This window comes from Pelophylax lessonae (assembly GCF_965119305.1).
Source record: "Pelophylax lessonae genome assembly, chromosome: 1".
In the NCBI taxonomy this organism is placed as follows: domain Eukaryota; kingdom Metazoa; phylum Chordata; class Amphibia; order Anura; family Ranidae; genus Pelophylax; species Pelophylax lessonae.
The window spans coordinates 373319830-373384005 of NC_138768.1; the positions used below are offsets into that span (position 1 = coordinate 373319830).

A 64176-nucleotide genomic window follows, 5' to 3' on the forward strand; every position below is an offset into this window, starting at 1 on the left:
ATCAGTTTAGGTGCTGACAAGAAGCATGCTGATAGGAGGATGAGGAGAGAGCAGAGTAACAGAGAGGTGGCTTCATCACTGTGTTGCTACTCCTTTCATTGTCAAGTCACAGGCTGGGGTGGGACCAGGATAACCTGGGCTCAGAGGAAGTGGGTTGAATATTGCTTGTCATGTGACTAAGGACATCTAGTTGCAGAAAAAAATGCACTGTTGTGAAATCTATGGATTGAATGTGAATATTACAGCAAAAACTGATCTCTTTTTTTATATTTTAATAGGCATTTATTTTATCTTGTTATTTTTGGCTGGAGTTGTGCTTTAAAGCACTCCAAGCCCTTTTGTTTTAAAAGGCAATATTTTAACAAGCCTAGCACATGTGTCAAATCAGCAATATTTATGTTTTAACCTAGATCATGACCACTTACATCATCCCCTACTCTCCTGATCTCTACAAGTCCCCCTTCTGGCCATCCTGGAAGCCAATTTAGAAAAGATATGGCAAGGTGTGAGAGAGATAATAAAATATAAATCCAGTGCTTACGTATTAAGTATAAAAATAGTCCGTATCAATGGTAAGGAAATTTCAAGGATAAGGATCCAGTGAGCACAGTTCCACAGGAAGGGTTCTAAAAGAAATCTGTCACTAATAGTTGAGATTCACACTGACCCTTACCCCCAATGGTGGACTACTCTACCAAAAGCAGTCAAAGGTGCTTGGTAGTAATCAACTCCAACTCTCTTAATCCATAAGACCTCCTGAAAGCTGAATTCCTTAGGCTGTGGCACACACTGTCAAGGGCAAAGTATCAGATCATATAGGATGTGGGAACAGGCAAGAAGACACTTCATTGTGCAGTATTAGCCCAAAAAAAAGCAAAACGCATCAAAAACACATAAAAAACACATGTTCAAAACACCCCGAAAAACCGCATTAACTGCAACCTGCATAGATGTGAACCTAGTCTAAAACTGCTTCCTGGGATGGCGTGTGGGCAGCGACTCTATGTCATTCTCACCAAGGCACGAGTGAAGTCTACTTTAAGGATACTTGTGAGTGCTGTGCTGTTTTAGCCTTATTTAAGTGTACCTGTTTTAATGCATGATGACCCCTTTCTTTGATTGATTTCAGCAACAGAGACTAAAGCCCCTTTTTCATGGGGCAGATTTGCGCAGCAGACACCCGCTAGCTCAGTGGGGATCGCTCCGTGGATCCCCGCTGAGCAGGCGGATGACAGGTCTGTCTCCGCTTACTGTGCAGAGACGGACCTGTCAGAGTCCTGCTCTCCTCTATGGGGAGATCGGATGAAAACAGACAGCATGTCCATTTTCATCCGATCCGACCCGTTGGACGCACGTATAGCCATCTGTCTGTTTGAAGCAGGTTTTGTTGGATCGGATGACAGACGGGTGTCAGCGGACACATCTCCACTGACATCCACTTCTCCATAGAGGTCAATAGACAGGCGGACCTGATCATTCCAATCGTGTAAAAGGGGCCTAATTAGTAGATTATTGCAAATTCTTTGTTTATTTAGGAAAAAGGTATAGCGTTTATATATATATTTGAGTCTACTAGGCTTGTTAAAATATTGATGTTTCACGAAATAGACATGTGCATGACGAAAAAATTTGTTTTATTTCGTAAATCTAGTTATTTTGTTTTGTTAAAATCAGTTGATTCATTCAATCCATATTCGGGATTCGTATTTAGAATTTGTATTCAGAATTCTTTTTATGTCTTTTTCAAATTTTCTTAGATTTTACCGATTTTTTTCAATTTAATACATTTTGAATCGGTTGAATCTAAAACATTCCGTTTTTTTTTTTTTTCGATTCTGAAATTTCGACTGTTGCAATCTTCACCAAATGATTACAGCGACTCTTTAACCACTTTAAAACCAGAAGTATTTTCCCCCTTTCTGACCAGGCCCTATTTGGGAATCGGCACTGCATTAGTTTAACGGACAATTGCGCTGTTGTGCGACGCTGTACCTGAATAAAATTGATGTCTTTTTTCCCCCACAAATAGAGCTTTCTTTTGGTGGCATTTGATCACCTCTGCGATTTTTACTTTTTACGCTATAAACAAAAAAAGAGCAACAATTTTGAAAAAGAAAATATATATATTTTTCACATTCTGCTATATGACATTCTCAAAAAAAATAAAAAAATCTAAATTTTTTACCATTTTAGGCCAATTAGTTTGCTACATATTTTTGGTAAAAAAAAATAGCAATAAGCGTATTTTGATATGGTTTGCACAAAAGTTATTGCGTCTACTAACTACGGGAAAGATTTATGTCATTTCTATTGTTTTTTTTTTTTTTTTACTAGTAATTTTTTTACGATTTTTTGCGGGACTGCGACATTGCAGCGGACAGATCGGAGCCCTAACTGACATTTTCGACACTTTTGGGGAGACCAGTGACATTACTACAGTAATCAGGGATAAAAATATGCACTGTTACTGTAATAATGCCGTTGGCAGGGAAGGGGTTAACCCTGTGGGTGATCAGTGGGTTAAATGTGAGCCTAAGGGAGTGATTATAATTGGGGGGGGGCGTGGCTTGTGAAATGACCATAGAGACCTGCGATCCTATATAGAAGGATCACATTGGGTGATCATTTCAGGGAGAAGAACAGTCAGCTGTGTTTACAACAGCTGCCTGTCCTTCTCTCTCAGCAGGGAGCGATCTCGGGTGTCAGGCAGCAACCGGAGCCGCCTGACCCATGCATCGGCTTTCCCGTTGCCGAATGGGGGTGGGAGCGCGCCAGCAGCAGCGTGCGCTCACCCCCCAGCTTCCTGCGGGTGACCGAGGTAGGTCTACGGCTGTTTGCGCAGGAGAGCCACCCTGCCGCAGTAAAAACTGGTCGGGAAGTGGTTAAATAATCTTTGGCTTAACAAAAACAGCATTATTTCAAAAAGGTACTCTAATAACACACACAATCTTTTATTTCACATGTTTACAGTTTGAATTCGACTGGATGTTGATGTAAACTTTGATTCTAATTTTAATTTTCGAAATTCAGACGAATTTAGTTCTTTTATTCAGAGCATTCGGTAAACTTCATTTATACTGAAATTCAGGCATTCCGATATATCCAAATCTCCAAATAACGAAAAGTTTGTTAGAATATTTATTCGGAATGAAAAAACAAACCGCACGTGTCTATTATGAAGTTGCCCTTTAAAACAGAGGAGGATTAGGGCTCAGGTAACATGTGTTCTGGATCAGGGTGCTGCTTGGCGCCAAAAGAAAGCATATGTGTCAAAAATACAGAAGCCTAACATACAATGGAAAGTAAACATAAACCAAATTACATGGTCTTCATGTTTTTCAGTGGAAAGTTTTGCATATTGTTGAAACATGATAAAAATATATGAAATGTAAAGAGCGGTAAATAACATTGTTATACATCTCAGATTCCCTGTTTGAAAACTGTAATATAACCTTGGCGGAATATCAATACAGAATTATCAGATAGCAAATATTATTTTCGTCATGGTTTATATAGGAATGTCTGCTATTTAAGACTCTGTTTTAGTGCAGTTGACTAGTTGCATTGTTTGTATGTAAGTAATGAGAAAAGACGCACACAATTGGTTTCACTACATAACTGACTGTTGTTCCCCTCTTTACACTTTGCCTGGGAATGTAACACATGAGACAAATGTACACATTGCCCAAATTTGATAAGGATCTACAACGTGTCAATGTGGTCTTAAAGAACCTCTAATGCTTTTTTAATTCAAACAGCTTATCACAAGACAGTGATTCCAATAATTTATCCCTGTCATTAATAGAGATTAACAATTCCCTAAGCCATTACATATTATTTATGAAGCTGGAAGTTTAGGAGCCAGGGTTATGATTTTTTCTGGACTTTCCACTGGCAGAGGGGCATTTATTACTCCCACTGGCAATGGGTATAGGAACATTTAGTACTTCCACTGATCACTAACTTTGGGGCATTGTTAAAGTGTTACTAAACGCACAACAGAAAAATCAGTCCGTATATGCAGGAAAAGCATGCTTGTTATATTCACTGTGGAAGCTAAGGGGTTAATTCTCTGCATTGTGTAAAAAGGCTATTTGATCCTGTCTTCTCTGATCCTCCTCTTCTTTCACTGTCTCCAAAAAAATACTCTGATTTTTACAGAGCCAGGGAATGGGCTGCACATGCTCAGTTTGGTGTGTATTGCTAGAGAGGTTTTTTTTTTTTCTTGGGAGATGGCATGTAATCATCACAGGGCCAATCAGCACTGTCCAGACATGTCAAGACAGAGAGGATCAGTGGAAAATGAAAACTCCTCCTACAAGCTTTACCAGGAACTGATACAAGTCATAAGGCTGCTAATAAGAAAAGGTGTTTATCCGTTTATATTTACTAAAATACTTGCATTTCCATGTTCTGTGTAGTGTGGGAGACCAGATATCGTGAAAACAGGTTTTGGGTTTATTACACCTTAAGGCTCCTTTCACACATACGGTCTGTTGAATTCATCAGTTCAGTCACGTCAAAATGTATCAGTTTTTCATCAGTCTTTTCATCTGATTTTTCATCCGTTTTTCATCCGATTTTTCATCCATTTTTTTTACATCCACTACCAATGAAAAAACGGATGAAAAACGGACCGTTTGTCAGTTTACATCAGTTTTTCGTCCGATCCGTTTTTTTGATGTGTAGCACCCTACAGGTAGGTGCTAGGTAAATGCATTGAGGGCCTTGTCTGCCTAACAGCAGGGCCAGGTTTCTTTGGCTAGGTAGGTTGTCATGGTTTCCAAGTGTGTCTCCTGAGAGAGGAGTCTCCCCACTGGCTCTTTTAGAGGCTTCTGATAGGGCAGTGGAGGAAACCCAATCAGAGATACATTTGAGACTTGTATCTACCCCAGAAGGCAGATTCTGCCGCAGAGGATTCTGGGGAGGGGTATAAGTCTAAAGGGGGCGCATGACTTGTGCTCTTTTGCGGGAATCAGTGTCCCAGGAGGGAGAGTACGGCTGTCTCTCCTCCTGTCTGAGGAAGCGGATGTCTCGAGGTGTCGCCTGAGAAACCCAGAGAGTGCTGAGTTGAGCTGAGGGGATCTGGTGTGCCGAGAACCAGCAGAGAGTGAGAGGGGTCCAGTCCCAGGAAAGCCTACACAGGTCGTGAGTACTGAGGATTTCCCCTGGGGGTCTGCCTGAAGTGTTAGAGGAGGCCGCTCCAGAGGAGGTTCTAGGATCCGGTGCCAGCTAGCTGAGGAAAGGGGGTACCTAGGTTGAGGACCCTGAAGTTACTGAGGGGGTACATAGTCAGTGAACCCCAAAGAGTTCAAGGTTACAGGGGGCACCTGCAGTTTGGGCCCTGAATTGTGCAGAGTGTTAAGAAGAAAGTTTCAGCCATACAGGAATTCACGTCAAGCTAACTCAAGCCAGTGCCAGGCTGGGAGGGAGTAGTCAGTGACTTTGCAGTGCAGCCAGGGCCGGCGCAACCACCAGGCGGACCAAGCGGCCGCTTGGGGTGGGCAGGTCCGCAGCCGGGGATGGGGCGGAAAAATGAACTTTTTTTTTTTTAATACTTTATTATCCGGAGTTGCCGCCGCCTGCCTGTGTGGATCGTTTTAAGTTATTAGCCCCGACTCCGAGTGTCAAGCAGCCAGAAGAAGACGGAGGGGGGTGGAGGCGGAGCCAATAGCCTAGACGGCAAGGAGAGGAAAGGAATTTGAAATCCTCCTCCGCTCTGAGAACCTCTTCTGCTGTCACATGACGAGAGGAGGAGGATTTCAAATTCCTCTCCTTGCCGCCTAGGCTAGCATTGGCTCCGCCTCCACCCCAAGAATGTGAGTGCCCGACTGCCCGAGGGGGGGGAGGAAGAGGAATGTGAGTGCCCGAGGGGGGGAGGGAGGAGGAAGAAGGTGAGTGCCTGAGGGGGGAGGGTGGAGGAAGAAGGTGAGTGCCTGAGGGGGGGGGAGGGAGGAGGAAGAAGGTGAGTGCCTGAGGGGGGGAGGGAAGAGGAAGAAGGTGAGTGCCTGAGAGGGGGGAGGGAGGAGGAAGAAGGTGAGTGCCTGAGGGGGGAAGGGAAGAGGAAGAAGGTGAGTGCCTGAGGGGGGAAGGGAGGAGGAAAAAGGTGAGTGCCTGAGGGGGGAGGGAAGAGGAAGAAGGTGAGTGCCTGAGGGGGGGAGGGAGGAGGAAGAAGGTGAGTGCCTGAGGGGGGAGGGAGGAGGAAGAAGGTGAGTGCCTGAGGGGGGGAGGGAGGAGGAAGAAGGTGAGTGCCTGAGGGGGGGGGAGGAAGAAGGTGAGTGCCTGAGGGGGGAGGGAGGAGGAAGAAGGTGAGTGCCTGAGGGGGGGGAGGGAGGAGGAAGAAGGTGAGTGCCTGAGGGGGGGAGGGAGGAGGAAGAAGGTGAGTGCCTGAGGGGGGGAGGGAGGAGGAAGAAGGTGAGTGCCTGGAGGGGGGAGGAAGAAGGTGAGTGCCTGAGGGGGGAGTGAGGAGGAAGAAGGTGAGTGTCTGAGGGGGGGAGGGAGGAGGAAGAAGGTGAGTGCCCGAGGGGGGGGAGGAGGAAGAAGGTGAGTGTCTGAGGGGGGGGAGGAGGAAGAAGGTGAGTGCCTGAGCAAGTCTCCCTGTGTGACTGGATAGGAGGGGCATCCTTGAAATCCATACAGTGGCGGCCGGTGTACAGAGGGCGCAGGAGGAAGAAGGTGAGTGCCTGAGGGGGGAGGGAGGAGGAAGAAGGTGAGTGCCTGAGGGGGGGCAGGTAGGAGGAAGAAGGTGAGTGCCTGAGGGGGGGAGGAAGAAGGTGAGTGCCTGAGGGGGGGAGGGAGGAGGAAGAAGGTGAGTGCCTGAGGGGGGGGGAGGGAGGAGGAAGAAGGTGAGTGCCTGAGGGGGAGGGAGGAGGAAGAAGGTGAGTGCCTGAGGGGGGGAGGGAGGAGGAAGAAGGTGAGTGCCTGGAGGGGGGAGGAAGAAGGTGAGTGCCTGAGGGGGGAGTGAGGAGGAAGAAGGTGAGTGTCTGAGGGGGGGAGGGAGGAGGAAGAAGGTGAGTGCCCGAGGGGGGGAGGAGGAAGAAGGTGAGTGTCTGAGGGGGGGGAGGAGGAAGAAGGTGAGTGCCTGAGCAAGTCTCCCTGTGTGACTGGATAGGAGGGGCATCCTTGGAATCCATACAGTGGCGGCCGGTGTACAGAGGGCACAGGGGCGCCGCCCCCCCATCCATGCGTCCGGCCCCCTAATCTGTATGCAGAGGCGCTGGATGCATGAAGTTCAATGGTTTTTTTTTTGCATCACCTGATTAGAGCCAGAGGCTCTAATAGGGCGATGCAAAGGGTGGACCCGGGGTGCAGAGCAGTGCATCCCGAGCCCACCCATTGCGTGACAATAGCGAATGAAAATTCGCTATTGTCACACCGATCCTGGCCAATCAGGATACGCGCTTCTTGATTGGCCGCAAGGCAAACCCCTTGCCATTAGCCGAGGAGGAGGCGAAAGCGGAAGGACTCGTGGAGAAGTGCCGCCGGTCACCGGGACTCAGAAGAAGCTGCCCGCCGCTGCTGCTGGAAGGACTCCTGGAGACGTGCCGCCGGTCACCGGGACTGAGAAGAAGCCGCCCACCGCCGCTGCTGCTCCAGGTTGGTAAGGGGGCACGCACACTGATCTCTGCATTGGGGGCATGTATGCTGGTCACTGCATTGGGGGCAAGCACGCTGATCTCTGCATTGGGGCATGTACGCTGGTCACTGCATTGTGGGCATGGTATGCTGGTCACTGCATTGGGGGCATGGTATGCTGGTCACTGCATTGGGGGCATGTATGCTGATCTCTGCATTAGGGGAATGGTATGCTGGTCACTGCATTGAAGGGGGCATGCATGCTGATCTCTGCATTGGGGGAATGGTATGCTGGTCACTGCATTGAAGGGGGCATATACGCTGATCTCTGCATTCGGGGAATGGTATGCTGGTCACTGCATTGAAGGGGGCACGCACGCTGGTCACTGCATTGAAGGGGGCATGTACGCTGGTCACTGCATTGAAAGGGGCATGTACGCTGGTCACTGCATTGAAGGGGGCATGTACGCTGGTCACTACATTGAAGGGGGCATGTACACTGGTCACTGCATTGAAGGGGGCATGTACGCTGGTCACTGCATTGAAGGGGGCATGTACGCTGGTCACTGCATTGAAGGGGGCATGTACACTGGTCACTGCATTGAAGGGGGCATGTACACTGGTCACTGCATTGAAGGGGGCAAGTACACTGGTCACTGCATTGAAGGGGCAAGTACACTGGTCACTGCAATGAAAGGGGGCACGCTGGTCACTGTGCATTGAAAGGGGGCACGCTGGTCACTGTGCATTGAAAGGGGGCACGCTGGTCTCTCTGCATTGAAAGGGGGCACTCTGGTCTCTCTGCATTGAAAGGGGGCACACTATACCTTAATTACTGAAGGCCTCTTTCTCACTTTTGCCACCTCAAAGTCACGCAATTTTTTTTATTTTTAGCAGAGTGGCAGATTTTTATGGGGCTAATAACATGTAGAGGGGTTCCAGTTGTGATCTAGACTTTGAGTTGCCTGTTTTTACCATCCCCTGACCGCTCAGAAAAAAGTCTTACATGGGCAAAATTATCCGAAAAAACTGACCCTTTAACTACTTCAGCTTCCCCCTAAATGACCAGACCATTTTCTGCGATACGGCACTGCATTACTTTAACTGACAATTGTGAGGTCGTGCGACGCTGTACCCAAATACAACTGATGTATTTTTTCCCACAAATAGAGATTTCTTTTGGTGATATTTGATCACCTCTGCAGTTTTTATATTTTGCGCTATAAACATAAAATTAGCGAAACAAATCCTTTTTACTTTCTGCTATAAAACATTCCCAATGAAAAAAATCACATTTTTTCATAAATTTAGGCTAATATGTATTCTGCCACATATTTTTTGTAAAAAATCCTAAGTGTATTTTGATTGGTTTGCAAAAAAGTTATTACATCTACAAACTAAGGAACTTTTTATTTTTTAATTGTTTTTTACTAGTAATGGCAGCGATCAGCGATTATTAGAGGGACTGCGACATTGCGGTGGACAAATCTGACACTAAATAACACTTTGTATATTGACCCCCCAAAATAATACCTTGCCACCCCTTTGCCACCCCTGTTTTAAAAGTCTAGCTCCGCCACTGGCATAATGGAAGAAGGAGTGGGGGAAGCACAGGGGATGGATAGCGGAAGCAGAGCAGGGCCCAGGGGGGGGATGGATGATGGAAGAAGGAGCAAGGGGGGTTAATGGAGACGGGGTGGATAATTAAAGACAACAGGAGGGCATAATGGAAGAAGGAGTGGGAGAAGCACGGGGGATGGATAGCGGAAGCAGAGCAGGGCCCAGGGGGAATGGATGATGGAAGAAGGAGCAAGGGGGGTTAATGGAGACGGGGTCGGGTGGATAATTAATAAAGCAGGAGGGCATAATGGAACAGGAAGAAGGAGTGGGGGGGGGGAGGAATGGCGGAAGCAGAGCAGGGCCCAGGGGGATGGATGATGGAAGAAGGAGCAAGGGGGGTTAATGGAGACTGGGTTGATAATGAAAGCAGGAGGGCATAATGGAAGAAGGAGTGGGGGGAAGCACGGGGGATGGATAGCGGAAGCAGAGCAGGGCCCAGGGGGGATGGATGATGGAAGAAGGAGCAAGGGGGGTTAATGGAGATGGGGTGGATAATTAATGAAAGCAGGAGGGCATAATGGAAGAAGGAGTGGGGGGGGGGGGGGGGTTAATGGAAGCACGGGGGATGGATAGCGGAAGCAGAGCAGGGCCCAGGGGGGATGGATGATGGAAGGAGGAGCAAGGGGGGTTAATGGAGACGGGATGGATAATGAAAGCAGGAGGGCATATATATATACATAAAAAAAAATTTTGAAAGAAACATTTTTGCAAGGGAGGTGGGTGGCCGTTGGGGGGCGCCAAAATGGAGCTTCGCTTGTGTAGGCAGAAATCCTTGCACTGGCCCTGAGTGCAGCAGTGTCAGTAGTTCAAAACTTCACAGTCCTGGGTCTTCTGGACTTAAAGTCGAGGATTCAGCACTTCATCCAGGTTACAGTGTGTTATAAGCGTCAGTGAGCGCTGGCTAGTGTCGGCTGGTGTCAAGACAGCGTTAACAGACATTTTTAGGAAAAAGTCATAAGATGTACTTAGTTGAGCCGAAAGTAGTATCCCACTCATTCCCTTCTCCCACCCCCTTCAAATACAATATAAACAACAAAACAAAGATGCCGGAGTTATCCATGTGTCAGTTCTCACACCCAGGGCCGCAGCTCACGTGGGCTGGAGAGGTAACCGGTAACAATGGCAGACCCATATCAGGCCACAGGCCTGGAAAACCTACTACAGACGGATGAAAAATAGGGCATTCATCCGTTCCAAAAAACGGACATTGACGGAAGCGGATGAAAACGGATGTTAACGGACGATCATCTGTTGTCACCGTTTTTACATAGAGATGCATTGATGTCCGTTTTTCATCCGTCAACGGATAGATGAAAAACAGACAAACGGACCGTATGTGTGAAAGGGGCCTAAAGGAGAAGTATGGCCACAGGAGTTCAGTTCGTTCTGCACTCCTATGACCCATTTTCTGTTGTCTCTCACTCTGTCAGCTGTTTGTCTGTCTGTTGTAGTCTTTTTCAGTTGTCTGTCTGTTAGAAGCCTAGACTGGCAGCTGGTTCAGCATCTCAGCGATCTGCTTAGACCCTAAGCCAGCCCCTCCCTACCCCACCACAACCTAGCATTCTAGTGTGCAGGGGAGGGGAGAGCAGAGAGCTGCTCAGAGTGGAGGGGGAGAACTGAGCGATCAGCGCTGTTTGTTCACTCAGTTCTCACTGCAGAGTCAGCAGGGACAGGTGCAGCATCAGATTGATGCTGCATCCACCTAGGTGAGAATTTTTTTTTTTTTAAATGCCAAACTTCATTGACCATTGACGCAGGGATTTTTTTTATTTTTTTTATTTTCACTAACATACAGGTATTTTTTTACTCCTTTGACCACTCAGGCTCAGTTCACACTACTGCAATGCGATTTGCAGTGCGATTATACAGTGCAACTTCGGTTGCATTTTGGATGCAGTTTGCATATTCAATGGGACCATATCGCACTGTAAATCGAACCAAAGTAGCTCAGGAACCTTTTCCAAATTGCATTGTAGCTGCGCTGCATTGTTGTGAACAGGCACCCTTGGAAACAATGTTATTTTCATTGTCATGCGATTCAATGCAACCCAAGTGGCATCTGCAATCACATTAGTGTGAACCAGGTCTAATGCAGGGGCATTTTTTATTCTCACATTGACCAACAACGCAGGGGCAATTTATACTCTTACTGATATAAGGGCATTTTTTACTCCCACTGACTACCAATCTAGGGGCATTTTTTACACCCACTGACCACAGTTCACATCGTTTTATACTTTCTATAACCCTTTTACCACAGAGCTTAATCTTTAATAAATACCTAAATCTGCAATAATTAGCCTTTTTCATTTTTGTTCATTAATTATATTTCTAAAAGAATTCCCTATCATTATAAACATGTTTAGAACCTTCATATATATGTTTTAAAATGTAATTTATCGAACTCCATCCAATTTAAAACTCCTAGTACTTGTAAATAGGGATGGGCGAACGGTTCGGCCAGAGCATGAGTTCAGGGAGAATACTTGTCTGTTCGGTCGTTTGCCAAACACCCAGTTAAAAAAAAAGAAAAGAAAAATGGCATGGGGTCACCCCCATTCCATAACAGGCCCTTATCCGGGTATGTAGCTCAGCAGGTCGGGGAAGGGGGGAGACGAGTGAGCGCCCCCCCTCCGAAACCAAACCAGGCCACATTCCCTCAACATGGGGGGGGGGTGGGTAGTTTGGAGCAGGGGCGCCAGTGGTTGTGGGGGTCTGCTGGCAGGGGGCTTATCGGAGTCCGGAAGCCCCCTTTAACAAGATCCCAGCCCCCCTCTATGTGAATGAGTATCCGGTACATTGTACCCCTACCCATTCACCAAAAAAGTGTCAAAAAGTAATAAAAACAAGAGACACGTTTTTATAATAATAATAATAATTATAATCCCTTAAAATGGTGTCCCTCAATGTGAATACATCTTCAATCACGCCACCCGCTGACCCGAAAAATCGAAAAACTCTAAAATGCTCCTCCTTCTAGGATGGCCTCCTTCAGACGTCACATGCCCAGCATTCCGTGATGTCAAAAGGGACGGTGCCAATGAGTGACGTATCAAGGTGGCCCTGCCCCTTACCCATATAAGAAATTTTTAAGCACAGAGGAGGCATTTGGCTGAAGGCCGTCCCAGAAGGCAGACAGTTTTTTTTTTTTTCAGGTTGGCGGGCGGCATGATTGACGATGGATTCACATTGAGGGACACTATTTTTTTTATTTTTTAATAAAGGAATTGTCAAAAAAATTGTCCCTTTTTTGGTGAATGGGTAGGGGTACGATGTACCCGATACTCATTCACTTTGGGGGAGCTGGGATCTGGGGGCCCCCTTGTTGTAGGGGGCTTCCAGACTCCGATAAGCCCCCCTGCCCACAGACCCCCACAACCACCGGGATCTATTGTTTTAAAGCATGAAATTAAACACCAAACCTGCTGCATTGATCAATGGCACTCTGCTACCATTTTGAAGAATCTATATAAAGCAGTTTGCATAAAGTAATGGAAAGTACCTTCCCCTTCTAGTAATGTATTAGGGACCCTGGTCTTGAAATTAAGTTCAGGAAAATGAACATACAGTGAAGTCCTGGAGACATGAAGCACTCAATATATTCCTCATTACAGCAGAGGCATCCAGGGTATGGGAGTGTGCAAGGACTGTTCGTGTATCAGCTCTACTGACTGTTCTTGAAATTCCATATGAGTAAGTACAGTTCTCAATTTTTCAAGAAGATAGGGAATCAGTGTTTTAGTATAGTTTGCATAGAAAATCGATAAGGGCCCCTTCTCACATGTGTGTGTGTAGCATTAACGCATGTTATATCACATGTGTTTTAGTGACCCAATGGAACGGTTAAAAAAAAGTACCTGCATTTTTTGCTGATGCAGCACATCACAATGAACAGTAATGCCTCACTCTGTGGTTGGTTTAGTAACTGGTACTGGAGACTGCAAAATTTGGCTCAGCTGTACATGGCAGCCAGTCAGCTTTTAACTTCAGTTTGATCAATTAAGCTTTGACAAAAAAAACATGGAAGCTGATTGGTTTCTATGCAGAGCTGCACCAGATTTTGCACTCTCCAGTTTTAGGAAATCTACCCCTATGTTTTGTGGTGTACTGAAACACAGCTGCATTGTGGATGTTCACTTAAGTGAAATCAAAAATGACTGACAGCAAAATACACAACATGCATAAGGTGTTTTACGTAATACATAGACCCATAGCCAGAATGCTATACAGATTTCAAAACTTATTTAAAGTTAAACGGAATGGATGAATTAAAATTTTCACCAGCATAGTCAGTCTGGCTAGCTTTTCAGTTTTTTGCATTTTAATTTAGAAGAAAAGAATAATGCATTACAGGTAGTGATACCAGTACCAGTACCAAAGGAAAATAGCAAGTACTGTTTAACATTGTTCCAGGTGGCATTATTATTATTGTGCAATTATTGGTACTGCCATTTTTGATTGAGATAAATATTTTCCAATTTTTTTTTTATGAATTTAAAAAATTATATTTTCTCCGCTATAGGTTTCTTCAGAAGCACTTATTTGCTAAAGTAGGAAATTTTCCCCGGCCTCCGCTCCCCGGGATGGGGATAGAACTGAACCTGATGGGATACTTCTAAATTTTACATGCGGAACATAGCAACCTATCAGTCAAGCACATGTGAGAAATGTAATCAGTGTTTTACCACTATGTGTTATGTCCAGTGAATAAATAATACAACTATATCAGGGTATTTTTTTTAAGTAAATTATTTTTAAATGGAGCATCTGAATCCACAATTGCTTGAGTGGATCACCAGTTTAGCAATAAGTAAATATTACCAGCTCACTTATATAAATATAATTAGCTCTAATATAGTTTTTTTTGCAATTTTGTGTATCAAATGATAAATACTAATGTAAACTACCTGGTCTTAGATACACTGCATTTACTGCTATACATTACACTGAAAACTCTCCTGATTTTGAACATTGCTTTAAACTCTTGAATCATTTTCTTATAGTTTTCAACACAATTTTAGGCCTGTACTCTTATATTGCAAGGCATATTTATAAAACAGAAAGTAAATTATATAAAATTTTCCTTAAATAAAAGAATACAAACATATATTTTAAATTAAAAAGGACTAAATGAAACCACCCCTTTTTATAACTATTAAAAGATTTTATTGTATGGACTTACCACACATGTTATTATTCTCTGACAATAAATACTTTATAACTATGTACATTTCAATAAGCAATGAAACATCAAAGAAAACATACCAGCCATGCAGACATTTAAATACAACACTCTACCCACAGAGAGTCAAAAAACAAAACAAAACAAAAATAAAAAACACACAGCAACCACGAATATCCATTCCTTCCTCACCATTGGTGTATTACTAAGTCCTGATCATAGCAATGCAGTGAGGACAAAATGTGGGGTTTTATATAGAATAGTACATTAATAAATAATTTTCTCTAGATCAGACATTGGTCCATTAAGCCAAAAGCAGCGCAGTAAGTGTGATTGCTCAAGTTTAGTTGCGGGTAATTCTAGAACAGTATATAAGTATATACATCAGAAGCTAGTGGGGAACCTCATATGACAGTACTGCCGGGCTCCATAGGATGATACCAGAGGTCCAGCATTCATGTTAAGTATAGCTGGTAACATGGAAGCTGACCTTTGCTGAAAATGACTATAGTTCCAGGACTGTTGGAGGTCTGGAACAGAAATTTCTGGCTCCTTGGTTTTCCTCATAATGCTCTCTATGCTGAAGGAGCATTTGTTTGGAGGATGTTGGTTGCTTAAAGCCTGGGGTTTGAGCTGTATATTTAGTCCTTGGATGTTGCTGGGGATTTTCCCCTGAGGCATATCCTGGTAAGGGATTTGCTGGTGTGCAGGAATCACTAGTCTTTCAGTTATGGGCACAGGCGTTATGACATGAGGATGAACATAAGTCTGTGGGTGAAGAGCCCTGTAAGGTCTGTAGTAATGAAAAGGAGGGTAGACCATCAAGCTATCTTTAATGAATTCATTGTGGTGTCTTTTAAATCGTTTCCTCCTCCTGAGGAAACTTCCATTATCAAACATGTCTTCTGAAGCTGGGTCCAGGGTCCAATAGTTTCCCTTGCCTGGGTTGCCCGGTTCCCTGGGGATCTTGATAAAGCAGTCATTAAGGGACAAGTTGTGCCTAATGGAGTTTTGCCAGGCTGGGAATTTGTCCTTATAGTAGGGGAATTTATTGCTGATGAAGTCACAGATTCCGCTGAGGGTCAGTTTTTTGTGGGGACTCTGTAGAATAGCCATTGTGATCAAGGCGATGTAAGAATATGGAGGTTTCACCAAGGTCCTTTTTGATTTACCTCCAGCGTTCATAGTCTGTTCTGTAGACTCACTCTCTCCAGAAGAGTCACTCTCTGATTCCCCACAGCTGGATTTGGTGGGAGACATCTCCTCAGTATCCATGTCCGAAGATTGAGCCTTGAGGCAGAAATGTTGCTGGAAGCCACAATTGTCATCTTCTCCCAGAATATCAATTTCATCTTCCTCATCTGAAATCCTTGAAAAGAACTGCTCCTCTGAGTTATTGGTCTGTTGGAAGAAGCTCATGGTCGCCCACAGGTGACCGTCCAAGACAGTTATGGGGAACTGTCTGGATGATAATGGTTGCGTTGTCTTGTGGCTGACCAGGATCTCTGAAGGAATTCCCTCACAGCCTCCTCTTATAAGCAGAGCTGCACTGAATTCCTGGTCACTGGTCTCTTCCCTGAAGACACCCAGCTCTGTCAGGCAGTCATCTGCAATTGAATTGGAGATAATCTGCCAGATAAGCTTTTATGAGAGGGTCCTGCACCTGGGAAGGAGGGGCTAGGTCAACAAGAGTGGTGGTCCAGAGGATGGGAATTAACACTTGCTGTGCACATCAATAGACTCTAGCAACTTTCATTATTTACAACACATGCAATGGTTTGTTAAGCTCACTATTGTGGATCAATGTTTGTCCAGGCTGTTTACACTTTTTGTGGCTAAAGAACTGAGCTTTCAGTGATTTTCTATGCATTTATTTTATCCTCTTCATTGAAAAGCTTTGCTTTTTTGAGGAAATAGGCATGCATTGTACAGATATACATTACATTTATGTCATAATCCAGCTATGTTGCTTTGTTCTCCCTATTTCAGACATTTAATAAAGGTTAAAAAATCCATATTGTAATGATTATTTTTATATATGCACATCACATTTTGCACACGTTTAAAAACTATATGCATTACACAACGGAGATACAGACCTTAATCTGTTACTATATGCCCTGGAGAATATTATATTAATGGAAGGGCAAACAACTGTGTCCTATTTTCTAGGATTTTTTTTTTTTTTATTTGAACAGATCAATGCCCAATCAAGATTCATGTTTTATTTGCATAATAATACACTATTTTTTTACACTGTAAAAAATGGTTCTAAACTATACAAATATATGGTATACTTGTTGTAATATTTGTTTTCCTCTATTATGTACTGTATACTATTTCTGAGCTTTTAAAAAGTAACTGATAAAACATCCTGGTTATCTATGATCATAGGATGTTTGTATAATTCTAATTGCAAAAATAATAATAATAATTTTAATAATAATAAAAAGCTGATTGCTATGCTATTACAAAATGTGTTCATTTTGTTTATGTACCATAAAATACATCAAAATTAGACAAAAAATCTATCTATCTATATATATATATATATACTGTATAAACCCTGAACTTGAAGAATCTCGTTACATTTTTTCCACCATAAATGTCTGAAAAATCAGATGTATACACATCTATTTGTTTAGTTTTACAAAAAATGTTTAAACAATTTTTGCTTTCAGTCTGAAGCAACATTGATAAAAATAATAATAATAACTATTATTATTATTATTACTATTAGTAGTAGTATTAATATAAGTAGTAGTATTAGTAGATATGAAATGCAACCTGTTTTCTGTAAGTTTAGGTTGGAGTGTGTGTATAATAGGTCTGGATGTGTTTGGAGCAGTTACTTTGCATGTAAAGTGCCCAGACCATGCCTGCTATTTAATGATGTGTGTTTGTAAAGTTCTAAAGTCTTGCAGGTGGTTTGGAAATGACGGTGTGAATAAAAGGATCTGCAATGTAAAAGAAAAACATGCAATAGAGAACATTAGCCACCAAGCTCTGCATATGAAGACAGGGGAGGAAATGGTTCGGCAAGTAGGGTTTACTGATCACCACAGGAGGGCTTTCATGAGCAGATAGCAATAACAACTAAAAAAGAGCTTCATTCTCTACTGGTCAATCTGCATGGGGATCACACTGATCTCAGTTTTAGCCTGTACTTCTTGGTTTTTCTTTTCTTTTTTTCTTTTTTAGGATACAGAAAACAGCTATAATTAAACTATATATTGCTAAAGTGGCATCTTCTGGGGACTGATATCCATCTCACATCCATGGAAGGATAAAATACCCCAACTGGTCTGTTCCTTCACCCCCTCCTCTCATAGACAAAGCAGCACTGAATGCCTGGACACTTGTCTCTTCCGTGAAGACACCCAGCTCTCTCAGGTAGTCATTTGCAATTGCATTTAAGATAGATAGATAGATAGATAGATAGATAGATAGATAGATAGATAGATAGATAGATAGATAGATAGATAGATAGATAGATAGATAGATAGATAGATAGATAGATAGATAGATAGATAGATAGATAGATAGATAGATAGATAGATAGATAGATAGATAGATAGATAGATAGATAGATAGATAGATAGATAGATAGATAGATAGATAGATAGATAGATAGATAGATAGATAGATAGATAGATAGCCTGTGTTTCTGTGTTATATTTAATAAGTATATATGCGTTAAACATTTAATCCTCACTCTCTTTATAATAATTTGGTGATGAACTGATGATGATGTGTGAGAATTATCTACACAATTTGTGACCTATTGGTTTTACGAAATTCCCTGAAAAATGTTATATTAGTGGAAGGCAAACCATTGTCTCTAAAATAGCTTATTTTTTTACATTTTTTTTTTTCATTTTACAGATAAAAGATCCAGTTGATATCAAGTTATCTGTTTTAACTGCAATTTATATTATCGCACAAAATTGTACAAATAAATTATACATCTGGTATTGCACTTGTTCTGCCTTGTAATGTATATACTTTTTCTGAGCTTAAAAAAAATAATAATAATATTCATTGATTAAACATTGGCATGGTTAGCTGTAAAGAAAAAAAAAAAAAAAAAAATATATATATATATATATATATATATATATATATATATATATATATATATATATATATCAATTTATAAATAATATATATACACTAAATAATTTTGTGATTATTTGTTCAATATTCTTTTCAAAAATTGTAACAGAGCAAGATGTTGAGATGCTTGTATTAGTTCTACACAGAATTTTTACTTATAGTGTAAGGTCTAGCATTCAGTAGTAATGACCTATCTGTAGCTTCTCTTTGTAGCCCTGCTTTGAGTAAAGCTGATGTTTTCAGTATGCAAAGACTGGAAGTTAGGTTGGAGTGTATGTGTAATAGGTCTGGATTTGAATGGAACAGTTACTTTGCATGTGAAGTGTCCAGACCACGCCTGCTATTAAAATGATGTGTGTTTGTAAAGTTCTAAAGTCTTGCAGGTGGTTTTGGCAATGGAAATGATAGAAGGAATGAAAGGAACTGCAATGTAAAAAAAAAAAAAAAAGCCTGCAATAAGAGAACATTAACCACCGAGCTCTGCATATGAAGACAGAGGAGGAAATGGCTCAGCAACTAAGGTTTACTGATCACCACAGGAGGGGGCTTTCATGAGCAAATAGCTATAACAACTGAAAAGAACTTCAATCCTGTACCAGCCAATCTGCATGGAACTCACGCCTTTCTCAATAAGAGCAGATCTCTGTTATTTTAGGACCCAGAGAACTACAATGCTGTAAAAGATATAACAAAAATATATCTGCTGCAAATTAAATGATAAACTAAAATATACTGTATTTGAGTAAAAGTGTTATTTCATTGGCTTTTAACCTCTTAGGTGCCAAACCGTTACTTTTTATTTTTCATACCATTCAAAAAACATTCATTTTCCCCTCAAATTTTTATTAAAACCCTTAAAACAAAAAATGTATTGAGTAGGAAGCAGAGGACGTGTAGAATAAAAAGCGGTTAGTGGCTATTTTAATGCTTTAATACAAAATTTGCACACATTCTTTTAAAACCTATATTTTCAGTAAAAAAATATATTCAAATTAAGTTTAGTGCACAAAACACAATATGTGTGTACAATGTTTTTGTATCTATGAGTAAATGGATACCAAATATGTCACCATTTTATATACCGTATGATATACTGTGCTATATTATACCCTCAATCTACCCCCAATACTTATGTAAATAATTGCACATTTGGGGACATTTACTTATATATTAAATGAGACAATTCACACATAAATTATTCACAGATAGATTGAGGGATTATTATAACACTGTATATCATATATGAATTCTTAGTATATGATATTGATATAGATACAGCTGCTAAGTATTTATTTTTGTATTTATTTTATAGAATGCATAGAAATATTTTCTATATACCAAATATGTAAAATCTCAAAAAAAAAAATACAATATCCAAAATTGTCCATAAGTAGCACATCAGAAACCTTTACATCCTATTAATTTAGTGTCAACCATTAATAGTGGCCCTAGGTTTGTTCCTATGTCCCTGTTGTGCACAGCAACACCCAATATTTGTTGGGAAATTGGTGTTTATGAATGCATGTGTGTCCTAGGAGCACATATAATTACATGTGTAGAGTGGGGTCCTTTAATTTTTATTATTTGTAAACATGTTTTTATTGCTCAACTTAATTTTTCAAGGGGGTTGACAAGCCCCCTATGTGATAGTATTGGGCAGTGACAGGTTATTTTTATGGAGACAATAAACCCTTAAACCTTTTCACCCTTTTCACCAAAAAATGAAGAGTCCCCTGGAGAACGGTCACTACTGATATTTGTAGAAGTGAGCATGTGGCTTTATGAATCGTTCCCAAATTTTTGTTTAGCCAAAAAATGACATATTGCCAGCAGGGCATTTTTTTTTATTAATTCTTTATTTATAGAAAAAGCTCCATGACATATTTGCAGGGAAAAATTAGTCCCTTTATTAATCCTTCCCACATACACATATTAGATAGTATAGGGAAATGGTAACACTCTGTCAGGCATTGATTGCTGTCTGGGTCCCCACAGGGTAGATTCCCTATCTCCATTTGTCCTTGAGACCTTTTTTACTGAGGTTGAAAATAAGGAAAAATGTCAAATTTTTAGTTATCAATTGGCCTGTTCCACTGACAACTGTCTATAAAAAGGATTTCCCTACTTTGGGGAGATTTCTTCTTACTTCCTGTTATGTATTGAAAAAGAAGTGAAGGAGAAATCTCCCCAATGGGAGACAAACAGTAAAAAGGGGTTTTAACCATTCCCTACTCTCACCCCAAAAAAAGTTTTGGTTTTACATACATTTTCATATAGCAACGAAGGTCATTAGATCTCACGATCCAGTGGGAAAATTACACTTGTGTATTTACTAAAAAAAGTGCTTGGACATGTAGCTGTTCACCAAACAGATAAATGGTTCAGTTCACCAAAGCATAGCACGTTCTGTATTCATCATAGTGCATTTGTGTTCATTTTTACAAATTCAAATTTATGGTATGGATCAGCTGAATTTATCCATATGCATATTTATTATTTTTGTCAGTGTAAAAGTCATTAAAATCTGCACACATGCTTTTACTTTCTAAAACAACACCAGCAGCGGCAGTATGAATATAAAAAAAAATGTATTTCCCAATTTCTTTTATTTTATCTTACTATTTGTTTTTTTGTTTGTTTTTTTATTCTGGATAACGGAAGGAAGGGTTAGCTGGACATACATGATTTGTTTTTGTTTTTTTTGTTGGCTGAATAGAAAAAACAGATTCCTTCATCCACACAAGTAAGGTGGATAAAGAAATTTCCCCCGCTGGGACATTTTATTTTAGTAGCAGGACTCTATGCTGTCAGAATACACTGATCAGAGGCTGCAGCCGACTGATCAGTGGCTGCAGCCGATTGGTTGCAGCTGTCTGATTGAGAGAAGTTTTTTAACAAGCCAGTTTGACAGAAGTCGATCTAACGAAGTCTAATTAACCACTTGCCGACGGCGGCGGTCAGCCCCTCCTGGGCCCCTCCTGGTCAAAGTGACGCTCCCGCCCCTGCTCGTTCTCTGACATCCCCGCGCGAGTGACTGGCAGCTCCGATTTCCGCCGGTCACTGGCGATCTCCCGCTGGAGAGGGAGAAAGGCGGACGGCTGATGTAAACACAGCCGTCTGTCATTCTCCCTGATCTAACTGCAGAGACTATACGATCCTGCTATGTAGGATCGTATGTCTCTGTGGTTACATCACTGATTACTGTAGTAATGTCACTGGTACCCCCAAAAGTGTCAAAAATATCAGTCAAGGGTCCGATCTGTCCGCCGCAATGTCGCAGTCCCGCAAAAAAAATCGCAGATTGTCGCCATTATTAGTTAAAAAAAAACAATAAAAATGACATAAATCTTTCCCGTAGTTAGTAATCGCAAACACTTTGTGCAAACCAATCCAAAAACGCTTATTGCTATTTTTTTTACCAATAATATGTCGCAAAAAAACAAATTGGCCTAAAATGTTAAAAAATTTAGATTTTTACATTTTTTTGGGGGAATTTCATATAAAAAAATGTGAAAAATATTGTTATTTTTTCAAAATTTTCGCTCTTTTTTTGTTTATAGCGCAAAAAGTAAAAATCGCACAGGTGATCAAATACCACCAAAAGAAAGCTCTGTTTGTGGCACATAAAAAAAGGACATCAATTTAATTTGGGTACAGCGTCACACGACAGCGCAATTGTCCGTTAAATTCACGCAGTGCCGAATCGCAAAATAGGCCCTGGTCTTTGAGCAGCCAAATCCTCCGGGGCTTAAGTGGTTTAAAAGCACAACCCAACATGGATCAAAGTCCAGCCAGACCCTGCTGGACTGGCTCAATTTCAATTCATCTATGGCCAGCATTTTTATCGCTGTATGTCCTGATGACTAAAGTCACAGGACAGAAAAGGATGGGAAATACAACATTTTGCATTTGTCTCCAGAACAGAAATTGAGGGTAGATCTTCCAATGGAGACACTTGCTCTATTAACAATAGTCTAATAGCGTAAAAGCTCTAACTGTGAAGATAATTCATCTCTGGGACAATTGGTAAAAGTAATCTCCCCAACTCGACAGACAAAAAAAAAATAAACCTACAAGAGTGTCAACCCTTTCCTTCTCTATCAATGAAAAAAAAAAAAGTTTGGCTATTACACTTTAAAAATGAGTATACTATCACATAACGTAATTAAGTAAAAGACTCATTTTGAGCTGATCCAACAATCTTGCTTATTTCAAACTCCCACTTGCAATCAGCTCAATGGGAATTTTATAAATCATACGTTTTTTTTCCCAACACTGATTGGCTGACTTAAATATTAAAGGCCCATTTCGACTTCTGCCCTGCATTACTGTAAGATGCATTAGTGTGCTACAGTGTTATTCATATAAATAAATTCATATTAGGATGCATTGGCAGTCCATTCATTTTAAGGGATGCAAAAAAATGTAGACGATGCCTAAAAATTGTTTTAAATGTAGACAAACTTGAATCCTGTAGAGTTGGGACACATACACACAATAAATGTAGTGTACAGTAAACAGAATGTGGAGTGAGCAGTGTGCACACGAATACTGCATAAAGCATTGTTGTCCTCTAGATGTGTTTTCTTTGGAAGAATCTTTGTTTTCCTTTTAAACGATAATGTAGCCTACAGAGAGGTAAGGAACAGAGTACACACTGCTTTCAAAGGAAAGATCACTTCCCAGGACCCACTGGTACATCCCCCTTCCTGTAGTGTCAAGGTGCAACCCCACAGTGTTGTGAAACCTTATGGGTCCTTCCTGCAAACTTTCCATAAGAAAGGCCATCGTCACACAGGTTCCAGCTTTGCAAAGGTGCAGGTGCTAATCTGTGAAATGTCACATTGATGATGAGAACATTAGCCCCAGCTTGCGACTTTTTTCACTGGTAGGCTGAAAGTTGAATTTGTTTGTAGTCTATTAGCTGCTACTTATTCTGTGCAGGGGGGCTTCCATTTATTTTAGGCATAGGATTGCTAGTTGTGAAAGTGAAACCTTTAAAAAGGTATGAAAAAATACACAATAATATTATTATTGTTATTACTATTGATGAGAGTTTCCATTATGTTTAGCTTGTTTCTACTCATGGCTCTGCAACGTTCATGTATCCTAAACCTATGGGTAGCAGTAATGTGCATGGTAATTCACCATACATTTACTTTCAATTGCACCCCAATGCACAAGGGAACACAACTGTTTTGCAGCACACACCGCAATACACTATAATGCATTACAGAAAATGGTCAAAATGTCCAATTTTCAGCCACTTCTGGTGCATTGGCAACTCATTTAACCACTTTAATACAGGGCACCCCCTTCCTGCTTAGGCCAATTTTCAGCTTTCAGCGCTGTCGCATTTTGAATGACAATTGTGCTGTCATGCAACGCTGTACCCATATGAAACTTTTATCATTTTTTACCCAAAAATAGAGATTTCTTTTGGTTGTATTTGATCACCACAAGGTTTTTTATTTTTTGCTAAACAAGAAAGAAAATGTTTGTTTAAGTTATAATATTTGATAAGTAAGTTTTCTCCTTCACTGAGGGACACAGATGAGGCAGCACTGATGAGGTGGCACTGACGGGCACAGGTGAGGCATCACTAATGAGGCGGCACTGACCTGCACAGATGAGGCAGCACTGATGAGCTGGCACTGATGGGCACTGATGAGGCAGCACTGATGAGGTGGCACTGATGATGAGGCACTAATATGCAGCACTGATAGGCGGCACTGATATGTGACATTGATATGCAGCACTGATGGGCAATAATGGGCACTGGTAGATGGCACTGATTGGTATCTCTAATGGGCACTGATTGGTATCCATGGTTGGCACGGGCTGGCACTTTAGGTGGGCAGTTATGAGCATTCTAGATGGTCTGCACTAATAATCAATGCGATTACTCAGCGCAGACCCCCCCTGTCAGGCGAGCCACTAATCGGCTCTCCTCTACCCGCGCCTTGTCAGCGTGAATAGAGGAAAAGCCGATAAACGGCACTTCCTAGTTACGATGTGACCAGCTGTGATTTGAAACAGCTGATCACATGATAAAGAGCCTACGTCATAGGCTCTTTACTGAGATCCAAGATTCAGTGTGTCAGAGCGACACACCGCACCACCGATCGCTGCACGTGCAAGCAGCTAATCCTGCTGGACGTCATAGGATGCCCAGTCAGGATAACTGATTCCCCGCCCGGTCGTCATTATGCTATAGGCCGGCGGAATGTGCCCTAATGCAAAGCAAGTTAAGATGCATTAATGGACCTACATTAAATACACCACAATAAATTTAATATGTAAGTGGGTCCTAATATTTTTGAGACATAGTTCTGAAACATGAAGTCCTACTCCAGCCAAACTTAGAGAAGGGTTAGATGCAGCTCTTTAATACTGTTTCTGTAGACCTGCTAGTAGACTGATTTTCCATGATGGCCTCTGAAGTAAAGGTTACATATGCTCAGTGTTGCATGGTTGTAGCTTCCCTCCCAGTTTGCCTCGTAATCTGAGATATGTAGTTGAGGTATAAATTGAATGGAGATGGCAGCCTATGGAGTGAAGTGGGTGAGTGTTATCCTTTAAACCAGGCATGTCCAACCTGCGTCCCAGGGGCCACATGCCCGGAACCGCAGGCAATGCGGCCCACTGCCCCCTGACAATTGTTTTTTTTTTTTGCTGGGGAGGAAGGAAGTCGAGTCTGGGGCACGGCCACAGCAGCTTGCAACTAACTGTAGGCAGAGGCTGCCTCAGAGGGGATCATCCACTAGTTGTGTTAAATTAGTGCTGGGGGGGGGTGGTGTGGCAGCACGGGAAGGGCGCAGCGGCATTTTATTACTTATATACCTTAACTTTAATATATATTTTATATGCGGCCCAAGAAAATTTCTGTACACTCAATGTGGCCCAGAGAAACCATCAGGTTGGACACCCATGCTTTAAACTATTTAATTAAAATGTGACCTTTGCAAGAATTCTCTGGCAACTGGTGTTGCAGTTTATCCAAAGTCCTGGTATTGTCATTTTGGCTGGACAGTTCGATTTGCAAGTAAATGTAGAGAAAATAATTAATAGTATGTAAAATTCATATGCCGAATATAAAAATAAAAACTGTCCGCTATCAGCACAATCACACTTCTGACCAGAAAAAATAAATTAGGTGGATATATAACCTAAAATGTGCTGCTAGCTTGAACACCTAAGCGATTTCACTTCACATACATAAACCAAAATTAAAAAATAATAATGGTGCAGCGCAACGAAAAAAAAATGTAATAAATGTCTATAAATCGTCTTTTTTGGCTAAAATCTCATGTGCAATGATGGTGGGATCCTCTTCCTAAAAATCACCCAGATGTGTTCATTTTACATGTAAAATTGGCTGCTCGCCTCCTTTTGTGACCTCACTTTTAGATTGAGGTACAAAATACATTTATTATGCTGGTATAAAAGACTCCCAATGGTTCACGTAGCACAAACGGTAGACATTGAATATCCCTTGATACTCTCCTCACACACAATGATGGTATATAAAAAAGAGAAAGGAAGACAAATAGTGCTCTCTGTATACTCCAAAAACAAAGGTTTATAAATACCACCTAAGAGCCACAAGCCTGGATACCCCACCAGCCATCCAATATATGAGGATGGTAAGTTCTTGTGCGCCACTTCCAATAGAGCATGCAATCGTCATGTGCCGCTCACCTCCTATTATGACCTCACTATTAGATTGAGGTAAAGCTGGTGTCTCAGGGAACCTATAGTATTTTATACAACTCTTCGTTCACGTTTGGCTCTTTCCTCGTGGTGGCAAATGTAAAGTAAAAAAAAGGAAGACAGATACTACTTTCTGTATACCAAAAAATTGAATAAAAATAGCTAAAACCACTCACATAAAACAATTGGGTACAGCAAATGAAGCCATAAATTGAACACCTTACCAGTCCGACAGAAATTAAAACGTTATGTGACTCTCAATTCCTCTTTGCCAAAATATCGGCTTCATCAGTAGGAAAGGAGCCACATGAAATGCACAATTTAAAATAACCTCCTTAATATTTAGAGCAGCCGTGTAGACCGGAAGTGATGTCAAATGAGGACAGGTCACACACAGAAGCCCAAACTTCCCCAATACCAAATTAATTTAAACATAACATTCAGAACATCCATTTTTGCACATTTTTTCGCATTTAGACCATCAAACATATATAGATCACACCAAATAAACACCCCTGTACTGTGCTGTCCTGCCTCCCCCCAAGACTGTGCCCTCCTGCCACCCCCTGTACTGTGCCCCCCTGTCCCCTCTATACTGTGCCCTCCTGCCCCTCCTGTACTGTGCCCTCCTGCATCCCCATACTGGGCTCTCCTGCCCCTCTGTACTAGACTCTCCTGCCCCTCTTTACTTTGCTGTCTTGCCTCCTGCTTGTACTGTTCTCTCCTACCCCCCCCCCCCCTTCCTTCCCCTACTATACTCTTCCAACCACAGTATAGTGCCCTGCTGCCCTAGAACAGAGCATGTTCTATTTAAAAATCTGAATGCCAGAAATACAATGTGTACCATCATAGCAACATGGCAAGAGATAAATACCTGTAAGCAATTGTATAATTACATTATTTCCACAAATCAATAGTAATAGTAATAGCACTTGATCCTCAGAACAGCAATATGTGTTGGCAAGGTCCCAGCTTTTTACTTTTATCAATAGTCAATGTCACTCCTGGTTCTGGGGTTCTGTCAGCTAAAACTAGCACCATTTGTAATGTCTTCTGCTGAGAACAGAAGCATGGAACAGCTGCACGTATGTTAGTATTCTTAGTGACAGGTACATACAGACATAACTATAGTTACAGTTGATTAATGCAATATACAGTAAGTGTTCATTTTGTACTAGCTACCTTAAGTATTTTTAAGAGGGCGAAAGAGAGTGTATGTCTCTAGCCATGAATCTTTGGTTAGGATGGGCAGTGGTCTGACGGATTAATTAGGGAGGCTGATATTTTATGTTGATAAGCAGGGAGGGTATGTGAAATGTAGCGCTCCCTCTAGTGGCAAACCTATAACAAAGCAAAAAATAAACCATGCAGTACATCTTTGCAATACATGCACATTTACCCATGTTTATTAATTTAAAAACCATGTACATACAGAAATTTTGCCAGAAATGCACTCCGTTAAAGTCCTGCTGTGGTCTTAAAGCACACAGCATTTTTGTAGACTAAGTGGTGTCAGCCCTCCCCATGTCTTTTTTTAAACTACCCAACCACTACTACTTTCATATCTCTACAACACAAAGGCTAACCATCCTGTACTCCAAGATAAGAACCAGATGGGCTCTCTGACATAACACATGAAGTGTGACAATATCAACCATTTTTTAAAAGATATAATACAATGCTTCAACAGGTATATTTAACAGACTGAAAAGGAGCAAATAAGAAAAGTAAGTCCCGGTTCACTCTTATGCAATGCGGGAACCCTGCGAATCTACTGCGGGTTCCCGCATCGCATTCCCAGCGCAGGCAGTTCACACTGCCATATGCAAATCGCTGGGGGTGTCAATTCAAAGTTAACGACACCCCCAGATCAGTTCACATATCGCAGTGCGAACTGACATTCGGACATGAATCGGATCGCATAAGTGGGAACCACCATGCGATCCGATTCTGGTGCGGACCCAAAAAAGGGTCCTGTGCGTGTTTGTGCTGAATCAGATTAGAATTCCGCCATACTATCTGTATGGCTGAATTTGCATTGCACAGACATCGCATGTGATTTTCAGAGCAGTGCGCTCCGAATCACATGCGATGTCTGCCATCGCACTAATGTGAACCGAGCCTAATTTGTTAGAGTTCACATCCACTTTAAGTTGATAACAGAAATGTGATGACAGCATGCAAAAAGTCACATAAATGTACCTTACACTGCAATAATAACACAACATATGTGCTCATTGACTATACCCAGCACATTCCTTTTGATTCTTAAGAATAGTATTGGAAAAATGGCTGTGACAGTTATAAATCCAAAAAAAAAAGTACACATAGCAGTTTTGAGTGAAAAACATTTGTCCCTAAGGCAAACACAATTCCAAGCATTTTCAGTAAAAGTGTCAATGTTTAATAATGAAATCATATACGATTATAATATAAAGCTGACCATGGTCATACATGGAAAGATTTGTATCCATTACAACATAAAATTGTAAATTGGGATTGATTGCTTGTACTAATATGACAGCGTGTTTTGGAAAATTTCACTATGTAGTTGCTTTTTGCTTGCTTTATATTTATAGTCCTTTGAAATACTTATCAAATTAGTATATAGGTGTGGTGAGTACTGGAAAGTTTTTTCAGTAACTTGTTTGGACTAACAAACAACCACCGCAGGTCAACTGTGGCTCTTTCCAACAATAATGTAACACGTGTATTAATGAATGTCCTTTAGGCTCCATTCACACTTGTGCGACTTGTCATGCAAATTTGGACATCAAAGTCGCATGACAAGTCTTTCCCCATGTTGTCCAATAATAACCATTCATATGAGCAACTTAAAGTTGCAGCAACATCAAAGTAGTTCATGAAACTTGAGGGCCATAGACTTCAATATTAAACCTCAAAAGTTGCATGAAAGTCGTACCTTAGGCTTGGTTCACACTAGCCTGACTCCAAAGTTGCAAGACTTTCAGTGCAACTTTGGAGTCCGAATTTGATCTGACTTTGATGTGACTTTTTACACTCTGTGGCATTGAAGTTGTCTCAAAGTAGGACCAAATAGTGCAGCAGGAACCTTTTCTAAAGTAGGACAGACTTGTTTAGTATCAGTCAAGACAGCTCTCATAGGGAAACGTTGAATTTCACATGTCCTGAAATGTGCAACAGTTATTCAGTATCACTGGTCAAATCCAAAGTCGTATCCAAGTCTCACCCATCCAAAGTTGCATCAAAGTTGCGCTCCAAAGTCGCCGCAATTTTGGAGTCTTACAAGTGTGAATGGAGCCTTAGTTATTGGAAGAAAGGTTTACTAAGGACTGAGCAAAGCAGATGTGTTTACCAAACTCTACTTATCACCAGCAGCAGTGGGATTGATTTACTAAGGGCAATTAGATGGTTCACTTTGCAAGGGAATTTTCCTCAGAGCTAATTAACTGTGGTGAAATTTCACATTGCAAAGAAAACCCAATCACATGCAAGAAAAATAAAACATCCTTTTTTCTTGTCTAGTATGGAAGCCAGATCGCACACTGTCTATGTTAACAATGTAAAGCTAGTCCAAAGATTGGCTTCAGTTCAATCTCCCCCAACTGCCGAGCACCATCTGATGCGTTTCACCCTAATAGAACTTAATCGTCTATGATTAAGCCCTATTAGGGTGAAATGCATCAGAGGGGCGCTTCATATGGGAGGAGATTGAGCTGGAGTCAATCTTTGGACTAGCATTACATCGTTGACATAGACAGTGTGCAGTTCTGCTTCTATACTGTATGATTGATTACTGAGCTAGATACGCTCAACTTGGGGGAACTGGCACCTGGCAGCAGTCATTAGAGTCCAGCGGGGGATACACACAATCACACAATAGCTTTTGAGCTGTGCTTTTTGTCTACATGCCCTGAAGCAATTTAACTTGCACCTGATTGGATGATGGAAGTCAGTGGACCTTCACCTCATTCACTAAGCTCTGATAATTTCCCTTGCAAAGTGAGCAGTCAACTTTCAAAGAGACACCTAACCTATATAAATGCAGTAGTGTTATGCAGTTTCATTTTTCAGACTATATTGTTGCTGCCTGGGTAGATTAATATGCAAACCTGCAGCTAGCAATCTCCTGGTCTGCCAGGCCCTTTAGTAGTCACACAGTCTTCTATGGGTAACAATGCACCTGTATTTCCAAAAACTATCGAGGTATAGCACAAATCTTGTATGGATGAGGCTGTAGGGTCAACTTAAAGACATATTTGGTGTTCACCTCTGTTACTCCTTTTGGACGATGAAAGCTGAAAGATCGCATAAGAGTGGTAAAAATAATAAAGAGCTCATACCGGGCAAGCTGCTCCCCGAGACATACCCGGGCACCTGTAAATGAGAAAAAAAAGGACCTTTACTGAAAATTCAACAGTTTAGTAATGTACATTACTAGATAATTCGCCCTTCAATTCTGCACTGGTGAAAGTATCAGTTTAAACCTATTGGATACCCAGCACTTTAGGTTCTGGCAGGTTTGACATATTGGAACATTCCTGTGCTCTGGCTTGTGTCAGAGAGGAAGTAGGTAATGCAGGACTGCGTAGGGAAGCCTGATGTGAATTTATTTTATAATATACCCATGTCTCTTGAGGAGTTGTACAAGATCATTTGTTCAGAGTGCTTCACAGGGTAGGGGCCTGTGTTTGTGTGTCACGACTTTTGCATTGCTATACAAGTCTAAGACAATGCAAAGCCTGCTTGAATTAGGTCAAATGCAGATCACAAGGAGATCTACTGCAGGTCAAATGCACCTGTCCATAAATTCTAAATGATCTCACAAGTGTCTTAAACTAATGTTTAATCAATGCCATAAACACAAGCCCAAAGTAGGGCAGTTTTTTAATGTTGATAGCCTAAGACACCATGCACACTGGGCATTTTGCCCTGGTGCTTAGCGGCTGATGCAGGAAGCAGCTGTGCTATCCAGCCCCTATGGCAATAGCTCATCAAACTCTACGGGAGGATGACAGCTGCTGCGGCTGGAAAGGGCTGGGAGGTGTTTCTAGCTGTACTTACATTTAGTGAAGTATGTGGCCAGGGATGAACGCCCAAAATGCAAGTTGTGTGCATTCTGGGGGTTCATCCCTTGGAAAATACTGCACTAAACGGAAGTACCACTGAGTGTGCCACACAAACCTGTACATCTGCAGCAGCTGTCATTCTCTCATACAGTCTGTCGACAGTGGTGCTGAGTGGCACAACTGTGTCTTCTGCCAGTGACTAAACACCCGATCCACATGCATAGAGGCTAAATGGCCAGTGTGCATGGGGTCTTAAGCTGTCAACATTAAAGAAACTGCCCTGCTTTTGGCTTCTGTTGATTGCTCAAGACTGAATGCCTAGAGAACCAGTCTATAGGCTTAAAGCCCAAATCACGATAGTTAATAGAAAATACACCCTAGCAGCGGGACCCCCCCCCCCCCACACTGCAAGTGTTAAAACGCAATTATGTCTATAGGAGAGTTGAAGAGACTCTACCAATTACCCCTTACATTCCGCTGTAGCTGGCTCCAGCTTTCTCCTCCTCTGTGGGCAGAGCCTTGGCATCACCACATACAATGTGGGAAAATGAACCCTGTATGACATGCTGAAGAGGCTGAAGTGGCCAGTTGCAGATTACAGAACAAGCTACTGGGGGGACGGTTTACAGAGCTCGAAGGGGCCTGCTGGAGTGAGGAGCAAGGTGAATATTTACCCATTAAAGTGGTTATAAAGCCTAAAGTTTTTTTTACCTCAATGCATTCTATGGGGGGGGGGGGGGGGGGGGAGCCAGGAGCACTGGCAGTGGACCTGAAAAGAGGAGGATTGATGCTGTTCTGTGCAAAACGATTGCACGGTGCAGGTAGTTTAAAAAACAGGAAGCTTTAATATCACTTTTCATTTTCCAGGTCACAACCGCTTCAGTCTCACTGAGCATTGATATATGCCTTTTGGGACTAGTTTATCCCCTAGCCCCAACTAGGGCTCTAAGAGTACTATTAGGACTCCTATTATTTTATGCAAGGTCAATTCAGCCTTAGTGCTCTTTAAATTCACATATACAGTATCTCACAAAAGTGAGTACACCCCTCACATTTTTGTAAATATTTTATTAAAGCTATTCATGTGACAACACTGAAGAAATGACACTTTGCTACAATGTAAAGTAGTGAGTGTACAGCTTGTATAACAGTGTAAATTTGCTGTCCCCTCAAAATAACTCAACACACAGCCATTAAGGTCTAAACCGCTGGCAACAAAAGTGAGTACACCCCTAAGTGAAAATGTCCACATTGGGCCCAATTAGCCATTTTCCCTCCCCGGTGTCATGTGACTCAGTGTTACAAGGTCTCAGGTGTGAATGGGGAGCAGGTGTGTTAAATTTGGTTTTAATCGCTCTCACTCTCTCATACTGGTCACTAAAAGTTCAACATGGCACCTCATGACAAAGAACTCTCTGAGGATCTGAAAAAAATAATTGTTGCTCTACATAAAGATGGCCCAGGCTATAATAAGATTGCCAAGACCCTGAAACTGAGATGCAGCACTGTGGCCAAGACCATACAGCGGTTTAACAGGACAGGTTCCACTCAGAACACACCTCGCTATTGTCGACCAAAGAAGTTGAGTGCACGTGCTTAGTGTCATACCCAGAGGTTGTCTTTGGGAAATTGACGTATGAGTGCTGCCAGCATTGCTGCAGAGGTTGAAGGGGTGGGGGGGGGGGGGTGGGTCAGCCTGTCAGTGCTCAGACCAAACACCACACTCTGCATCAAATTGTTCTGCATGGCTGTCGTCCCAGAAAGAAGCCCCTTCTAACATTCATACATACACCCACTAGGACCAATTGCACAAGAAAGCCCGCAAACAGTTTGCTGAAGATAAGCAGACTAAGGATATGGATTACTGGAACCATGTCCTGTGGTCTGATGAGACCAAGATAAACTTATTTGGTTCAGATGGTGTCAAGCGTTTGTGGCGGCAACTAGGTGAGGAGTGGAAAGACAAGTGTGTCTTGCCTACAATCAAGCATGCTGGCGGGAGTGTCATAGTCTGGGGGTGCATGAGTGCTGCTGGCACCGGGGAGCTACAGTTCATTCAGGGAACCATGAAAGCCAACATGTACTGTGACATACTGAAGCAGAGCATAATCCCCTCTCTTCAGAGACAGGGCTGCAGGGAAGTATTCCGACATGATAACGACCCCAAACATAGCTCCAAGACAACCACTGCCTTGCTAAAGAAGATGAGGGTAAAGGTGATGGATTGGCAAAGCATGTCTCCAGACCTAAACCCTATTGAGCATCTGTGGGGCATCCTTAAATGGAAGGTGGAGGAGCGCAAGGTCCCTAACATCCACCAGCTTCATGATGTCATCAGGGAGGAGTGGAAGAGGACTCCAGTGGCAACATGTGAAGCTCTGGTGAATTCCATGCCCAAGAGGGTTAAGGCAGTGCTGGAAAATAATGGTGGCCACACAAAATATTGACACTTTGGGCCTAATTTGGGCATTATAACTTATGGGTGTTCTCACTTTTGTTGCCAGCGGTTTAGACATTAATGGCTGTGTGTTAAATTTTTTTGAGGGGGCAACACTGTTCTACAAGCTGTATACTCTCTACTTTACATTGTAGCAAAGTGTAATTTCTTCAGTGTTGTCACATGAAAGATATAATAAAATATTTACAAAAATGTGAGGGGTGTACTCACTTTTGTGAGATACTGTACATCTAGGAGTTGTCCAGAAAAATGTTCTAAAGGTTTGGGAAGTTTGGCTTATCTCAGCCTCTACCAATGCCTCACCAGATTCTAGGCTAGACCCCAGTACCTCAAATGATTTGTAAGGAGAGGATCAAGTCTAAAGCTGTGGTCTGCTCTACATATCATACTGAAGCTGCTCCAGTGCAAGCTCACCCATGTCCCGAGAGATGCAATTGGATGCTTTCCTAACTGGTTTTGCACATGTATGTTTTCCTGCCTTGAACTAAGTGCACCTGATTGTTTAAAGTAGAACCCCACACATTAGGGGAAGTTGCGCTTTAAGGCCTCCTCCCCTGCTCCTCTTTGAAATTTGGCATTTTTTATTTTGGGGGGGGGGGGGGAGTGAGTACCTGGTTTTGACAGGCTCCCACTTCTGCTCGGATCGCTCAGGCAATCGGAGTGGAAGTTCCCCTTCCTCCCTCCATTCCTGCAGTCTTCTGGGACACGTCACAGGTCCTGGAAGACTGCGAAATTGTTCAAAAAAAAAAGAAGGGCAGCGCGAGTCATACATGCGCAGTGGGCACATGGCTGTGAAGCCACAAGCTGTCACAGCCAAGTGCTCAAAGTTAAGATGCTAGCAATGAAGACCAAAGACGGTTCCCAGTGCCCCCTTGGGTGAGCACAACGCTTGATTCTTGTACAGGTAAGTGTCTGTTTATTAAAAGTCAGAAGCTACAGTTTTTGTAGCTGTTGACTTTATAATTTTAGAAAACCAGCTGGAGCTCCTCTAAGTTCTAGACTTTCTTTTTTTTTAGTACACTGTGTAAGTCTGATGTACTGTGCAAGCTATTGTATGCCCAATTGGCTCTGTTTTGTACAGTTATTAAAAAAAAAATGATCAATGAATAATAATTTGGAAAAAACATATTTGCTTAAATAGAACAGAAGTTGTTTATTTTACAATTTCAGCTGGAGCCTCGTCTACTACAATGGTCCATTGCTGCATAACAATGACATTTGAATTATTTTAGCTGTAGTCGTTTTAATTGCATTTACTACTGTTATAGTTATAGCAGCTGAATACGGTGTTAGAATGTTAGTGCACCAAGCTTTTGAGTTTAAAATATTTTCAGAGAGAATGTTTGAACATTTTCCTAGGCATCTATTTATGTATAGCTTTGCTGCTGATATCTGAATAGTGAAATGCAGGGATAATGGGAACAGCGCCGGGACAAGATCATCCAGCGCCCAGGGGAAAACGACACCCCTTTCCTCCATTTATAATGTGCAACTTTAGAGGGTCCTACACTCAGTAAATCATTGCGCCCAGGACCTTGTTCCAGCCCTGAATGGGAATACAGTATATGTATTTTCCTACCTACTGTTGTACCTACCAGCTGGAATTACCATAAATACTGATGCACACTTATGCAGATTTCACAAGAAGGGATTTGGTTGCAGCAGAGTATATAAAAATGAAAACTTTTTTTTTTTTATTGGTTATGGATAGAATGGTAAGGGGTTATTTGTATTGATGTCTGTGTCCCTGCTGGGATAATTTACTCTTCTATTTGTACTGGTGACCACTGTCAGCTGCACTGAAAGCGAGAAAAAAGGCAAACATTTGAGCTGTTATCAGAACAGAAATAGGGTATAAAACTTCCAGTTACGACACTTGTTCTGGTTAGAACTAAAATGCACTACACATGTTTCTGTCTGATTGTACAGTCTGTTTTAGATCTACCAACAACTTTGTAGTGCAAGAGTTTGCCTGATTCGATGGAGATCAATTTTATAGATTAGGTAGGCCCTTATATTACATTGCATTGGTTAAATTGATTGACAGAGATTATATGGTCAGATTTTTATGTGTAGTGTGAGTCTAATTGGGCATTTCCCTAACTTTAGAGAGGTATCCTCTTCTTCCTGTTGTATCTACAAGACAGATAGTGTAAAAAAAAGAAACCTGAGGTGTTGACCATCTCAACTTTATCTAAAAAAGCCTTTGGCTTTAGATATACTTTAAATGTCACCCATTATTTGAAATGTGGCACAAAGGGCAGCTCTTCTACTACAAGATGTTGGTGCTGTAGCAAAATAATATAAAGACACCTTATACATGTCTATATGTCAGAGGAGCCCCTCTCTAGAGAAAGTGTAGAACAAAACATTTGACTTTTTTTTTCTAGATCTTCCCCTTAAAAAGGGGTGGAAAATAGAGTTTTGCACACTTTGGCATTTGGACACTAAATGGTATGACAGAACTTAACTAGGGATTCACAATCTGTAACACTGAAAAGAAAGGCTATTTTGTAACAACTAGATTGAATAAAATAATTCACTGGGTCAAGACAACTAATCAGGTGCCTTATTTGCTAACCTGGTAAAATGTTTTCCTTAGACATAGAAGACTGCTATAGTTTTTTTTTAAGGCTTTTTTTCCCCTTTATGTTCACCGGATACTCCTACCAGTAACACACTTTCTGTCTACTTCTCCAATACACTGTTGGGAAGGGTTCCGTAGTTTAAAGACGATAGCTGAGAAAGTCAATACCATTGTTTGAGATATTAGTTCTGTGCACAGGGAGTTACAGGGACATTAGAATTCTGGCATGGTCAACAGGTGTTTTCCCTACTTGGGCTGAAAATGTTCTTGTTGCCCTCAAAAAGAATAAAGGACACTACTCTCCTGCTTAAAATTTTGTAGGCACCTACCTGCAGAAAAAGGCAAAAATGCCTCATTTACTGAAAACTTCCCATCTTTGTCCAGAAAGTGATGTGGGTTGAAATGATGAGGAGTATCCCAGTATTCAGAATCATACAGCACAGTATCCAGGTTGGGAAGAACCATTGTATTCTTGAAGGATGAAATTATAAAAATAAAAAAAAAATTACAATCATTGCTCCAAAATGTATTATGTAATAAAAGATTTGTATACTAAAAAAACTGCCTTAGAAAGGTGATGACACAGAATACGAATTCAAATTTACCAAGCTCTCACCTTGGGCAAAGAGTAGCCACAGACATTCACATTTCTTATGCAGGTTCTTGCAATTCCCACGGCTATTATGTTCCCATAACGTTGAATCTCATGAATGACCGCATTAGTGTAATGAAGCCGCTTCCTGTCTTCATAGTAAATTACAGATCCATTAAGTACAGCATCCAGCTCCTTGTGCACCTTCTCTGTGACAAGAATTGTTTTAATTATACACAATAATATAATTAGCATACAGTAGGCATATTAAACATAATGTAGTTTACCTCATTTGTGAAAATGTTTTACATAATTTATTGTGTCCACAGCCCATCAAACAGATTTGGCCTTTTCGGCAGAAAATAATATCCTTATCATTTTGGTCTTAATATATGTAACACAAAGTGGTGCCTATGAGGTGTATTTGGTGATATGGATCTTGGAAATGCTCAAAAGACATTTCTGGGACTACTTTTATTGTATGCTAGGAAAACTGTAGCATTACTCTGGATTTCCACAGTACCCTTGCATATTATTGCCTACAAAAGACTGGTGAATACTGTCCTCCCTTTCTATAGGATAATATATGGGGCCAGAATTTGCCTATCAAATATACCAAAATTTGTAGGGACAACATCATCTACAACCAAATCGTATTCATCACACTATTCATAGCACTGCTTTTTCTGTCATATGGTTTCTGTTAGACCATCAAGGCATTCATGTAGAAGAGAGAAGGCAGTTTCTCCTGTTGTCAATATCTACAGTAGATTAAGAACACCTTCACAACTGCACACTTTTCTGGTGCTCTTTTTATAAAGTTGGCAATAGATGGTTCATTTTCAGCAGGCTGAATGAAAAAAAAGAAAAGAACACATTCCTCCATCCACCTAAGCAAGGTTTATGACAGAATCCCCCTTGCTGGCACATTGCATTCTGACAATGGCTCCCACTACTACCTATGTGTCCAGTTAGGAGAAAAAGGTGTGGGGGGGGGGGGGGTCGTAGTCCTAGCTACAGAAAATGTTTTACCTTAATGCAGAGAATTCAGGTAAAAAAAAAAGAAAACTTTAAGCCTTTAGAACCACTTTAATGTTATTTCTAAAAATTATTGTTCAATTGTTATATCAACAGCTTGCTTATCACACCAATCTTGCAAAAGCTGTAGATCTGAAAATAAATTATTTCAGGGGTTCCCGAGAGCTCAGACTTTTTGCTGAGGGTTTCTTCAAGCTAAACATGTTAAGAAACCCTGATTTAGAGAATTGTGTTTACAATCTAGTTAGAAGTAATATAGCAACAGCGTTGGATTTGGAGGGGAGTACACTCCTTTACAATTTCTTTTTAAAGCGGTTGTATCCTTACCAAAAAAACAAAAAAAACAAACAAACCCTGCATCGCATACTAGCTCATTATGAAATACTGTACTTACCTTAAAATGAAGCCCCGCCTGGACACCGCTGAGGGAGCTGTCATGTTCCCTCGGCGTCTCTTCCGGGTTCGGCCGCTCCGGCGCTGTGAGTGGCCGGAGCCGCGATGCCGTCTCTTCCACGCATGCACGCGGGAGTCACTTTTCAGCAAGGAGCCGGCAAAGAGCTCTGAAGGTCCGCCGGACCTTCAGAGCGTATGCACTGCTGGTTTCAGCGGCTACATGCAGGGAGAATATCTCCTAAACCTTGCAGGTTTAGGAGATATTAATTGTACCTACAGGTAAGTCTTATTATAGGCTTACCTGTAGGTAAAAGTTAAAAAAGCGACGATACTTCCGCTTTAAATGTGTAGTTGATAATAAAGCAGCAATTGCACAGTTTTTTTTTTTAGGTGTTTTTACTGTAGTTATAAAAACAAGAATTATATACAGTATATCACAATATTAAGATTAAATAGTTACTATTAGGAACAATATTGGGTTAAATTATACTTATGGCCAGCTTTTTATTGTTATGTTTACAGTTCTTAATCTTTTTGTCTAAACTTGTGAATCCTGCCATCATATGTTGCCGTTACATATATCTACTGTTTTGCACGATGTGGATAATTGTACCATGTAAGGGAAAATTTGCATTTATTGATAAACATTTTATATTACTAATACTAATATAACAATTCTAGGGAAGCCAGAAGCTTTTGTAATTTTAGTGTAGCACTACCCACCATCAGGGACTGATGTAAATTTACAATATAGCATAAATAAAAAACTGCATAAATTGTTGGCGCTATATAAATATTTTTACTAAAATAAATAAATACCATACATTTACCTGAAAAAAATTATATATATATATATATATATATAATATATGTATATATAGTATTTTGGAAATCTTAACATGATAAAGTAAAGATGTATACAAACAAATGGTAAGAAATATCAGCGCTCAACCCTATCAGATAGCAGCTGGACACTAAAAACAGGCACAGAAACAAAACCTGGGTAGCAAAAGTATAAACAGTAGAACAGTGCAGCGCTCTAAAATAATAAAACACAATGGAATAAAATCGCAGCTAAAATCGCAGATAAAACACAAAAGCAAAGTCCATCTATAAGAGCCAGATCAAAGGTCGGGTAAGAAGAATCAAAAAAGGTAGTGGGTGTAATAGTCCTTATAAGGTGCAAAGTATACAAACAAGATATATTCCCTTTAATGAACATTAAACTATGATGAGGTGAAAGGGGAAAGTAAATAGAAACACTTGAATGTGTTTGACTGCAAAAACATGTCTGGTAGTCAATCATCCGGAAATATTATTATAATTTTTTTTTTTAGTCAGCAAAATATGTGACTTTTTGTCATTTTTGTACTCACTTTGTACATCAGGATAAGCCACCATGTATAATAAAGCCCACTGCAAGGTGGTGGCTGTGGTTTCAACCCCTGCCATAAAGAGATCAGTGGCCAGTATAATCAGACTGTTCTCATCAAAGGTGGATTCTTTTTCCCCTGCTGTCTAGGAAGATACAAGTGAGATTTCATGAAAAAATCTTCCCCTTTAAAATGTATATAAAGGCACTCAGAAAGAACATTACAGAAAATACATTGTACTTAACAGTCATCAACTGCACCTTGAATTACTTTATAGAGCATAGCAATACAGATTTTATTTTTAACTTTATAAAAATAGACATGTAAGGCAAACATGCAATTTAAAGTTCAACTCCAGTTAAAAAAAGTGATTGGGGTCTGTGCTTTCCGGTCTGCTGTGAGGATGTTCACTTAGCAAAGTCAATGTTCACTTTGGTTTTTGTTCGCACATTTGTAATTGATTAAAGTGAACACATCCTCAACTTATTTCATAAGGTTAGTTAACATTCACTCTGCAAAGTGAACATTTACATTGCTAAGTGAACATTCTCCATGTCTTTAGTAAGTCACCCACAATATCAGTACTTCAGTCATTTCTGAGGCAATGACCTGGAACAAGTATTCAGGTCAAGAGTTCTGACTTCACTATGACTGTCTAATCTCCATGTTTGTTGCAGGTCATTAACTCTGAAAGTACCAAAGCTGCAGACAGCCAGGCAATTAGTGTTCTTAGAAAGAGGTCAGCGATGGTAGCTTCCATTTTACTAACAGTATAGGTTTCTTTTCATGGACACCACAAAATCCATTTACACACACACCAGTGTGAAAACACCACAATTCTTCATGACACATAAATTCTCAGAACACAAGATGTACTTTTTTAAAGGCTGTATTGTAAACCCTTACGTAACTGAAGTAAATTTATGTACAGACTGCCCTCCTATGGGTCCCTTTGCAGTCCACTGCTCTTAATTCTCATTTGTGGTACCTAAGTAGTATTTGTCAGCTGCAACGTGCCTGAATCTCCCTTCAAATAATTATCTACCCAAGTAATCATTAGTATATTTATTGGGCATATTACTGAAAAATGTCAAACCTGTGTAGTGATAATAGTTTACACATTTAAATAAATATCTTTCAACATCTAAATAAATACATAAATAACAGTGGCTAATTTTCTACTTTTAAAATGTGGGCCAGGTAATAGTCGATGACATCTTGAGGTTCCTCTAATGATCCATTTTCTTTATGCATTCGGATTTCATTGTTGGTAAATTGATGTAAGTATTCCATAATTGCAAAGGCTTTCTGATGAGGGCCAGGTAGATGTTTCATCAGCCATGGAAAAGAATCGTATAGCTGGGCAAAAAGTAGGCATGATTATTATTATTAATAGTATGTGCACATCAGCCAACTAATTCAAGCTCAGAATAAAAAGCAAGACCCAACTTTATTTATACTTACCCTTGCCCATGCTGACCCAATGCTTTCAAGAAGATCATGACTGCATTTCACCAATTTCTGGAAAATCCCATCATCAATAGAAAAACGGTGTCCAAAAACTACAGCAGAAATAACATTTGCCACAGAATAAATGATCATCATTGAAGGATCAAATGGTGCTCCTAAATCAGATAAAAAAAATGTTTAATTTTTCCAGTTACTTCTCAGTACTAAAAGGCAATAACCAATAGCAGTCTTTTCTTAAATAATGTCATGCCTGTATTATAGCATTAATTTATTACCTACCAGTGAGATACAGTATATTCAGTTGCTTCAATGGTTCTGGTATATATAAAAACAGTAAAAACTATAGGCTATTCTAGACCAACCCCATTTGACTAACCATTCTTGGCTTTAAATGACTCCATTAGGCAGAAAGCCTCTTCTTGTATTCGTGACTCCAGGCCACATTTTCCAAGTCCTAAGTTTCTTAGGGTCATTAGCCCAAAACGTCTATGTTGTTTCCACATGTGTCCATTAGAGGTGACTATACCTATTAAGAAAGGGGGAATTCATTCATAACCTGATGTGAAAATTGATACTTTAGTTATATAGGAAGAAAGCTTCATAGACAGGATAGTTGCAAAGGATTTTAGCAAGATTCATTTCTATTGATAATACATGCAACACTTTGTCCTATAGGTAAAACAAAGTTTTTAATATGAAAAGTAGACAGGAGGTTTTTCACAAAGGACACAGTCTGTATCTGAGGAACATGAGGACTGTAGTTCTGTGATCATAAATTGTGTTATATGTCCCATGATGCACCAGAGCCTCCAAGTTTCTTGGTTGTATCTCATAAAGGCTGTATAGTAGCACTCCACAATGATGAACGTATGAGTCTTATACCTTTCAACTGTATGCATCAATATACGTTGATGTCCTGTTTCCTTCCTTCTATTTGCCTTTCCAGTTACATTCCATGAAGTATATTTTTTACTCTTTATATGTGCTTTTTCATTAAAAAGACGCAAGCAGACAAGAATACTCATTGCCATGATGTAAAACGTTCAATATACTTCGGACTCTGTATGTATACTGGGAAATACATTTTTACCTTTACCACCAAGAAGGGCCCCTAAAAAGCCAGCCACAGGGCGCCCTGACAGCTCTTCAGAATGAGACACAATGCCATCTTTTACAGCTTTGCAGCCACTCAGCACCACTAGTGGGGTTTCACCAAGCCACACTGTATAGATGTTTCCATAGAGTTTAGCAAGCTGTGAATGAGAAAAACACATTTCATTATTTAACTTGTCAGAAATCTATACTCAAGTCACACTGTGCTTTCTGAATGGTCCCGCTGCCTTATGGGACCTGTGTGTGTCTCTCAGAAGGCGGCGGGGTGGGGGAGGAGGAGGAGGGGCCCCAAATGACGTAGGTTGCTGCAGCGCCTTTACACAGAAGTGGGATTATGTACCTGTTTTTGACAGGTATCCACTCCCCCCTCCCCCATCCCCCCCAAAAGGTGCCAAATATGGCACCAGAGGGGGGGGGGGGAGGAAGCAGTAAAGCAGAGCTTCCACTGTTGGGTTGAACTTGACTTTAAAGTATTACTAAACCCACAACAGTAAAATCAGTCTGTATATGCAGTAACACATGCTTGTTATACTCACTGTGGGACCTAAGGGGTTAATTCTCTGCATTGTGCAAAAAGGCTGTTTGATCCTGTATTATCTGATCTTCTCCTTCTTCCACAGTCCCCAATCAATCTCCTGATTGAGCATGTGCAGAGTGTTCGCTAGCTTCTGTTCTGTTTGGTGTGTTTTGCTAGAATGTTTTTTCTTGAGAGAGTGCAAGTGATCAGCACAGGGCCAATCAGCCCTGTCCAGACAGAGGGTCAGGGGTCATGCAGCCTTTTAGGACAGTCAGAGCAGAATGGAAACTCCTCTTACAAGCTTTAACCAGATACTGATAGAAGTCACAAGACTGCTATATACTGATGATGAGAAAAGGTATTTAGCAGTTTATATTTACTAAAACTAAATCATTTGCATGTTCTGTGTAATGTGGGAGACCAGATATAGTGAATGCAGGGTACTGGGTTTAGTAACACTTTAAATATAAATACATGGCATGTGACTTTTAGTAGTGTTTTAGATTTTATGTGTATTATGATATGAAAACATCACATTATACGATAAACTTGACCTTCAGAGCTTTGATTAGACTTGAGGGAAAATTGTGGACCAATTTCAATGTTTTTCCCCCTCTATTCAAAGAACTTAAAAAATCCTAAATTGAAAGTTAAAACTCTGCAAAGCTGCAACAGATACAGGATCTTTTTGAGGCTGTGATCAATTACAATGGAATGGTCGGGGACCTTTTATAGGGGCACCTATCAATAATAGTTTAATAAATATATGATGGTTGTACAATATTTGTAAACATAAAGAAAAGCCTGGATATATTAAAGTGTATGTTAAGGAAAAAAAAAATTATGCAGTATATATATTTCCCATGTTTTATTCCCTTTTGGAACTTGCAAATAGAGAATATTAATCTGCCAGTAATGAACTCAGCCCTTAAAGCCAAATTTCAGAAATCGAGTGAGGTCCCTTCGAACTGCAAGGGTTAAATGCTCGTTTAGACTAGGGGCAATGGAAAAAGAAGTAAATACTTACCCCACTCCTCGCTCCAGGGCCCTTCGAGCTCTGTGACCCCCTGCAGCCTGCTCTGTAAGATGAATCTGGCTCCGGTAGCACTCCAGAACTCCAGCTTCCCCAACATACAATATTGCTGTATAATATTAGTTGTATACAATAAAGCTGTATAATATTTCATGACGCAAAGGCTCTGCTGAAAGATTAAAGCTTTGGACAGAGCAGGAGCATACTGGAGTGGGGTATAAGGTAAGTGATAGAGCTTCTTCCTCTTTTCTTTCATTAAACTCTTGCAGTGTGTGTGTGTGTTGGGTCAAACTGCAAGGGTGGATTTTCTAATCTTCTCGGAGTTTGTCTTTAAGCTGTTTTTGAATGGCAACACCAAAGATTTTTGTGGACTAAAGCTGGCCATGCATGGCTGACTTTTTTTTATCCAGCCAGAGGCCTGAACCAAAGAACTGAACTGATTCCCCCATTCACACATTTGGGGTGAATGCAGAAATACTAAGCACAAAAGGATAAAGGGAAGGCACAACAGCCTTGTGCATTATCCAAGACAAATTGATAAGAAATGCAAAAATAATATTATCACAAACTCTGCTGAACATAAAGCCTATAGCAAATCTCCAAAAGAACAACAAGAACTGATGGCACCCCTCCATTGAAACCAAACGGGTATCCCAGAGTTTTACAGACACTAACGTATTTCGGGCCATCCCCTTTTCTTTGGAGCTCAAGCAGGTGTCCCAGAGATCTGCAGATGCGTTTCAAGGGTGTCCCCTCTTCTTCAGAGTTTCACAGGAGGGGTGCTGTCAGTTCTGGTTGTTCTATTGGAGATTTGGTATAGGTTCAGCAGAGTTTGTGAGTTTATTCCTTTTACATTTCTAATAAATTTTGCCTTGATAAATTTACAAGGCTGTTGCACCTTTCCCTTTTGCTTTTGTGCTTAGAGTTCAGGGATTTTCCAGTCCGAAGAAGGCAGCAAGGCCAAGTAGTTTTCAGAAGACCGAGACTTGGGTGATGTGCTGAGGATGCCTTGAGTATAGAAAGAATCTCTCCAAAAGGAATGGTGCTGCACCTACAGTTGTGCTCATAAGTTTACATACCCTGTAGAGTTTGTGATTTCTTGGCCATTTTTCAGAGAATATGAATGAGAACACAAAACCTTTTCTTCCACTCATGGTTAGTGCTTGGCTGAAGCCATTTATAATCAACTGTGTTTACTCTTTTTAAATCATAATGACAACAGAAGCTACCCAAATGACCCTGATCAAAAGTTTACATACCCCAGTTCTTAATACCGTGTATTTCCCCCTTTAACATCAATGACAGCTTGAAGTCTTTTGTGGTATTTGTGGATGAGGCTCTTTATCTTCTCAGATGGTAAAGCTGCCCATTCTTCCTGGCAAAAAGCCTCCAGTTCCTGTAAATTCTTGGGCTGTCTTGCGTGAACTGCACTTTTGAGATCTCCCCAGAGTTGCTAAATGATATTGAGGTCAGGAAACTGAGATGGCCCTTCAGAACCTCCACTTTATTCTGCTGTAGCCAATGACAGGTCCACTTGGCCTTGTGTTTAGGATCATTGTCATGTTGGAATGTCCAAGTATGTCCCATGCGCAGCTTCTGGGTTGATGAATGCAAATTTTCCTCCAGTATTTTTTGATAACATACTGCATTTATCTTGCCATCAATTCTGACCAAATTTCCTGTGCCTTTGTAGCTCACACATCCCCAAAACATCAGCGATCCACCTCCGTGTTTCACAGTAGGAATGGAGTACCTTTCATCATAGGCCTTGTTGACTCCTCTCCAAATGTAGCATTTATGGTTGTGGCCAAAATACTCAATTTTGGTCTCATCACTCCAAATGACTTTGTGCTAGAAGGTTTGAGGCTTGTCTGTGCTGTTTGGCGTATTGTAAGCGGGGTACTGTGTGGCATTTGCATAGTAATGGCTTTCTTCTGGCGACTCGACCATGTAGCCCATCTTTGTTCAAGTGCCTCCTTTTTTGTGCATCTTGAAACAGCCACACCACGTGTTTTCAGAGAGTCTTGTATTTCACCTGAAGTTATTTGTGGGTTTTTCTTTGCATCCCAAACAATTTTCCTGGCAGTTGTGTCTGACATTTTAGTTGGTCTACCTGACTGTGGTTTGGTTTCAACAGAACCCCTCATTTTCCACTTCTTGATTAGAGTTTAAACACTGCTGATTGGCATTCTCAATTCCTTGGATATCTTTTTAAATCCCTTTCTGTTTTATACAGTTCAACAGTTCATTAATAAGAATCCAGAAACGTCAGTGCAGCACTGGATGAAAGATGCAAGGGTCTGTCAGGAGTCCAGAAACTCATTGACCTTTTATAAACACACACTAATTACAAGCAAACAGATCACAGGTGAGGATGGTTACCTTTAATAGCCATTCAAGCCCCTTTGTGTCAACTTGTGTGCATGTTATCCGGCCAAAATCACCAGGGTATGTAAACTTTTGATCAGGGTCATTTAGGTAGTTTCTGTTGTCATTACAATTTAAAAAGAGTAAACACAGTTGACTGATAATAAATGGCTTCAGCCAAACACTACACATGAGTGAAAGAAAAGTTTTTGTGTTATCATTCATATTCTCGGAAAAATGGCCAAGAAATAATAAATTCCGCCAGGGTATGTAATCTTATGAGCACAACTGTAAGTGCAGAAGAAATATTGTGATTTTTGGTGGATGAAGGAATCCTCTCCACTGTGTCATTGCATTGTGACAGAAGGACTTCCCCCGCCGTCAGAATACACTAACCCGCACTGTAGCCGATTGGCTGCATGAGCTGATCGAAGCAAAATTTTCCAACCAGCTGTTTCCTGAGAAGTTAATTGAAAGAGAACAACTAGAGATGGATCAAAATTTGACCAGTTCCTGCAAATTATGCTAAATTTCGATCTACGGTATGTGTGGCCAGCCTAAGTGTTATCAGCCCTGCTCAGTGTCTTTCTAAATTACTCAACCACTCCCAATCTTTGCAACATAAATACAACATTATTCTGTGGTCCAAGGTAAGACTAGGAGGGGCAGTTGAATTTCTGACAAGATCAACAGTTTTGTTTGCATTTATCAATCAGAACTAACAAAATGCTTCCAATAGTATATTAAAACAGACTAAAAGGAGCAAGCAAGAGAAGTTCATTGTTACGGATTACATATACTTTAAATGGCAGAAAGAATTGCAACTATTTCTGGACATCAGATTCAGCACAAAGGTGGATCAATCATTTGGTTGAAGTGAAACAATATTTTGCGTCCTCTCAAAACAAATATTGCAAATGTAAAATACATTCTTTAAAAGACTGTGCCTCTTGCAATATTCATCCCAGTACATCTCTATCATGACCAATTGCACGCTACAAAATTCTGTTATATGTTAATAATTGTATCACAAAGTACAGTAGAAATTTATGAAACTCTCTGTACATTCAATTTATAAAAACAGTTGGGTCAGAGATCGAATGTAGGAATATGGAGACATGGAAAGAATATGGAGATATGGGACTTATTTCCTGTTCATTGAGGGACAAAGCATTAAGAGACAATTGGGTTATACTGCTGTCCATATGAAGATTGGCAAACCAAAAGACAGTTGTCAGTTTGACAAAACCACTCCCACTCTCAGCATGACTCAGCTTTTTGCTAGTGTCCTAGGAACAAGGACATCTCTCTGTTGAGAAATGATTGCCTTTTTTTTACAAGATTACCTATTTTTATTACCACTAAATTCTCACCCACTGCCACGCTTAGATACTCAAAAAACGGCTGCTGCTAACACCTCAATGAGGTTGATTTACTAAAACTGTTGAATGCAAAATCTGGCTTCTAACATCAGCTTGTTCAATTAAGCTTTAGCAAAAAAAAAAAAAAGCCTGGACGCTGACTGGTTTCTATGCAGAGCTGCACCAGACTTTGCATTCTCCAGTTTTAGTAAATCCAAAACCCAAAAGTGTTCCTGCACTCCATTAAATTGCAAAATAAATAGTAGTGTAGCCCTGGCTTAGTGTTATAAAGATACCACCGCTAAATCTTAAACCAATCCGCAAAGTGGTCAAACAATAAATAATCTCCAGCCCTTCTATTACAAAGACCACTAGCCTCTCACATATTGGTTAGGACTTTTGTACAGGGTGTCTCTAATGTAGTTCCTCGTGAGCAACAACCTGTGACTTTGTGAGATTTAGCTGCACTTCACAAACCTCCTTTTGAACCTATCAGGGTCCAGGGATATTCCTCTTTTTACTCTTTTTCACAAGGTTGCATTCCTTGCTACCATCTCATGTCCAAGGCGTTTTTCATAGTTGGCGGTCATGTCCTGTAAAGACCTGTTGCTCATCTTACACATGGGCAAGGTGGTGTTGAGACCATGATCCTCCTTCCTAAGATGGTTTTGGCTTTTCACCTCAAAACAAGCCATTGTTCTTTCATCTCTCTGTCCAGCTACAGTACATCAGAATACAATTTTACTGTCTGGATGTATTTTGTACTATTTGGGTTTACTTCTTTGCTTTTACTTGTATTAGGAAGACTAACTCTCTTTTTGTCATTCCTGATGTTCTCCATAAAGAAGAGTCAGCTTCTTGATTTGCTATTTCTTAGTGGCTAAGACAAACCATTTTTTTAAACTTATGGTCTTCCAACTTGTAAGCTCATAGGTTCCACCCTTTCCTGTCAAGGTGCACTTCACTAGTTCAGCATCAGGAAACGGTTTCCCAGACTTGCAAGGCTGTCACCTAGTTTTCCGTTCACATATTTTACCAGGTGAATATTCAGGTCTTATCTGATGACAGCTTTGGTCATAATGCTTACCTCCCAACTGTCCCGATTCCTGTGGGATTGTCCTGGGATTTAAACAACTCCCGGGGTCCCACAGACCCACCCCATAGCCCAGCTCTGGATGCTAGAATGCTTGCTACAGCTCCCAACGCTGGTATTAGACCTCCTGTCCAACATTTCACAAGCCACTCCTCCTCATGTCAGCAAAGATTGCCCTTATAAATTTACTTTAGTTCACAGTACATCATCCACAATTGTTTCTGCTCACCTCAGCCTCCTGCAACTTTTCATCCATTTCATTCCTCAGCAAATGGTACAGTCCACCCACATACCACAAATCCCTAAACTGTACTCGAACTGTTCTCACTAGGTCCCGCACACACAATTTTTCCAGTCAACACAGACTTTGCCCCCAACACTCCCCCTTCATCAGATTTCCTCCCCTTCAGTCATTGATTCACTTATCAATTCTGGTATACAGGTAGGTCGGTGCTGGTATATACTGTATGTGCAGCCCCTGAGTACCTAAGTTCGTTTGATATGGTTGTTGTGCATTTGACAATACTAGGAAGTTTTCTCATGCACTCCTTGATTTTATCCTCTGAGTCTTTTATTGACAAATATGTTATTTTCCATTTATTATTTTTCTCCTAAGGGGGGGGCTGATCTGGGATCTGATTACGTTAAGGGGCTGATCTAGGGTCTAAACATGTTAAACGGGGGTTTAAATATGTTAAGGGGGACTGACTAGGTTAGGTGGGGCCAATCTGGGGTCTGAACATGTTAAGGGGGGCTGATCTGAGATGTGAATATAGTGTTTTGTAAGGGGGGTGTGATCTGGGTCTGAATGTTAGGGGGGTGATCTAGGGTCTGAAAGTTAAGGGGGGCTGATTTGAGGTCTGGGTAGGTTTAGGGAGCTGATCTGGGGGGTCTGAATGTTAAGGGGTCTGAATATGTAAAGGGTCTAATCTGTGGTCTAAATAGGTTAAGGGGGCGGATCTGGGGTCTGGATATGTTTAGGGGGCTGATTTGGGGCCTGAACGTTAAGGGGAGGGCTGTTCTGCGGTTTGAATATGTTGGGGGGGGGCTGATCTCGAATTGGATTGTTAAGAGGGCTGATCTGGGGTCTAGATTTGTTTAGGGAGCAGATTTGGGGTCTGAATGTTAAAAAGGGCTGATCTAGAGTCTGAATATGTTAAGGGAGGATGGTCTGGGGTCTGAATATGTTAAGGGGGATGATTTGGGGTCTGAATATGTTAAGGAGGGCTTTATTAAGACCAGTGATGCTAGGGTTGATTTTCTTCTCACTGACCAGTGACACCAGGCATTTTTTTTACCATAGAGCAGGAATATGCAAACTGTGGCCCTCCAGCTGTGGCAAAACAACTAATCCCATCATGCCTCTGCCTATAGGTGTCGTGCTTGTGGCTGTCAGAGTCTTGCTATGCCTCATGGGACCTAAAGTTCTGCAACTTCTGGATGGCCACAGTTTGCATATACCTGTCATAGAGCATAAATGTAAGGGGCACTAGGTTCCAGAATCCTAACAGATGTACTTGGTTTACTGTGCTGTATGTTGCTTACTCCTGACCATCGTGTTTGGTGTTTCAGTAGTTGCTGGTTGGGAAGTACCTTTAGGTGATAGAATGAATTTCTTGAAGTTAGACTCAGATAGAAAGCATGTGTAATGGAAGAGTTTTGAAAAATGATATAAAAATGATTATATAAATGTTGTGTCTGCAAGAATAAAGCTTGTGACACAGTACAGACTATTTTGTGGGTACAAGTAATGCAGCAAATGTGTGCAGTGTATACCATGTATATGATGTGTATGTCCCTTAAAACCACAGCCAACATTTAGTGCTATTTAGCCACGCCCACTTTTTTTGCAGCTGCGTGTGAAAGTCTAAACTTGGGAGGCTATGTGTATGGGGAGCACTTTATTCACAGAGAAGGTCAATGAGTACTTGGGGGGGGGGGGGTGTGAGGAGGAATTTGTACAGAGGGGGACAGTGTGTGCAAAGGAAAAGGGGGGCAATGTGTAGGGAAGGACAATGTTTGTGCAGGGGATAAGGGAGAGAGTGTGTATATGGGGGAAAGTGTGCAGGGGAAAAGGGGAACAGTGTGTATATGGGGGATGTATATAGCTGCAAAAGGGGACAGTTTGTACAGTTGTCAAATGAAATTTGCTCCAAATCTCAGATTTCTTCTATCTATTTTATTTTTTTTTGCCAAAAAACATTTTATTGAAATCTTCCATCTATTAAGTGGCGCCCAATATTCAAGTTACTCCAACCATGCTCGTTTTTTGGCTCTGTACAAAGATTCAAAGGAAGACAAGCGCACAGCCGCCCTAACATAACATTTATATTGTAGACACAAAACAAGACTTGAGTAATAGTTGCACTCACATATTCCCGGATTGTATGGGCATGTACATTTAATATTCCCTTTCTACTCTCCTAGATGACCCAATTCAAGTAGCACGGAGCTCGATCACTGCTCCTGTGACATCTGCTGATGGAATCCAAGTCCTCCTCATATGGGGCCCCCGGCGTACTCGGCAGGGAGCGCATGCACGCGCGCTAGCTGACACAGTCACTGTAGGCAGGGACCTGAGGAAGGAGGCCCCACCTCCAAAACACATTGTCATAGCAACGAATGCGGGATGTACAGCTGACCCACTCCTCCCTCCCCATCATCCATAGCCTTCTGGGTAAGCTGCAATGTTCCTACCTACGTGACTGTGTCGGCTAGTCCGAACGCATGTGCACCCTGCCGAGTACGCTGGGGCTCCATGTGAGGAGGACTTGGATTCCAACAGCAGATGTCACAGGAACAGCGATTGAGCTCCATGCTACTTGAAGGGGCCAGCTAGGAGAGGAGAAGGGGAATATTAAATGTACATGCCCATACCATCCTGGAATATGTGAGTGCAACTATTACTCAAGTCTTGTTCTATGTTTACAATAAAACGTTAATATTCTAGGGCGGCTGTGAGCTTGTCTTCCTTTGAATCTTTGTATAGAGCTTTTGTCCACCACCCAGTGGAATTGAGGAGAGCTGCAATGACCTGGCACTAGGAAAGTTTTATATTTGTTTTAACATGACTACCTACCAGCCAACTCTGAAGGACAAATTGGTCAGCGCATGAACTGGTGAAAAATCTTTTTATACCATTTTTTGGCGCCTCGCTAAAGTGTCCCTCAGTCTCAAGTTCCAAAGTTGGGAGGTATGTAAGGTCCTTCAAGTAGCTTTTTGAGCTACAGGCAGTCACCGGCTTATTACTGTTGCCCACCCCTTAGGTGGACCGCTTTTGAATGTTCTTAATATCTCAATCTTGTGTCCCTTAATGAAATAGAAGGAAAATAGGATTTAAGATATTTATTGTAAAATATTTTTTGGAGTTCATTAACCTCCTTGGCGGTATTCGAACGCACAGTAAAAACAAATCATATGTAAATAGTTGGTTTGGGCTGCTCGTTCTTAAGAATTACATGCAAAATAATAGTACCGCTTTCAGCACCTAAAATCTGAAACAATCATACAGCCAGGGAGGTTAAAGAGCACAGGTCCCATCCCCCGGTATTTGTGAGTTTACTCCTAGAATATCTTTTCAACCAAAATGAAGAATGCTGTTAGTGTGAGGGGTTACACCAGGCTGGCCATTGTTTTTTTTTTTAGTTTGCCAGTATCCAAATCCCTTGCAGGCGGCAGTATAACCTAACTGCCTTTGAATCCTGTTTTGCTTAATAAAGTTACAAAAAATGATTTTACTGAGTACAAAACTATTTTTTTAACCTAAAGGACTGATGATCTACAGTGGGTCTAGTCTGGTCACTGTTGAAAACTTTTTTAGAACGAACTGGTCAAAATCATCCTTGTTGAGGAATTTAATGTTATATACTACTGTATATAGCGGAATATCAATAAACAGCAGCAGGGTAAGAGTAAAATTTTGATCAGCTATTTATAAGAAAAACACAGATCATATGATCCAAGCCAAATTTTTCATATACACCTAATCATATCTCAAAAGCAATTATAACCAACATGTAAAAATCAATAAGTGAACTTCCAGTGCTATCAAGCAAACACTTTAACTCTGCCAAAGACAGGAAGTTTACTCAGTTTATCTTAATAGGATTTTTTTTTAATGCAACTGTTTAACAATACTCTCACAAAACTTCTGGGCAGTACAACTTTATTGTTAGGCTCTACTCTTTATGTATGTTCCTGCACAGCAATAAGAAAGCACATGAACCAAAAAACACAATGTCCTCCATTTTTGCATGCTTAGATTTAAGGCTTTTCAAAGGATAAAAATTCTGATAAATATATGGCTTTAGCGAACTAGACAACTTGGTGCAAATGGTGATTGATAAATATTAATGCCACTCTGCAGGTAAGCCTCATCTTGGGAATCATTTCCAACTGCTATGCCTGTATAGAAAATGGATCTCTCCATTTTGGGAGGGCTGCAGTGGGGTTTTATATCTTCCTGGAACTTTCAGCTGAGCTACATACTGTATTTTAGATGCTGCTATTGATAATCCACCAGAAGCGGCAACAGCTTGTTTAGGTGAAAAGCTAGTGCAAGTCACAGCTCTACATTGTATAAGTAATTGCCCTGCAGGGGTCTTGGGATGCTTTAAGACCAGGGGTGAAGGATTACATTGTGTTTTATGCCCCCCTAAAAAAGCAGCATGTTCATAGAGTGTTTCACATGTGCATAGCATGTGGAAATCAGATGAGTAAAACAAAGTCGAAAAGTCAAAAATAGTTAAAACATGAGCTGTTACAGAAACACAGATGGAGAACTTGATTCATTAAGAATATCATAGTGTAGCTTACCAATTGATCTACACTTGCTTTCAGATAGAACCAAATTTCATATTTATATGTATTAAACACCGTGCAATATGAAAAAAAAAAAATGCAGTTTATTTTTATAGAAATACAAATAAAGAAATTGATTAATTAGGAATATCATGGTGTACCTTTTCAATGGATCTATACTTAGTGCAATGTGAAAAAAATGCTATTTATTTTTACAGAAATGCAGAATGATTTATTAAAAATATCATACCTTACCAATGGAACTACACTTGCTTTCAGATAGAACCAAATGTCATATGTATATGTATTAAACACAGTGTAATGTGGAAAAAATTTTATTTATTTTTAAATCTAAAAAAAGAACTCTTACCTCCAACACGTACATCTGTACGGTTTCTTAACTTACGTTTAAGATGAAATCTTTTTTTACCTCTTAAAAATTCACTCAGTACTGGCACATACCTGTCTAAGGGTCTCTGGTTGGAGCTGGAAATTCAGTGCCCACAAATTTCCAATAAAGGGTAAAGGGATGGGTCCAGGAGGAAGTTTTCTTGCTGCCCAGATGACTTTTAGATATTTGATAATTATCATACATCCCAAAAAGAGTAATACAAATTGACAGAGAATCCACATTTCTGGCAGTTACTGACAGTCTAGCATGGACTGTAGATCTGGTTACAAACAGGTTGCTGTGCCCTATTTCCTTTATATTAAATATTCCCACCTGTCTCTAGGTACCTGTTTTTCAGTGTAATCTATACACACGCCAGTCCTTCCCACTGTTTGCTTATTTGGATGTCATTCATTTAACTCATACAAAAGGGAAATATGCACTAAGAACTTAAGCATATATCAGAGGCTTCAAAATAGTTTTACATCCATATAATAGCATTGGTTTCATTAAACAATATAGAAAGTGAGTTTTTAAACAATGTCAATCACTGACAATTAAATAAGTATTTTGTTGTAAGTCACTAACATTGAAAATATCATTGCTTTCTAATTAGTAAGGTTTAAATACATAGTTTAGCATGGTTGTGTTACTCTTAGCAGACTAAATCTTTATTAAAATCCGCTTAGAATAACTGTAAAAAATTAAATCCCATTTAAGGGGAGTTCATTTTAGATTTTAGGTAGTTATATAATAGAATGGTGGAGGGGTACACTCTGTTATGCTTTTATTGCTCTCTAATCAGGTTTCCTCTCACTTCCTGTACAACTTATAAAAAAAGGATGTAAAGGAAAATCTCTTAGCTGACACAAAGACAGGAACAAACATGGCAGAGTGTCTAACCCTTCTAAACTGTACTATAAAGTGTGATTTTCTGCTGTCAACATCCTGGTGGAGAGATTTACTTACCTCTCAGAGTGACCACATAGAAGGTGACAGGAAAGCTTCCTACCTGAACATAAACCATACTAAAACAATGGCAGAACATCTGCCATTAGTATACAGTTTATGATTAACTGTTAAATCTCAGTTTGCAGCAACATAATTTAAAGTGCTTGTAAACCCCCCCCCCCAAAAAAAAACCCCAAAGATCCTGTTTCTTTAAGGCATGCTGTATAACACAGTGCTCGTGCTATGTAATTTTTCCCTTCCTATCTTGTAAACAGCCTGGTTGATCCTGCCAGTTATGGTGTCCTTCTGTGTGTACCGACCACGGTAATCATGGCTGCAGATCCATGATTACCATGATCAGTTTACGTGCTTCCGTCATCCCGCTGCTCTACTCTGACAGTCTCTCCCTCTCCCTCCCTGTCAACATAAGAGCGGCTCTCTTCCTCACACCTCCCACCGCTATTCAGCTGCATAATGCAGCAAATATACCTTTTTATCCTGCCATTACCTACTGTGTATGTTTTTATTTAAATAAAAAGGCTAAATACCTTTTCCCATAAAGCCGCTGTGCAGTCAGGTAATCCCCCTGTGCTTGCCGGCCCCCATCTATGGAGAGAAACGGGAGGGGCTGAGATCCCCCTGTGCTGGCCAGCTTCTCTCCATAGTTCGGGGTCGACTCAGCACAGGGGGATCATCTGACTGCACATCTGCTGCGTAAGAAAAGGTATTTATCCTTTTCATTTAAAAAAACAAGTACACTGTTAACGCCAGAGTACCTGGAGGGGATACTTGTAAAGTCACATAGTGACTTTACAATCACTTTAAGGTCCAAAAGTCCTTTCCTAGAGCTCTGGTCACCCAATTTCTATTCCGTTATGTTGCAGTAGATATTTTGCTCATAGTTTTATATTACAATCAGTTTGGTCCCTGTAATATAACCACAAGCATACTTAAGACTAAATTAGACTGATATTTTGATAACATAAACTGAATTAAAATGTACTAATAAACTTGATTCCTATTAAAATTCACATGATTTATAAATCTATGGCTACCAGCACATTTACTGCACATTGAATATGATCATACAAGTGCATCTGTTCAAATAAAAAATTAATTCTTATCCAATCAGTATTCTTTTTGATTCAAACAGATCTTTTAACACCTATCCATCTGAAAAAAAAAAATTACATGCACTGTGTTCTACAAATATTTATATGGAATACAAAATTAATTGTAATGTGTAGAGATACCCCCATATGAGCTGCTGGCTAGGATGGGTCCTTTGTTCCTTGCCTCGACTTCTTTAAGAGCTTCAGATACTTAAAAACACTAGGTTGAATGTGCAAATCACTGAAAATAATACTTAGTATCCAGTAGTAGTGCTGTATCTAAGAAAACAGGCACTAAACCAGTTAGTGAAGGCAAACTTCATATACTGCCCCCTAATATGGTTGGTAACACAGTAAGCATAGATATGGATCAACAATGGTAATAACACAATTTATCATACAGAGTGATTAGTAATAAGGACTTGATAAAGATGACATTTGGCAGCCAGATCAGTATAAACAGTAGCAAGGTCACTTAAAGTGCATCAGTGAACAGTTATGAAGCTTGATTTACTGAACACAGGAACTATACTGCCCAAGTGCCTTATTGGTGACTATGCTAGGCCTAGACTGACTGTATGTGCAATGTCCAAAGAAATGAAAGAAAGGGGAGAAGGGAACAAAGCAGAGGTGTACCTAGAACCTTCTAAGCCCGATGCAAGAAACCATAAAGGGCTCTTTTTCATCAGGCCCGGGATCCCTCCCACTGATCCCGGGGACCTTCACTGCTGTCTCCATGCCCTTTATGAAAACAAAAAAAAAAACAGGAGCACAGGATCCTATTAAAAACAGATAGAATTTACTGGTACAAAAATATAGTACAGTTCCATTCAAGCAGCTCTAGATCAGCATGAATTAAAGGGCTAGAGATGTGCACACAGGCAGGCAGGGCTGTATGAAGCAGAAGCAGCTGGCAAGCCAGCATAGGGGGATCCGCTCAGTGTACCAAACAGTGGCTTCCTCAAGCTGCGTTTCCTGCTGCAGTCCCACCTCGTGGCCATATTTTATATCTATCCAGTGGGCATTAAAGTGTTTTAAAGGTGTTTCTTCTTTCTCAAAGCCCATTTTTTACAACAGGACCCTTCCTTCTGTCTTGTGGCATCCCACAGTTGTGGAACGCCAGGGACCGGTCACAAGTTCTACCTTTACGACCCTGGTAGTTCCATCACAGTTTACTTTGCTTCAATTATAAATGGACAAAGTGAGTGATCGGTGAGTGATTACTCCCTGTGTTCTTTCAGAAAAGGAAAGGGCGGGTAAATTATATATTGCCCTGCTATCCATTCAGACACATCCCGCACAGCAGCCGGCAGGAGAGGGGGGAAGCCGGAGGTGCTGCAGGAGGTACCGGAGTAGCACACAGGGAGCTCAGACATCAGAGATGAGTAACCTAGACAGGAGGGGCTGCATATACATTAACCAATCCCCTCTATTGTTCTTCTGCAGCAGAAGAAAGCTAGGAGAACTAGGCATTTCAGCGGCCACAGGAGGAAAATGGAAGGGGATCGTTTTGCGTATAGCTACCCGGCCTGTCCAGGTGTAAAACAGGGAGGCTACACAGACCCCCTGGAGCATAGGGCTGGGTCACAAATTGTGACCCTTGCAACCCCTGAAAGTAGTCCTCTGGAACAAAGGGGACTTGCAGCATGGTTTTATGTGGGGGGGGGGGCACTTCTTTATGCTGTACTTTAGCCAGCTACTGTTAGGGCCCTTTAAGAAGTGTTGGTGCACGTAATGGCAGTTTCAATAAACCAGCATGCAGTATAGGTGCAGCTTAGGTGTGGTATACTTATGTCCTGCCTTACAATATTATGAGGAAGTATATGCTGACTCTTGATTATGCCTGATAGCATCATATTCCTGAGGAAAAAAAACAAATGAAGGCATTATACAACTGAGTGCTGTAATCTCTATGAATGGTTATATCAATTCCTGTAAGTGTTACACTTATATAATTCTTAGCATATATGCACCTAACACAAAAAGATACAGTATATCCAATGCCAGGTCCACTTTCCCAAGACAATGTGAAAAACAAAGTGCCAGGGTATGTACATAGCAATCAATCACATTTCACCTGTTATCAGTTTAGTAGGTTCATATTCAAAATATTGAAAAAAAAAAATCTGATTGGGTGCTGTGAGTTGCTGCAATTTGCACATCTCTCCCGTTATAACGTAATGCTTATATAGTGCACATATCCAATGATGTTATGTAGAGTGTTATAAACCTATTTGTCTTTACACCAAAGCTTTTCAGACTACCATAGCATTTTTTTTAAACTGACAAAAGAGCTTGTTCTCATAACCGGTACACCCTTTCAATTCATCATTCAATCAATTTGTATACCTATAGATAGAGTGAAATAGGAGTCTACAGATTGGTTCCTAGTACGTTACAACAAAAAGGGCCATGTTTTTTTTCTGCATTGAAGTGTATTATGTAGAAAGAGAATTGCTTTACAGAGCTTTATTTTAATACTGTAATCTGGTAAACCCCATTTATGAAAGCACAGGTGTAAAGTACATAGGCTTCTGAAAAGACGTATTCATATTTATCTATCTAGTTTGCCTATTATATAGTGTTGTAAACAATGCTTATTCTGCTTTGTAAAATACCACAAATCCAGCTGCTGGGGAGAATCATTCAAGCATGTAACTACAGGGAATGCAGAAGAAGGTTCAATCATCCAAGTTGTATGCGTTATTGGCCCAAGCTGTTGCTTCCGGTTATTCACCTCTCTTTTTGTAAACTGTTCTCTACAGCTTGAGCCTCTAGCAGATGGTAATGTGCACGCTAATGCAATACTGAAGAATGTGTGTGAAGCTTACACCATAGAACGAACCTTTTGCACAGGATAGGTAGAGTTACAATTTAAACCCAACACCAGAGCTCTACACCTTCAACTTTATCTGAAAAATGGCAGAAAATATGCCCTTTGAAAGTGACAGAACTGAACCCTGCAATGTCATTTTAACCACTTCAGCTCCGGAAGGTTTTACCCCCTTCCTGACCAGAGCACTTTTTGCAATTTGGCCCTTCACTGCTTTAACTGCTAATTATGTCATGCAATGCTGTACCCAAATCAAATTTGCATCCTATTTTTTCCCCACACATAGAGCTTTCTTTTGGTGGTATTTGATCACCACTGGGATTTTTATTTTTTGCAATATTTAAAGGAAAAAAGACTGAAAAAATTATCTTTTATGCTTTTTACTATAAAAAAATCCAATAAACGAAATGTTTGTCATACATTTAAGCCAAAATGTATTCAGCCACATGTCTTGGGTAAAAATAAATTAAATAAGCGTATATTTATTGGTTTGCGCAAAAGTTATAGCATCTACAAACAAGGGTACATTTACTTGAATTTACACAGCTTTTAGTTTATTACTGCCTCATCTCATTTCTTGAGGTGCTAAAATGTCAGGGTGGTACACAGCCCCCCAAATTACCCCTTTTTGGAAAGTAGACACCCCAAGGAATTTGCTGAGAGCCATGTTGGGCCCATTGAATATTTCATGAAGTAAGTGAAAAATGACAAATAAAATTTTAATTACGCAAAGTTGTCAATGAAGTTATATATTGCTCTCACATGCAATGGGTATATGTGGAATTACATCCCAAAATACATTCTGCTGCTTCTCCTGAGTACAGGGATGCCACATGTGTGAGACTTTTTGGGAGCCTATCCACATACAAGACCCTGAAAACCAATTACCGCTTCAGGCTTTCTAAGGGCGTAAACAGTTGATTTCACTCCTACCTATCACAATTTAGGAGGCCATGAAATGCCAAGATAGCACAAAACCCCCCAAATGACCACCCAAGCTATTTGTAGACACCCCAAGCTATTTGGTGAGAGGCATGTTAAGAATTTTACTGATCTCGCTTTTTGTCACAAAGTTTTGAAAAAAAAAAACATTTTCCTTTTCTTTCCTCATTTTCCAAAACAAATGAGGTGCAAAATATTCACCGTGCCTCTTAGCAAATACCTTGCGGTCTCTTCTTTCCAAAATGGGGCAATGGGGGGGGGGGGGTGGGGGGTAGTTGTGCTATCTTGACATTTCATGGCCTCCGAAACTGTCAGAGGTAGTGAGGAAGTAAAATGAGCAAGTTACCTCCTTAGAAAGCCTGAAGGCGGTGATTGGTTTTCGGGGTCCTGTCATGGCTAGGCTCCCAAAAAGTCTCACACATGTGGTATCCCTCTACTCAGGAGAAGCAGCAGAATGTATTTTGGGGTGTAATTCCACATATACCCATGGCATGTGTGAGCAATATGTCATTTAGTGATAACTTTGTGTAAAAAAATTTTAATTTCAAATTTCCCAAAACAATTTTCCAAAAAGGGGTCATTTGGGGGGGGGGGGTTGGACTGTCCTAGCATTTTATGCCAAATATTAGAAACTTCTGCCACACATCACCCGCTCTTCTAACCAGTATATATATATATATATATTTATTTTATTAAACCAGAGGCCTTACAGATTAAAATGGTGGATGTTGCAATTTTTTTTCACACATTGTTTGTGCAGCAATTTTTTGGGAAAAAAAAACACTTTGAATTTTTAAATGCACAAAAACACACTATATTGCCCAAATGTTTAGTAAAATGTTAAATATTATCTTATGCCGAGTAGATAGATATCAAACATGACATACTATAAAATTAAACACGCCCGTGCAGCTGCGACAAACTACATACATTTTCAAAAGCCTTTACAGGTTACCACTTTAGATTTACAGACTGATACGAGATGTTGCTTGCTTTTTGCCTTTGCGTGCGAGCACGGGAGGGACAGGAGTGCTTTAATTTTTTTATTTTGCTTTTTTTTATTTTTACACCGTCCTTTTCATTTATTTATTATTTTTTTTTGTTATCAAAGGGAATGTAAACAACCCCTATGATAGCAATAGGTAGTGACAGGTCCTCTTTTTTTGAAAAATTTGGGGTCTATTAGACTCTAGATCTCTCCTCTGCCCTTAAAGCATCTGAGCACACCAAGATCAGTGTGATAAGATATTTTCCCAATTACCCTGTTTACATCTGGCGAAACCGAAGTCATAAAATACTCGTAGCTTCGGGTTTCTTAGGCCACAGAGATGATTGGAGCCATTTTGGTCTATTGAAGTTTGTTGCCTTTTTGAGATAAATATACAAGGAACACTTGGTGGATCTTTCCATCTTCTATTTAAAAGGTACATGTCTCTACCAGACCTTACTTTTTTCCTCTTTTCAAAATTGAAAGTTCTCACAAATCATTATCATTGGCATCGCCAATTAAAAAAGTTTTCTGTACTTTCACCTTGTTCCATATCTCAGAGATGCCAACCTCCTCTTTCCAGCAGGGACTTTCGAGAGGCATGCTCGAATACCATATGACAGGGCTCCTCCAAACATAAAGTTCCTTATGAAGCTTCCCACTTCCTTATCCCGGACCTCTACACGGCTTTTTGGTCTATATATGAGACATCTGTGGTATGTAAATTATTTGCCTCTTATAAAGATCTTGCTACTAGAGGTACAAAAGAACTGGAAAATATGTAACTTTGTATAAACTTTATTCCTTTGATGTATACAGGAATTCATAAGTTTCTACCAAACAGACCCCTGAAGAAGGGTGCCTACACATGAAACACATTGGGCCTTCTTGAACATCCGCTATTGTGCTATTCACTATTTTTGTATATGAACTTTGTTGTAAGCCGTGACAAACAATCTTTTTAACCTTTTTCATGTTATATTGAGACATGCAGTCTAATATTTTACATTGTATGTATATATAAAATAGTTTTTTATCTACAACCTAATACATGTGTAGCATCCTACAAGGTAGGTGTTAGGTAAAAACATAGTGGGCCTTGGCTGCCTAACAGCAGGGCCATGGTTTTCAACTGGACTGTCATGTTTCCCAGGTGTGGCTGCTGAGAGGGGAGTCTCCCCACTGGCTTCATGAGAGTATTCTCATTGGGCAGTGGAGGAAACCCAATCAGTGGTCCATTCAGGCCTGTATCTACCCCAGAAGGCAGATTCTGCTGCAGAGGATTCTGGGAGTGGGTATAAGTTTGAGGGGAACGCATAATGCAGCATCTTTGGCGGGAAGCAGAGTCCCAGGAGCAGGGTACGGCTGTATCTCCTCCTGTCCGAAGGATCGGGTGTCTCGGGTGGCATTCTGAGAATCCAGAGAGAGAGAGAGAGAGAGCTGAGCTGAGCTGCAGAGAGGATCTGGTGTGCCGAGGACCAGTGGAGATAGAGGGGTTCAGTTCCAGGAAAGTTCGTGAGTACTGTGAATTGCCCCTGGGGGTCTGCCTGAAGTGTAGAGGGGACCACTCTGATGAAGGTCCCAGGGATCCAGGAGCCAGCTAGTGTCAAGGGGGTGCCTATTCAGAGGACCCTGAAGTGTTAGAGTGCCTAGTCAGAGGACCCTGAAGTGTTATAGGGGGTGCCTAGTCAGAGGACCCTGAAGTGTCAGAGGGGGTGCTAGCGGTTGGGCCCTGAAGAGTTGAGTGTACAGTATGTCGTGTACAGTGTTAATAGTTGCAGCAGCACAAGCAGTTACAAGGAGCTACCTCAGTCAGTGAAGGGCTAGGGGGAGCTGTTCACCGGAATTTTGAGCTAAACAGAGTGTCAGGAGTCAAATGTCATACAGTCCTCGATCTTCTGAGTTAATCTGAGTATTAAAGTCGAAGTTTCGGCACAGTTCAGCAGAACAGGATCTTCAAGCACCAGGGAGCGTTGGCCGGCATTCAGCTGGCGTCAAGACAGCGCTAACAGGCATTTTTCTGTACAGTGTTCCAGTGGAACCTAGTTGAGCCAGAGGAGTATCCCACTCATTCCCTTCTCCCATCCCCATTACAAAATAAACAAAACAAATCAAAGATGCCGGAATGGTCATTGTCTCAGTTCTCACACCTGGGTTTTCAACTTAAATGTGTTGGAAATGTTACAGGTAACAATGGCAGAACCATATCAGGCCCAATGCCTGAAAATATTGCTACATATGGAAAGCATTTGGATGTTTGGTAGCCCACATAATCCCACTCCTTAGAGGGTATTCTGGTATCTATTGACTCTGGGATGATGGTCACCTATATCAAGGTCTTGCATGTGGTAGTATTTTTCTGTGGAAAAAAAAAAAACATGTTTAATATTTATAAGATAAGTTACTTGGTTGTACTTTTATACAAAGAAAGTTACAGCAGTTCAGCCTTGTAGATTACACAGGGAGAAGAGCTCTCTGTGTAATCATTTATTCTACTTGACAGCGGTTCTGTTCCATTTATCCTGATGCAAGTTAGATTAAGAACTGGTTAACACCACAAAAACGCGCTCCAGATCTGCTCCGGGTAAGTTTCTGCATAAAATTTTTATGCAATAAAAACATCTTTGGCGCATTCTTGATGCATTCCTGGTGCTTTTCTTTTTTCCACTGTACTGGGGTCTGGTGCATTTTTATTGCGTTTGTGCATTTTACTGCATTACAATACAATCCAGAAAAAAATGAGGTTGAAGGATTATAAGAGGTGCATGGAAGTCAGCCAGCCCCCAGTCACCCTCCAGTCTGTCACCAACCAAGTAGACCTGCCTCATGATACAAAGAACAGGGGTTTAGTTGACACAGATTTGCAAACGCATGTGTAAGCAGCAGATCCACTTCACGGCACCCTGTTTTATCTGCAGTCCTAACACTTTCTAATTTAGTGTCTCCACACTGGGAGCACATGGCTGCTAATGGATGGATGGGGGAACAGGTGGGAGGGAGACAGCCCAAACCTCCCCCAACCCACCCCCATCCATGACTGGTCAGTTGTGTCAAAACTCAAAAAACTAAGTTGTAACGATGGTACAAACTGGAAAGGACCAGCTGAGAAGCATTACACTTCCATCCCCTTGGTGGATGCAGTATAAAGACAGATTGGGATTTTATATATGGGGCATGGTCTGTAAAGCACAATGCCTTTCAATCCCTAATTTCCTATTTGGGACTTTGTGTGAGACAAGCAGGTCATGCTATTGGTCTCCATCCCTGTATGCGGAAAAACTAAGGTCAAATCAGACTGCATCCACCAAAAACGCACAAAAATCGCACGGTGGGACTTTATCTGAGGCACCAAGCTGTAGGCAAGGCGTCTCCATCCCTGGTTGCTTAAACACAATAGGCTAGGTGGGACTTTAAGTGAGACCCCAGCAGGTAGTGCCCTGTATCAAGAAAAAAATGAGGTTGAAGGATTATAAGAGCTGCATGGAAGTCAGCCAGCCCCCAGTCTGA

General features: G+C 40.9%; 2 protein-coding genes across 2 annotated transcripts; both read right to left on the reverse strand.

Moving 5' to 3' along the window:
• Nucleotides 1-14586: 14586 nt before the first annotated feature.
• Nucleotides 14587-15796, reverse strand: LOC309545119 (forkhead box protein D5-A-like; the record flags this gene model as incomplete). Its single annotated transcript, XM_082244251.1, has 1 exon — nt 14587-15796. One exon carries the CDS (start codon nt 15794-15796, stop codon nt 14762-14764), a length of 1035 nt encoding a protein of 344 aa, XP_082100377.1. The 3' UTR covers nt 14587-14761.
• A 14590-nt stretch (nt 15797-30386) lies between these two features.
• On the reverse strand, nt 30387-54085 carry LOC309545722 (cytochrome P450 2J6-like; the record flags this gene model as incomplete). Its single annotated transcript, XM_082245057.1, has 9 exons — nt 30387-30565; nt 36632-36773; nt 36919-37103; nt 39702-39843; nt 40881-41057; nt 41163-41323; nt 41545-41694; nt 42259-42421; nt 53915-54085. 9 exons carry the CDS (start codon nt 54083-54085, stop codon nt 30387-30389), a joined length of 1470 nt encoding a protein of 489 aa, XP_082101183.1.
• Nucleotides 54086-64176: the final 10091 nt, after the last annotated feature.